This window comes from Vigna unguiculata, chromosome 3 (genome assembly GCF_004118075.2).
Source record: "Vigna unguiculata cultivar IT97K-499-35 chromosome 3, ASM411807v1, whole genome shotgun sequence".
NCBI classification, from domain to species: domain Eukaryota; kingdom Viridiplantae; phylum Streptophyta; class Magnoliopsida; order Fabales; family Fabaceae; genus Vigna; species Vigna unguiculata.
This window is the reverse complement of record NC_040281.1, coordinates 65,030,530-65,100,933: the sequence shown is the minus strand read 5'-3', so window position 1 is coordinate 65,100,933 and position 70,404 is coordinate 65,030,530. Positions and strand designations below refer to the sequence as shown.

The 70,404-nt window shown below is 34.2% G+C and overlaps 6 protein-coding genes, 2 non-coding genes and 1 pseudogene across 17 annotated transcripts; 4 read left to right on the top strand and 5 right to left on the bottom strand.

The window, feature by feature from the left end:
• The first annotated feature begins 4,381 nt into the window (after nt 1-4,381).
• LOC114178006 (dynamin-2A) lies at nt 4,382-18,169 on the top strand. Its single transcript, XM_028063667.1, has 23 exons — nt 4,382-4,661; nt 4,786-4,956; nt 5,151-5,201; nt 5,288-5,408; nt 5,497-5,589; nt 5,680-5,741; nt 5,935-6,052; nt 6,487-6,829; nt 7,250-7,397; nt 9,717-9,818; nt 9,920-10,039; nt 11,209-11,292; nt 11,373-11,500; nt 12,272-12,356; nt 12,465-12,600; nt 13,264-13,337; nt 14,102-14,158; nt 15,353-15,500; nt 15,622-15,770; nt 16,437-16,550; nt 16,633-16,700; nt 17,229-17,404; nt 17,613-18,169. The coding sequence occupies exons 2-23, from the start codon at nt 4,825-4,827 to the stop codon at nt 17,843-17,845; spliced, it is 2,742 nt and encodes a 913-aa protein (XP_027919468.1). The 5' UTR covers nt 4,382-4,661; nt 4,786-4,824; the 3' UTR covers nt 17,846-18,169.
• Nucleotides 18,170-20,632: 2,463 nt separating this feature from the next.
• Nucleotides 20,633-24,295, top strand: LOC114179274. Its single transcript, XM_028065545.1, has 9 exons — nt 20,633-21,135; nt 21,213-21,411; nt 21,491-21,612; nt 21,887-21,953; nt 22,214-22,264; nt 22,950-23,002; nt 23,111-23,321; nt 23,655-23,825; nt 24,017-24,295. Exons 1-9 carry the CDS (start codon nt 20,678-20,680, stop codon nt 24,074-24,076), a joined length of 1,392 nt encoding a protein of 463 aa, XP_027921346.1. The 5' UTR covers nt 20,633-20,677; the 3' UTR covers nt 24,077-24,295.
• On the bottom strand, nt 24,100-25,144 carry LOC114179275 (NADPH-dependent pterin aldehyde reductase). The gene is made up of 3 exons (XM_028065546.1): nt 24,879-25,144; nt 24,724-24,793; nt 24,100-24,637 (listed from the first exon to the last, which is right to left on the bottom strand). Exons 1-3 carry the CDS (start codon nt 25,098-25,100, stop codon nt 24,195-24,197), a joined length of 735 nt encoding a protein of 244 aa, XP_027921347.1. The 5' UTR covers nt 25,101-25,144; the 3' UTR covers nt 24,100-24,194.
• Nucleotides 25,145-26,317: 1,173 nt separating this feature from the next.
• On the bottom strand, nt 26,318-34,864 carry LOC114175120 (auxin response factor 1-like). The gene is made up of 15 exons (XM_028059882.1): nt 34,703-34,864; nt 34,261-34,352; nt 33,372-33,487; nt 30,610-30,705; nt 30,445-30,501; nt 30,131-30,283; nt 29,958-30,042; nt 29,455-29,545; nt 29,151-29,315; nt 28,849-28,968; nt 28,688-28,763; nt 28,123-28,288; nt 27,539-28,029; nt 27,247-27,437; nt 26,318-27,041 (listed from the first exon to the last, which is right to left on the bottom strand). The coding sequence occupies exons 3-15, from the start codon at nt 33,378-33,380 to the stop codon at nt 26,870-26,872; spliced, it is 1,872 nt and encodes a 623-aa protein (XP_027915683.1). The 5' UTR covers nt 33,381-33,487; nt 34,261-34,352; nt 34,703-34,864; the 3' UTR covers nt 26,318-26,869.
• LOC114175585 lies at nt 34,388-48,149 on the top strand (annotated as a pseudogene).
• TRNAV-AAC lies at nt 35,954-36,027 on the bottom strand. The gene has a single exon. It is a non-coding gene; the product is annotated as a tRNA-Val (tRNA).
• A 634-nt stretch (nt 48,150-48,783) lies between the features above and the next one.
• On the bottom strand, nt 48,784-50,977 carry LOC114175121 (auxin response factor 1-like). The gene is made up of 5 exons (XM_028059883.1): nt 50,743-50,977; nt 50,423-50,542; nt 50,262-50,337; nt 49,706-49,871; nt 48,784-49,612 (listed from the first exon to the last, which is right to left on the bottom strand). The coding sequence occupies exons 1-5, from the start codon at nt 50,817-50,819 to the stop codon at nt 48,975-48,977; spliced, it is 1,077 nt and encodes a 358-aa protein (XP_027915684.1). The 5' UTR covers nt 50,820-50,977; the 3' UTR covers nt 48,784-48,974.
• A 762-nt stretch (nt 50,978-51,739) lies between these two features.
• Nucleotides 51,740-51,813, bottom strand: TRNAV-AAC. Its single transcript has one exon. It is a non-coding gene; the product is annotated as a tRNA-Val (tRNA).
• A 72-nt stretch (nt 51,814-51,885) lies between these two features.
• Nucleotides 51,886-68,236, top strand: LOC114175118 (mitotic spindle checkpoint protein MAD1). 10 transcript variants are annotated; one of them, XR_003602804.1, is made up of 17 exons: nt 51,886-52,129; nt 53,139-53,238; nt 53,391-53,551; nt 54,073-54,270; nt 54,352-54,444; nt 54,678-54,794; nt 55,788-56,035; nt 56,463-56,634; nt 58,694-58,774; nt 58,879-59,082; nt 59,265-59,427; nt 60,532-60,622; nt 60,887-60,956; nt 61,758-61,886; nt 62,123-62,161; nt 67,503-67,656; nt 67,958-68,236. XR_003602804.1 is itself a non-coding variant. In XM_028059876.1 (16 exons), exons 1-16 carry the CDS (start codon nt 51,968-51,970, stop codon nt 67,587-67,589), a joined length of 2,115 nt encoding a protein of 704 aa, XP_027915677.1. In that variant the 5' UTR covers nt 51,886-51,967; the 3' UTR covers nt 67,590-67,782. The 10 variants fall into 10 exon arrangements, 6 of the variants coding, with proteins under 6 accessions (XP_027915677.1, XP_027915678.1, XP_027915680.1 ...); XR_003602805.1 differs by having other exon boundaries at nt 67,910-68,236; XR_003602803.1 differs by lacking the exons at nt 67,503-67,656; nt 67,958-68,236 and adding exons at nt 66,827-67,125; nt 67,279-67,488 and having other exon boundaries at nt 51,888-52,129.
• The last annotated feature ends 2,168 nt before the right edge of the window (nt 68,237-70,404 follow it).

Below are 70,404 nucleotides of genomic sequence, written 5' to 3'. Positions count from 1 at the left end.
TTAGAAAAATAAAATATGTACATAAGGGAAGTTTTTAAAACAACTATTGAAATAATTAGTTTTTAAAATAATAATTAAGGGTAAAATTGAAATAACGAAATATGGACACAAAAAGAGTATTCTCTTTATATATTGTTATAGATGAAAAAAATTAGTCAAACTAAACTTAACTATGATTATCTGTATTATGTTAAAGTAAGAAAAAAAAGTAAACTATTTATTACAAAACTTAAATATTAAAGTAAAAAAAAATTCTTCATCTCATAATATTTTTCTTAAATATTTAGGCTTTTACCAATTTTGGAACTCTATGTTCTTCACTTTAACAAAACAGTTATTTCCGAGAAAGGTGAATACAAATCAATTTAAGCTTGTCCTTTGAATGTTGTTTTTATTGAAAATATACAGTCTGTTTATGTTAATGTTTATACACTTGCTATATTTAATTTGGGGTAAAACATTATGTTTTAATTGTTTAAGAGGAACCTCATGATTGTGGTGTTGGTCTTGGAAAAACTTTTGGGTGTGACATCTTTTACGCACATTACAAAGTGACTCTCCTTTTGCTCTATATTAATTAATTATGAAAGTGTAAAATTTTTCCTTAAATTTTATCCTCTTTTTTTGAAGGTGTTTTAAAATCCAGCAAAAGTAAAGAGTATTTATGTTCAGTTCAATTTAAAATTCGGTTCGGTTAGTTTCAATTTGCTTCAGTCCAGTTTGGTTTGGTTTGATATGGTTTGGTTCAGTGCGGTTAGGTTTGGTTCAATGTGGTTCGGTTCAATGCGATTCGGTTCAGTTCAATTCGTTTCGGTTCGGTTCAGTGTGGTTTGGTTTGGTTCTGTTCGGTCCGGTCTGGTTCGGTTTGGTCCAGTCCGGTTTAGTTCAGTTTAGTGCAGTTCGGTTCAATTTAGTGCATTTCGGTTCGGTTCGGTCTGGTCTGGTTCGATTCAGTTCAATTCAACAAAGAATATATAATGATTTTTTAAAATAGTTGTTAAATGTAAAATTAGAAAAATAAATATGTACATAAGAATAACAACTCTTGAAGACAAAAGAGGTTTTTAGGCTAACGATTAAAAGTAAACTATTTATAAAATAAATAGTTTTTAAAATAATAATTAAGGGTAAAATTGGAATAACGAAATATGGAAACAAAATAGGATATCCTCTTTATATATTGTTATAGATGAAAAAAATTAATCTAACTAAACTTAACTATGATTATCTGTATTATATTAAAGTAAAAAAATAAATTAAACTATTTATAATAAAAATTAAATATTAAAGTAAATAATTTAATAAAAATTTAAAAGTATTGTTTTATTGTTTATTTTTAAAAACTTAACTTCTATCGGTTAACTGCTCAATAATTGAATTATATATTTTATTTTCTCATTTTTCTTCAATTGCCTCTTATCCTAAACATCACGCACACTCCATTTTTTAATTCAATCACCACCATTGAGACAATGATTGTGAGCTTCTCATCCCCATCAGTACTATATAAGGTTATGCCGCCTTGCTCTCGTCATCCCACCTTACCACTTTCACTGCAATTTTAACACCTCACACCACACCCAACTGATATGTCTTTTTTAAACCTTAACTCTAACTAACCTTTTATCCTTCTCTTATATGTCTTTTGCATTTTTCTCATCTTTTATACTCAATGCTAAACTACAACCATTTCAATTTTTTTTTTCATCGTCTTATAATGTTTTTCTTAAATATTTAGGCTTTTACTAATCTCAGAACTCTATGTTCTCCACTTTAACAAGACAGTTATTTCCGAGAAAGGTGAATACAAATGAATTTAAGTTTGTCCTTTGAATGTTGTTTTTATTGAAAGTATATAGTTTGTTTATGTTATTGTTTATACACTTGCTATATTTAATTTGGGGAAAAACATTATGTTTCAATTGTTTTAAAGAGACCTCACAATTGTGGTGTTGGTGCTGAAAAAACTTTTGGGTGTGATATTTTGTTACGCACCTTACCAAACCATTATCCTTTTGCTCTATATTAATTAATTATGAAAGTGTGAAAATTTTCCTTTATTTTTCTCCTATTTTTTTGAAGGTGTTTTAAAATTCAAAAAAAGTAAAGAGTATTCAAGTTCAGTTCAATTCGGTTCAGTTCAGTTCCGTTAGTTTAAGTTCAGTTTGGTTCATTTCGGTTCAGTTTAGTGCGGTTAGGTTCGTTTTGATCTGGTTCGTTTCATTGGGGTTCGATTCGGTTATGTGCGGTTAGGTTGGGTTCAGTTTGGTTTAGTATGGTTTGGTTCGGTTCAGTGCAGTTTGGTTCGGTCCGATCCGGTTTAGTTCAGTTTAGTGCAGTTTTGTTCGGTTCGGTGTGGTCCGATTTGGTTCAGTTGAATTTGATTCAGTTCGGTTCGGTTCAATGCGGTTCAGTTCGGTTCAATGCGGTCCGGTCCAGTCTGGTTTGGTTCGATTCGATTTAGTGTTGTTCGGTTCGGTTCAGTGCGGTTCAGTTCGGTTCGGTTCAGTTCAATTCGATTCGTTCGGTTCAATTTATTTCAATAAAGAATATAATGAATTTTTAGAATAGTTGTTAAATGTAAAATGAAAAAAATAAAATATGTACATAAGAGAAGTTTTTAAAACAACTATTAAAGATAAAAGAAATTTTTAGGCTAACGGTTCAAAGTAAATTATTTATAAAATAATAATTAAAGATAAAATTAAAATAACGAAATATTGACACAAGAGAGGATATCTGATTGTATATCGTTATAGATTAAAACAAAGTTTTGGTTTAATTAAGTTTTAAATTTTTCATAACTTTTAGAATTTTTAATTGAATTTCTATTAAACAATTTGTTTTTATTGAATATCTAAAGTTTTTTACTTTTTAATTGGGTATTTGAGGTTTGATTTTATAATCACCATAATATTTTACATCGTTATTAGTTAAGTGTTTCGACATAAAAACAAAAATTGGCTAATTTAGTTTTAAATTTCTTATAAATTGAAATAATTTTAGTAAAATATATATTAAAATTTTTCGTTCTGTATATGAACTCAATAACCAGTTGAGTTTCCAAGTCTCAAACAGAATACCACATGAAACTAAAAAATAATTTTATAAAAAAAATATCGTTTTAATTTAAAATTTAAGGTTAAACATATTTTTTTCTCATAAAAAAATATTAAAACTAGACTATTTTCAAAACTTTTTAATTTATACTCTATTTTTATAAAAATTTGAATTTGATTTATTTAACCAAATTTTATTAAAGTTATTTGATGTTTTAAAAAAATAAATTTATTAAAACTTTTTTTTAAAAAATATATTCACATATTTTAGAAAAATAGAAGACTAAATTAGTTTTAAATTTTGAAAATTAGTTGATTCTGATTTTAATTGAGAGTTAATGAAAAAGAAATATTTAACTCTAAAATTAAATTCCAAAACAAAAATCAAATTAACCATGTGCAGCATGGTTATCGTTTATTTTTTATTGTTCAAAGTCCCTCTCAATTTGTTAAGAAAATGAAAAAATCAAGTTGATCAAATTGATGAGAGAGACTCACTTAAAATATAGAGATTTTAGTCTCTTAATAGAGTAAAAAGTTTTAACAACAACTGAATTTAAAGAGATTTATAACTTCATTAAGTATTTTTTATTTTTCATTATATATATATATATATATATATATATATATATATTTGTAAGCAATAAATTAAGAATAAAATTAACCGATAAATACTCCAATTAAAAAATATACGATTTTTTTATATTCAATACAATAATTTTTTAATATGAATTTTCAAAAAAACGAACATTTAAAACATATTTTCGTAAGTTCAAATTCTTAGTGAATTAAAATATCTATTGTATTAAATTGAGGGAAATAATAATAATTTATTTATCTTTTACTTATATGTGAAATTTATCATAAATAGACAAATTAAACTTGAACGTGTTTTGACTTAGTTGTAGTAATTTCCTATCGTTAATCCTGAAATGGGCTTATGCATTTTTTCTCCTATTTTTTAAGAAATAAATATAATTTAAAATTATAAAAATAAGCTTTACCTTAATTTCTTATCCTTACACTCTTATCTAATTAAAAGCACGACAATGACGACTTTTTAAGCGGTTAATAAAAAAATAATAAACTTTTAATACTAAAAAATACATTTAACAAGTATCAATGTAAAGAATATATATTTCACATTTTGTTTGCTAACAGGAAGAAATAAAGAAAAAAGGAAGAAGAAGTAAAGAGGAGTAAGTAAACATAAAAATGGATGATTTTGCATTTCAATATGTTTTTAAAAGAGCACGGGGCATTATGGGGCTACTATGAATAATTTTGAGATAGTGAAAAGAATTGAATTGAATTGCGATGATGTTAGTTACTGAGGTTATTTTTGGGCGTGTCCTATAGTAAAAAAAAGTGTTAATAGTTTGGGAAGTGCGATGGGGCAAGCAATGTTGTTGTTATGGGTATGTTATTTTACTAAACCAAACTAAAGTGATTTTCGGTAAAGATAATGGGAGCGCTGAGAATAGAGTAATGTTATGTTATGCAATAATGAAGGAAAAAGGAAGAAGAAAGTTGCAATCGCAATCGCTATCAAAGCAATCAGAATCAGAGAGAGGAAGAAGAGGAGAGGGTGCAGTTGGTTTGGTACGGTGATTTAATTGGAGTTTGGTTAAGAGTCTCCTCCTCCTCCTCCTAGTGTAGTTCTCTCATCACCCTCATTCCGTTTATCTTTTGCCTTTGCATTTGCATTTTACACCCAACAATCCAGTTCAATCGCTCGCCGGAAACCTAAGTTCATTCAGATCCAATGGAGGCGATCGAAGAATTGGTTCAGCTCTCCGATTCTATGCGCCAAGCCGCTGCCGTCCTCGCCGACGAAGATGTCGACAACTACAAACGCCCTACCACTTTCCTCAATGTCGTCGCACTCGGCAATGTCGTGAGTTTTTCTTCCATTCACATTTCTCGCTCTAGTTTCAATCAACATTTGTGGTATGATGTGATGAGGTAATTGCAATTTCACGAGCAAACACACACAAATACTTACACATTTTCTATTCATATATCTGTATTGTATGTATAATTCGTTGGATCCGTTATGAATGCAATACATTTGTGGCGGTGGTGGATCAGGGGGCTGGAAAATCTGCTTCATTGAATAGCCTCATCGGACATCCTGTTTTGGTATTGCCTATTAGCCTTCTCCTCCTTTTCTTCTATTTCCTCTTTAATCTCTATTTATTTGCCCACTTCTCCGTTGGAAACTCCAGCCAACTGGTGAAAATGGTGCCACCCGGGCTCCCATTAGCATTGAATTGAATAGAGATACCTCATTAAGCAGCAAGTCAATCATCCTGCAAATTGAAAACAAAACTCAACAGGTTTCGGCAAGTAAGAATCACCTTCACTCCACAATTGTTTATATGATATCATTCAATGTTTCTTTTTGTCTTACCCTTTTTCCGTTCTTTTCTCTTAGGCGCCCTTCGACATTCTCTACAGGATAGACTAAGCAAAGGCTCATCTGGTAGGACCCGTGATGAAATATATCTCAAACTTCGTACCAGTACTGGTAAGCCCATCATCAAATTGTATGTTGCTCCCTCCTTTTATGCTGGCATCATGGGACTTGATCCTTTTATTCTGTTCTAAAATTCTACAGCACCTCCATTGAAATTGATTGACTTGCCTGGATTGGACCAGCGGATAGTGGATGACAAAATGGTGAGTAGGTATATGTTATCTTGTCCTAAGTTTAAATTTCAAATTCGAGTATGTTTCTTTGTGGCCTCATACCCTTCACTCTCATTTGATGGTGGTGGGTATGTTTACTTTTAATTATTTCTTAGATCTATGGTTGTTTTTGAGGCATTCTCCTTGTAGAGAAGTTTGATGTCTTCTCTTTCATCATTTCTAGATCAGTGAATATGTTGAGCACAACGATGCTATTTTGCTGGTAGTAGTTCCTGCTGCTCAGGTGCCAGAAATTTCATCATCACGAGCCCTTAGAGTAGCTAAGGAGTATGACTCAGAATGTAAGTTTTCAGATTACGTTTTTGTCTCCCCTCCCCCCGAAAAAATAACTCTGGAGTGTTTGATTAGCTGTATAAAACTAATCACGAGCCTCAGACAATTCTTCAGATTTGGTCCCTGACATGGTGATAGTCCAAATGACTGAGTGGTTAGGACTCTTTGGGGTTTTGACTTTTGGTGGCCTCATTTTTTTTTAAATAAAGTTGAATTCCATGAGGTAAAGTGAGCCTGTGCACTATTCTTTAATCTCAAAGTGAATTTGTATGAGGGTGTGTATTGCTGAAATAAAGTCATTCGTGAACCTCCACCTAAGCTTTTTGGAAACTGGTCTTAGACCCAATCAAACCTCTAAAGTTTACAAATTCCTTTCTTGTGTTGTACCTAATCATTTTCATAGTATTAATTCATCTAACCTTTTTGTTGGTTTTAATTGTAGCCACCAGAACTGTTGGTGTTATAAGTAAAATTGATCAAGCTTCATCCGAACCAAAAGCTCTTGCAGCGGTGCAGGCTCTCCTATTGAACCAGGGACCCCCTAAAACCTCTGATATTCCATGGGTTGCTTTGATAGGGCAATCTGTTTCTATAGCTTCTGCACAGTCTGGGAGTGGCTCATCCGAGAATTCATTGGAGACTGCTTGGCGTGCTGAGACTGAAAGTTTGAAATCAATATTGACCGGAGCCCCTCATAGCAAGCTTGGTAGAATTGCTTTGGTTGAGTCTCTTGCTGGACAGATTCGCGATCGTATGAGGCTCAGGCTTCCAACTCTCCTCACTGGGTAATTATTTTTACTATCTTATGTTTTGTTTTGTGTTGTGCATTGTAAATATCATAGTGTTTAACGAAAATTGTGCATTGTAAATATCATAGTAAGAGAAATTGGAGTGATTACTTAAATTTCCACAATATGACAAGTGATGAGAGATTGTGTGATTCCATTTCTATTTATATTTCTTACTTTTTTGTGTAATATGTTTATTGTTAGTAATTAGTACTAATGTAGACTTTGCCAGATAATTTGGTTAGGTTGAGTTAATTTGACCTTTTAAAAGAATCTCTCCCCTCTCCCCAATAAAAAACCAAAGAAATTCCAACAGCCTCAGTTTGGGGTTGGTAATTACCTTTTCTTTCTTTATTTTTAAAGTTCATTTTGGTTTTGAATGGCCTGAAATCTATTCCTTTGTTATAAATGCTGCAGTCTTCAGGGAAAGTCTCAAATTGTTCAGGAAGAGTTAATGAAACTTGGTGAACAAATGGTTAGTAGTTCTGAAGGTACAAGAGCTCTAGCCTTGCAGTTATGCCGTGAATTTGAGGACAAATTTCTTCAACATCTCACTGGAGGCGAGGTTGGTAGTTTTTGTTATGTTTTTTTTACATTTTATATGTTACATATTATCTGGGGACATTTGGATGTCAAAAGAGATTGGAGCTTTTCTCATGTGCCATATTAGAGATTTTGGGAAAAGTAAAGATGTGTTGAAATTATTGATTTGCATTGCTTCTGTACCCTCTCTTAACCAAATTATTTTCTTATAAAAAAATTATTGAAAATGTGTTGAAATTATGGGGATTTAGGTTGGGAATGAGGAAGATAAAGTATAGAGATTCTGGATGTTATTCTCTTGTATATAATGTTGTGACTGCGTGTTTCAAAGTGAAAACACTAATTTCTATATGTAGTGATTGAAGAATACTATTCTTGATTGATTAAGGAAACAAGTTGTTAATTATAATGAAATAAAAATACTACTCTCTGCCCTCGTACAAGATCATAGATATTTTTAGATTGCTAAAGGGCTAAGTTTGATCCCTGGTATCTTTGAAAATACCACCCCAACCCCTCTCCCCTGGACCAAAACATCAAGGGAGAGAAGAATAACACTTTGGGAAAGTTAGTTATGGAATCTGTTATGCGTACCTTAGCAGAAACAGCACTGCTTTGGTAGATTTCTTTTTACCTTTTCCTGTGTGTTCCTTAATCAGGTTAGGTGGAAATGATCATTCCACTGCAGCACTAAGTTATCGGAATGATGGTAACAATGTGCTGCAGTACAAGATCTCAGGTCCAAAAGCTTAATATAACAGAATTCAAAGAAAGAAAGATAAGGAGTAAACAAAGATGGAAAAACACAAACAAATTGTTGGCTTGGTGGTAATCAAGTGTGGTGAAAAAAGTTATTCTCTAGGTAGATGTCATGGCTCTAACACCACGTTGAAATTATGGGGTTTAGGCAGGGAAGTAGGAAGAGACATTATAGAACTATATGGATTCTGTTCTTGGGCTTAATGATGTTATGGATGTGATCCCAAGAAAACCTGAGCTTTTTTTTACTAATAGAAGATCTTACTTAAACAAGGAAACAAATAAACACATACAATTAAAGACAAAAGGCCACTCAATGTCTTACAAAAATACTTTATGGTATTCTAAGATATAATAATGATATTATGAGGTGTTTAATAAATATTCTGATGGAGATCTTCAACAACGAAGATCCTGTTGGAGCACAAGATTGCTCAAATACGAAAAAATTCCAAGAGAAACACAATTAAAAGCAGAACTACTCCAAAATGATCCAATATACGTCAAGGTAGTTGAAGATCTCATAATGATATTCTTAGAAAGTGGACTTTAAATCTAAGTCAACTTTATAAAACCGACTTGTAAGTTGAAATTTATACCTACTTATATACTATAATTTGACTTTCTCTTTAGTTGTTGTGGGATCTCCAAAACACCCATTGCATTGAGTATTGGACGTCTCAAGCGTGTGAGTAAATATTTATGGGTGGTTCAATAGTGATTGACGTGATAAGCCTAACAAACCTTGCTAATATAAGCTCAAATACAATTGTAGAAAATGAACTTTAAGTCTAATTCAACCTTACGAAATCGACTTGTAACATGAGGTTCACACCCACTTGTATATTATGATTTGATCATTTCTCTATTCGATGTGAGATTTTCAACAATTGAGTTATTTAAAAAATGTTATGATTGAGGGGTTGAAAGAGAAAGATCTTGTTGGAGCAACGAAGCTAACATACTAATTCAAGAAAAAATATCCAAAAGTCAGCCCTTTGAAGAGATTGGGCAAATAATAACTGATTTTGTGCTGCACCTTTGTGCGTGTGTGTGTCTTTAAGAGAATTTATTGGAATGAGACCAAAAAACTTCTAAGTTAATGAGGATGAGGAGTCCTCCCAACCTAAAAAGAACAAAACAGAAAACCACTGGGTGAAGAGTGATAAAAAATTATCAAAGGATCAAAGCTTTCTAATCCTTTAACATGTCTGTTAATGAAAAGGGATTCACATAAAAATATGAGCATTCTATTTCAGCCCAACACACCAAACTACAGTATTGTTTGCACATTACTTAAATATATCTTTATTTCCACCAAAACAGTGAAAGCTCATCATAAAAAATTGTTCCAAGGATCTAGGTTGCACCCGATATTCAGTGAAGATGATGAATAAGGAGGCAAGTAAGAAGTGTGACAATGTAAAGTTGTTGAACCATGTCAATCTGGCTCTCAATTATTCAAATGCTTGAACTCTTTACATTGATCCTTTGATTGGTAATCTGTTTCTTATGTATTCTAAATAAGGGGACAAACATACTATTTTTCTGTATCTAAGTTCTTTCCTATATTTCCTTGCAGGGTAATGGTTGGAAAGTTGTTGCCAGTTTTGAAGGGAACTTTCCTAATAGAATCAAGCAACTTCCTATTGACAGGCACTTTGACATAAACAATGTCAAGAGGGTAAATCTTCTTCCTTGAGTTTGTCATTGTTTATTTAGATTTTAGTTAGTCTTAGTCTCTTGACTCTAGAGGTGCTTGCTTGTTCCCCCATTATATGTCAGGTTGTCCTAGAAGCAGATGGATATCAACCTTATCTTATCTCTCCAGAGAAAGGTTTGAGATCCTTAATTAAAGGCGTTCTTGAACTGGCGAAGGAGCCATCACGATTGTGTGTCGATGAGGTATGATGCTTTTAATGTGTTGTTAATGTTGTTTCAACAACTATTAATGTCTCAGATTTGTGTAAAGATTGTCCAAAATAATTTGGGTAGCAGTTACAGACCCGATGATATGTGGATCTTTCAAATGAAAACAGTGGTATATCATAAGGTGTGACTTGCGAAGTTATATCAAGAGTCTGAACTGTAGGTTGGTGGGGAGCCTTTGGGGGTGGTTGTCAACCTCCAAAACTGAACAACTAATTACAAGCAGTTGAATGTGATGCACTTGCTTCATAGTCACTTAAATTAAGAAAAAGTTCTTATTAGATTAGATTCTAAGAAATAATTGGCTCAAAAAAAAATCCACAGAAATGCTAATTTGAATTTGGTAGGGCTACTGAGTTTACATTTGCCTGATTTCATGAGTTAGTTGTGGTTCCCCCATGGTTAGTGTTTTTGTTTTTTTTCTTTTTTGTGCTATTTTCTGATGGAAGCTTAATGCTTTCATGAGAGAAATTCATATAAAAAACTACTTCTAAACCAAAAGGGGTACAAAGTATATTGTAAAATTACTGCAAATTTATATAGATTTGTATGACTAGTTTTAATGTTTTATACTGCACAGCTCTAAACCAATTCTCAAGTTTGCCAAACACCTTTTAATAGTCCTTTTTTTTCCTTTGCACCACTGATGCACCTTTGGAACATTTTTGGGTAATAAAACTATTTATATCATGGCATGTCATCATGTATTGATTGTTTTCCCACTGATTAGAAGATCCCAACTGCTTGTGAATTTCTTATGGGGGCAGCAAGTATCTTTCTGATGCCTCATGCATTTAATTTATCTTAAGCTTTACTCTTCTAGAGATTGACTAGTTACAAGGTTTTTGCTTTGCTATTGATATCATCTCGTGAACACTGCAATGTTGCAATTGGTGTTTTTCTTGACCTTCTTTGTAAGAAAGTGTGACCAGAACCAAATTAGGTGTGGAAATAAGAGCTATTCAATGATCATTATTCTTCAGTTCAATGTATCTTAGGAAATAGTGATATTTTAATTGTTCTTTTTAAAATAGTAGTAATTATTTGCTATCTATGTAATCATTGTTATAGATAGATCATCAACTAAGTGGTATGCTAGAGAAAATTCAGAAAATAAAATCTTTCTTTCTCTCTTCTCATGTTAGGTACATCGTGTGCTTGTGGATCTTGTTTCTGCTTCTGCAAATGCAACACCTGGTCTTGGAAGATATCCTCCATTCAAGAAAGAGGTAAAAATTCTGGGCAGTAATTCATACATAGCTTGGTTTGATTTTTAGAAATTATCTAGCTCATTTTGTACAACTTTCAGATTGTCGTAATTGCAACTTCAGCCCTTGAGACATTTAAAGATGAATCCAAAAAGATGGTTGTTGCACTAGTTGATATGGAGCGTGCATTTGTTCCACCTCAACATTTTATCCGTTTAGTGCAGAGGCGGTATGTTCAATACTTGACACATTTAATTTATTTTTTATAATATATGAATTTGTAATCTTCATGTGGTTAACTGGAGCACTAACTTGTTTTTCATTCATCAGACTTAGGATAAATTTGAAAGTCAGAAGAATCACCACCATTGATTTAATTAGGATAGTTTGGTCTTTGCTCTGTATCAGAATTCTACTAATATTAATGACAACATATGAGGAGTGATGAAGCACTCACAAATTCATTATCTATTCTTTTATAATTTTCTCAAGTTGGTATTAGAGCGGGCCCAATCTCTGTCCAACAAAGGATTTGTCATCTAGTCATTAGCTGTGTTGTTCGGCGCAGAGTTTCGTCCTCCGACACTTGGTTCTGGTGTGCTTCAAGGAGCACTACCCCACCTCGATGGCGCACATCCTAATTCTAGCTGACACCCGTATCAGTTGCAGCTTCCCTAGGTGTGTGTGTCTCATGCACGACATTCTAGTTGTTGGAATCTTTCCAGACCACAATGGATCGACTCGGCGGAGCACTTTGAGCCCATTTTTGTCATTTGTTCTTCGTTCTGGTCCCATTTGGTGAAATCTTTTGGAGTTTATCACAATCCTGTGTTCCATGAAACGACTAAAGACATAGAAATTGATTGTCACCTTGTTCAAATTCAATATCATCTATTTCTCAACCTTATATTGTATACACATAAATACAACTGTAACTGTTTGACTGCTGCTGTTTAGAATTAATTTTATATGATCTAATACTTTCAACTAATTTCACTAGAATGGAAAGGCAGCGCAGAGAAGAGGAGCTAAAGAACCGGTCATCCAAGAAGGGACTTGATGCAGAACAATCAATTCTAAATAGGGTAAGGAATAAAGTTTAAAATGTACATACTTGAATTTGTTACACACTATTCATTTGTTTAAATTTTGGCTTTATATATACTAGGTGTATGTTCTGTTTTGTTTTCTAGGCAACTAGTCCTCAAACAAGTCAACAAAGTGGGGGAAATTTAAAATCACTGAAAGAGAAATCTAGTCAGCAAGACAAGGATACACAAGAGGCATCTGGCTTGAAGACTGCTGGGCCCGAAGGGGAGATAACAGCAGGTTTTTATTATTCATCCCAAAATTTGTATTCCAAGTCTAATGTCAACAAGTCTCTCTGCTGTGTCTCATGCCGTGCACAATCCTTGGAGTATTAAATTTCTGGCTTCCTTTTTTCCTATTTTAGATCCAGAGCTTCAGTATTTGCTTCACTCAATAATTACCTCAATTTTCTCAGCAGTCACCCTCGGTATCCAATAGGATTTGCAGCAGTTGTATATTGACAGACATTGCTTGGCGCATCTTGCTTGTAGCTGATTGTTTAATCACTAAATTGATGGTGCACAGATAGTACATAACACAATCATTTGAAAAGACAGCCTCCCTAAAGAGAAAAAAAAATTAAGGATTATTTTCCATTCCCCCCCAACATTATAAATAATGAATAGAGAAACATTATTATCTTGTTATGCTTTCCAATTAAGTCATTAGAGATTACAATGACATTTTGAACTGTATAGTTAACTCTGCCTAGTGGTTGCTGTGGATATCAACAAATGTTAAGCTTTTAATGCAATTTCCACGGTAGTTATCTATTATTATCCAAGGACAACAACAGTTTCTGTACCTTTTTGAGTGTTCTATCTTTCATCTTTTTCCTCTCACCAAAGTAAGGAATTGAATGTTTCTTAGTTTACTTTGAATTGATTTCAACTCTCGATGCAGGATATATGTTGAAAAATAGCGGAAAAGGTGGTTGGAGCAGACGATGGTTTGTTTTAAATGAAAAGACTGGCAAGGTTAGTAAATTGTCTCTTTTGTTGCTGAACTACACGGTTCAAAACTTCTCTGGACATTCTGGTTTAAATATCTGAGCTTAGAAGCCTTTTAAGCTGTAGCTGCACAGAAGTGTTTCATATGGATAAAAGCTTCTTTGGTGAAATTGAAAATGATATTTAGTGGAAACTATTAGTGTACTTCTTGGTTCTCGACATTTCTAGTAGTCGAGTTAGTTTACAAATTCTTAAGCATTTGTGTAATATGATGGAATATGGCCCATTTATGTTATGATTAGCGAGACCTTCATTTTAATTATTAAAACTTACCAGGCATTCTATCTGTTATTATGAGCGAGAAGTTCTCATATTTTTGTATTGGGAAAAACTCAAACCCACGTCAATTAGAGATAATGCAAAAAATATAGTGCATAAGTGGGAACAATCTCTACCTTATAAACCGGGTTTGTAGGATTGTATTAAACCTAGATCTGTTTTGAAAAATTGTATTAGATGTGAGTGGGTGTATTGGGAAAAATCCAAATCCCAAATCAACTAGATGTAGTGCTAAAATATAGTATATAAATGGACGCGATCCTCGTCTTAGAAGTCAGTTTTATAGGAATGAATTAGACCTAGATCCACTATGTAAGAATTTGTATTCAGTCTCAACTTTTGTAAGTTGTATTTGGAGGTCCTTTTGATATTGGTGCTTATGCTATGAAATGGGAGTACAAACTACATCTTTCTGAGCATGTGCTGAGATTTAACTATACTTATATTGCCAGCTTGGATACACCAAAAAACAAGAAGAGAGACATTTCCGGGGAGTAATTACATTGGAGGTATGAACTTTTTGGTTGATTTCTTGAAGTTATGTTAGAAAGCTTATGAACTTCAATAAACTCTTTCTGGGATACTGGAGGAAAAACACGGGCAAAAAACCTCTGTGTAATCAGTTACAAAATTAAAGTGCCATACAGTATTTATGATTTAAGGGATATTGGATTATGATTTTAAAAGACCATGTAAAATTGTTGACTTAAGATAATTTTGAAATTGTTGACTTATAAGATATTTTCGAAAGACTTTTATGATTAAGGTTTTGTACTTTAGATTTTAATGGATTTATATGGTAAGAATTTACAATATTTGAAAAAGCTAATACATTTACAAAGATTTGAAAGAACTCCATATTTTTTTTTTAATTTTTTTTTATAAAACATCCAAAATTACAAGAGGCGATGAAAAATCATAAATTAACTGATAAAACTTGGATTCAAAAAGTAAAACCAATGCAAATTTTTCAATCTTACAATGCAAATTTTTCAATCTTATACTAGTCAGATATGTGTTAGCATCTTCTGGTGCATGCTACTGGGTTCAAAATCTTAATTGGTTCATTGGGGGATGTCATAAGAAAAGTACCAAGTACATATGAATGTCTCTACCATCTTTAACAAGAGCGAATGAATTGTAATGGAAGAAAGAAAAGTCCAACAGCAAGAAGAAAAAGAAAGAGTCTGGAGGTGTCAAGAGTTCCAGTGGGATTGTTTGATGGATGTGATAAGTATACATCCTTATTAAGAAATCACATAAAATCAATCAAAATCTGTATTGAAAAATATTTTTTTTTTAAATTTTGTATATTTTTTATTATCAATAGATTTTTTATCCGTTGTAACATATCTTAATTGGATACCACTTGATTTCATTTTCTTTCTTGAAAAGGCTTAATTATTCTAATTGAATATCACAAAGTATTGATTTAATTTCCTTTGGTTTTTTTTTTTTTTTTTTTTTTTTTTTTTTTTTTTTATAAAATTAAGTCTTTCAAAATATCCTTCAAAGCCCTAATCCGTGAAACCCCCTCCCCCCTTTGATGTTCTCATGGATATTGTCTCCTTTGTGATGAAGTCTTAAATATCTTTCCTGAGACATATAATCAATGGTTCAGACACAACATAATGCTTTGTTCAAACAGAATTTGAAGTTGACCGGAATAATGACTTGTTTTATTTTTTGGTTGTGCTGATCAGGAATGCATTATTGACGACATTTCTGATGATGATGAAGTCTCCACAAAGAGTTCCAAGGATAAAAAGTCCAATGGACCTGATTCTGGAAAAGCATCGAACCTTGTTTTCAAAATAACAAACAAGGTCCCATATAAGACTGTTATGAAAGGTAATCTCTCTTGTTCTAATTTTTGCATCCTCCCACACGTGTTCCACTTTAAGAATTCTTCACCAGATCTGATTAAACCTCAACTGTGACAACTGACAATATTAAAACATACATTTTGCAGCTGAAAGTGCAGTTTTGTTAAAAGCTGAGAGCATGGCAGATAAGGTTGAGTGGATTAACAAGCTAAGAAGTGTTGCACAGGCTAAAGGAGGTCCAGTCATTGGGGAACCGGGTTTTCCTATGCGGCAAAGTCTTTCTGATGGTTCTCTTGTAAGTTTCTATCTGTTATCTTTCCACTTCCTACTTTCCAAATAAACACACCATTAATTTTCTGGTTATTCACCTCACCCCATAGGTAGTAGCCCTTTCTGAGACACTGGCAACCAACTTTTCCAAAATTCATTTAATTGACCAATTAACCACTTAAATTTCGTTTCTTCTCCCGTGATTGGGTCTCAGAAATTTGTTGGTTTGTTTGGGATAAATTTGTTAAATACAAAAAGTTTCCTTTAACAGTATTATAGTTAGATAAATAAGAATCATACCTTTATGATTACAGTTTTTAGGATCAGATGTTTATAATCAGAAACATCAAGATCATATCTTATTATTATAGGATCTTATCTTTATTATTAGAACATATTAAATCTCATTTATTTATTGTATTGATTTCTTTTTCTCAAGATAGATAAACCACTCTTGCTGTCACAAAAACACATAATTTTAACTCTTCATCATTATAGTTTAACAAATATCATCCTTCTTCTGGTGGTGAAAATATTTATATAGAAATGAATTATGACGTTTTGGAACTTAGCATGGAGTCCTTTACTTATTGCTGTTAGATTTTTTTAGAAGTTACAAACACTAACCAATTTACAGTCCGTCTAGAATAGAGGTCATTTTTGTATTTTGATGTTTCAAAATCTTTTGTAGGATACGATGGCTAGAAAACCTGCAGATCCTGAAGAGGAGCTCAGATGGATGTCTCAAGAAGTACGCGGTTATGTTGAAGCTGTTCTTAACAGCCTTGCTGCTAATGTCCCAAAAGTGAGTTTCTTTTTGTCAACTGCCACAATTTTCTCTTCAGATTTGGCGCTGTTTGTAAGATCATTTCACTCGCTCTAAGCAGGCAGTTGTTCTTTGCCAAGTAGAGAAAGCCAAGGAAGACATGCTCAACCAGTTATACAGTTCCATCAGGTAAGTGCTGTCGTTTCTCATCATATTACTGGATGACTATTGAGTGTGTTGGATCTTAGTGGATACGATGTTATGTACTGACATTCAACCTGTATTCACTTTGGTCAATATTAATATTCGTGCAACCTAAGGTTATATTAATCTACTTAGTATATTCAACCACATATGAGTGAATTTGGTCATAATGTGAATGCTCCTGTGGATTTTTGTGTTTTTCAATGTCTTGGAGATCAACACAGACACTTTGGGTTTGGTACACAAGTAGATTAAGTTTATGAAGTTGCCATTGTAAGTTCATTCTTTTTGCTTGACTTTTCTCTTTAGTAGGACTTCTTTGTGATCTTAACCTATCCCTAGTAGTTCTTTCCCTCTTCTGTCTAATAACTCTTGTTTGCGATAAATAATAATACTTGAATCTTTGATTCTATTCATTTAAACTTGAACAATTCAATTATTACAATTTTCTATTATGGAATGGAACCATTTGGAAGTGAAAATTAAGTGTAGTATTAATGTTTTGGTTCGCAGCGCCCAAAGCTCTGCAAAAATTGAGGAGCTGCTCCAGGAAGACCGCAATGCCAAGGGCAAAAGGGAACGAATTCAGAAACAGTCTTCCCTTCTTTCAAAACTCACTAGGCAGCTTGGTGTCCATGACAATAGAGCGGCTGCAGCATCCAATTGGTCCGACAGAGGGGGTGCAGCAGGTAATGTCTTCACATTTGACTTACTTTCCATGAAAGCTTAGCTGGTTTGCTAGCTGTTTCAGAAGACCTTTAGCTTTTGTTGAAGAAAGAATATGATTAGATTATGCATATAAATTTTGTTGTAACTCTCCTCGAACATAATGAACCAGTTAAGATGTAGACTTATTTTGTTGATTTTTTATATAATTTTGGAAAAACAATTATGCAGAAAGCAGCCCAAGAAGCTCTGGACCCTCGTCAGGTGATGATTGGAGGTCTGCCTTTGATGCTGCTGCCAATGGTCCAAGCGACTTATCATCTAGGTATGGTGCTGGTGGTCATAGTAGACGTTACAGTGACCCATCCCAGAATGGTGATGTGAGCTCAGCCTCCAATTCTAATAGTCGCAGGACACCAACTCGGCTGCCTCCTGCTCCTCCGCCATCTGGATCAAGATATTAGATAAAGCAACGACTGGTTTTGATAAAAAATATGCATTCTTGCGCTTTCAGTTTTTTCTACTTATAACGAGACTGTCCCACCTCCTTTTAGAGCATTTAGTCGGAATGCTATAGTTTTGTAGATAAGTAAAGTATTCACTTCTCATTCATCTTACGGTCATACGCAGTATGTGTCCAATTTTAGTCCCTACTGGGTATGTGGGGGCATTGTTGGGTGAGATAATTTTGTGTCTTCCCCACATTCTTTTTCCTCTTACAAATGTAATTGTTTTGTATCCAATGTGATTATCAGCATTTATTATCAATGCCTTTTTGTTTTTCCGCATACTTTATTAAACGCTAATAATTTCTCGTTGGTATTATTATATGATAAATAAAGCTTGTGGTTATTGAAATCAAGTTTAGACCCTTCCAAATTGAAAAATCCCGAAAGCAACTTTGGAGTGGGCAAATCCTGAGGCGACGGAATAACACATCATGTGATGGCCGAAAAGTGCCCAGTGGTATAACTGGTCGTGAATGTTTTAAAAATTGTTTAACTCTTTCGAATAATTTATATAAAAAAGTATAACATAGTTCATATTTTCTGTGTTATGGCAATTGTCTAATGCTCAAATATAAATTTACTCGGGATAGCATAGTTGTACGAAACCAAGTTTGTTCCATATATATAGTTGCAATTTCTATCAGGAATATGGAGACTAAAAAAACAGCAGAATCTGGTGCGTGGAGGACTAGGCGCTGAGATTGTGTTGTCGACATGCACAAGTCTCGCCCATATCAACCACAAACCTCAGGTATAATATCTTCAAAATTAGAAGAAAATTATCTTTGTGTTGTGTATTTTATTTATCCTGTCCCATGTTTAACTGTACTAGGTTCTCATTAAGCTAGTTCTATCTTGTATTAGATTATATAAACATGTTTCTTTATGATGAGGGAAATAAATTTATTTCTTTTGTCTCGATAGTAATGCTCTTAGATTCATGAGGTCTCATGTTGCCACAATTTCTCATGATATCAGGAAGATACCATACCTGGGTAGGCATTCGATGCAGCTTAAAAAAAATGATATTATGATGATAATGGAAGTTGACAATTGAAAAAATTATCAACAAAAAAAAGCAAATATTTTTATGTCTACAAAGATTATTTATATGTTTGATCTCCTAAATTTTCTTTTTTTATTATTATTTATTTTCAAATTATATGAATTAACATTAGTATTTTAATGGATGAATCATAGAAAAAAAGTGTATAAATTAAAATAAAAATAAAATTAATTTAAAATTAGAAAGAATATATATATTTAATTTTTTTCAAATAAATAAAACAAACTAAAGTTTAAAAAGTGAAATTCAAAATCAAATGGTTCTTCGCACATTTCGTTGTAAATCATTCCTCCATTTTTTAAAAATTGAAAACAAATTTAATAAAACATACAAAACCTTAAATCCTGCTTAGATATATATTATAGATATAAAAATCATGTATAATTTCTATTAAAAAGATAAAAATGTGTTTTGAAAAGTATAAGAATCTTTCATTCATATTTATAAATTTGATTCCTTTATTTTAAAATCTTATTTTCAACCACAAATTATTATGTTAAATAGGTAAAGTTTTTAAATTTTTCGACAAGCTTACAAGTCAATGATTTAAAAAAAATTATTTATATTATATTCAATACAGAAAAAAATATTAATAATAAAATATTTATGTCACAAATTTTGATTCTGAATTATCTTTCAAATATGAAAATTTCCAATATTTATATGTTATGCGAAGATAATATACAAGGTATCTAAAATTGAAATTTCTTAATATTCTCACATAATTAATTATATATTGCAGTTTTTAAACCTAACTAAAAAAAAATTTAAAGTACTCATGAAGATAGAAATATAACACTATCACAACAAATAATTTACAGACAAAATATTTAAAACAAAGTACATATATCCGTGCGTGAATGATGCATTCTACTTACATAAGCAATTATAATATTAATATATTCAGGTTTTATTATTTGTGTTACATATAAATTTTACTTTTCTATAAATTCAAATGAGGCGATTATATTTTCACATTACCATTAATTCATTCGGATGGAAGCAATAAAATAATAAGTTCAAATATTTACTATCCATATTATTCTACTATTTGTTGGAATATTTAGACTAAAATATCTGGTTAACATTCATTTAATTGGCTTGAATTATTATGTAGAGAGAAGAACATTTATTTTGATGAACCGAAAGTTAGAAAAGATAAATATCTAGTATTTCCTCGAAAAAGTTCCTTGTATTGCTTAATAACAACATTGTGCGAAATTGTACGAAATCCTTAGAGTCCTTTCACCGCAAACTCAACATACCACATACGAATCGTTTCTAAGATAGGTAAATTTTATTATTCTTTGTTTAAGAATTCTATTTTATTACAGTAGTGATTTTTTCAATTTCCTTCAAATATTTTAAATACTTTCACTTTGATCTCAATTTTTTAAAACAAGATAATATAATTTTTCTTACTCATAATAAAACATACAGCAGATTATATTTCAATTTTTACTGAGAGAAGTGTAGATGTAATAAATAATCGTATAACAGAAGCAAGATAAGAAAAAATGAAGAAGACTGTAACATTATAGTTTATAATATCCCCTATCATTAATTATCATGGTTTGTCTGTGAGTGGTGATCAATCCAAAAATTGATGTTTTGTGTTATAGAAAAACACAAAATTGAAATAAGAAAATATTGAATTAATAATAAAAAATATATATTATCCGATTATTGGAGGAGGGGAGAGTTGTTCCGGAGAAGTGGGAATGGCCGGTGTGGGAGGCAGTGTGAGGTGCTATACATGCAGTCCTTCTTCTTCTTTCTTTCTGAGGAAGGCACCTTCTCCAGTGAGATTCAGATTGAAATTCAGATTCAGATTCAGAATTAATGCACTTTTTGGGGATTGGGGATTAGGGAACAGAAAAAATTCCCTCTCCTTCTCCTCCACTCATCAACACCAATTCACTTTCAGTTTGACAGACACAGACACAGTTCGAGTGTCGGTGTTGTCTTCCATCTCGGACGTTCCGGCGAAGGAATGGGACGCGTGTGCCGTGGATGCGAGTGGTCCTCACAGCTTCAATCCTTTCCTCTCCCACGCCTTTCTCTCCGCCTTGGAGCACTCTGCCTCCGCCGTGAGGGAAACTGGATGGATGCCACACCACATCGTTGCCAAAGATCAGGCCAACAACATTCTCGCCGTCGTCCCTCTCTATCTTAAGACGTACGCACTTACTTTCTCCTTTCACCCTTTCACCTTTCTCGTTTTTCTGTCGTTTCCTTCACTCTCTTCCCTTGCAGACATTCCTACGGTGAATTTGTTTTTGATCACTCTTGGGCCAATGCTTACCATTCATACGGATACAAATATTACCCCAAGTTACAATCTTGTGTGCCCTTCACCCCTGTCACCGGTTCAAGAATCTTGCTTCGTAACACCTCCTTCAAAGATCAAATCTTTGACATTGTTGTCTCTGCAATGAAGGACCTCACTGTCAATGTAATCAATGACCAACTTCTCCACCTGCTTCTTATTTTTACATGCATTTACTAATTAAGCTCTTTCTGTCTCTTTACAGTCACAGCTTTCCTCGTTACATGTTACTTTTCCCTCTGAGAATGAGTGGCTTAAACTCACCCAGAAGGGCTTCCTTCCCAGGATTGGAATGCAGTACCACTGGAAAAACCGTGACTACAAAAAGTGAGTCATCCATGGAACTACGCAGTTTTATGTTGTTCTTGGAGCCTGCATCTATTTTTTTAAAGTAATAATATTGTTTATCAGAGATATGCTGGACAGTGGCAAGGATCCAATCATCCATCTTCATTTGTCAATTTTTTTATCTGTTTACAAGATGTCATTGAGTTATCACGTGTGATTTTGATCCACTGTAATAGTTCTGTAAAGATACTTGTCGAGTTAATCATAAACATCACTACTCTATACCAATACTGTTGTTATTTTATGTTTGCAGTTTTGATGACTTCTTGAAAGACATGAAGCAAAGTAAAAGGAAAAATATACGTCAAGAGCGTAAAAAGGTTGGTATTCATATAAAAAAATTTATTGATATGTGGTTAGTTTTTTTAGAATTCTATCCAATAGCACTGTCCTGTGTTGTTATTTCTATAGGTCAATTATTAATGTGATGACATTTTTTTGCAATTAGAATGAACTGCGAAAATGCCTTCTTTTCTTTGGGTTACCACGAGCCGAATGATTCTGGATTTTAAATGATGTCAATGCACATTGACCTGTTAGTTTTTCAGTCACGTATATCTTACGATCTCTTTATCTGCAGATCTCAGCCCAGAACTTGATTATGAAACGGCTCCGGGGTCATGAAATAAAGGTACTTTACATTATATACTTTTTGAAGATTTAGGTGCATACAACATTTACATAAAGTGCCTTCTGTTGAAATAAATGTGACCGATTGATGTCTTCTAGAAATAGGATGGAGAACATCATAATTCTGTTCGATCTCAAGATAAGAAAAAATGATATTATGAAGAATATTGAAATCACCTTACACTTTTTCCTATATATAGTATAGGATTTTCGAATATTACAATATAGCATATTTGCCATCATTATAAGTGGGGTAATGCTCAATTACGGGTAACTTGCTGCTTACACGCACCAATTTTAATCCATTTGCAAATTGACCTGAGCGCATACATGATCCAAATGATCCCCTAAAGTTTTAGTTGCTCAAACCATTAAAAATTTTAATGACATTGTCATACCACACCAAAACAGCGAGTGAGACTAATGTTATCTGGAATATCCAATATTCACTTAAAATGGTTTGGAAGATTTGTTCATCCGAGCATTCTCTCTGTAAATCATGATGCTCTGGTAACTACACATTTGAGAGCAATTCAATTCTAGTGTGCATTTTAATATATCCCTGTGATGATTGTATAGTTGCTGTATCCTTAAAGATATTACAATAGCATACTTCATTGGGGAAAATTTTAGTAGTGATTCCCTCTACTCACGATCTCACTTGTTTTTTTCTTTTGTATTGGAAGGCTAGGCACTGGGATTCCTTCTACACTTTTTACAGGAACACAACTGATAACAAGTATGTTACCCTAATTGAACCTTGTAGAGTTGATTTTTTTAAAAGTGTTTGATGACAAGGGAATGGTTGAAGTGTCACTAGCTAGTATTGTTGTTGGTCTATTGACAGATGGGGGACTCCTCACCTGACAAGGGAATTTTTCCATGAGCTGGGATCGAAAATGGGAGATAACGTACTACTAGTTGTGGCTGAAGAAGGGGATGAGCTAGTTGCTGGAGCCCTGAATCTTATTGGAGGAGATACATTGTTTGGGCGCCTATGGGGGTGTTTGCCACGAAGTTACTACCCGAGTTTGCATTTTGAAGCATGCTATTACCAGGTAATGCTATTACCTATTACCAGGTTTTGGTTTTATAGTTGGAAAACAAATAGTGAGTATTATCAGATTATATTTTTTTTTATGGAATGGGCTTCCCTTTTTGCTTGCTGGTGGGTGTGGGCAGATAATTTTTTTTTTCTATGTAACGTCTAATTCGGCCTCTCTTCCGCATATTGTTTGGTTCAAGTGAGTTTTTCTCCTCTTCTTTCGACTTGTCTGAGTTCAAGCTTTTTCAGCCTGGCATCGCTATGCAAGCTCGAGGAACAAAAAAAAGTTTTGTTTTACTTATATATATATATATATATACTTACTTACTCGGTGCTGACGTGACAGGCAATCGAAGCAGCCATCGAACTAAATCTTAGAAAGGTAGAGGCAGGAGCCCAGGGTGAACACAAGATTCAGCGGGGATATCTTCCTGTCACAACGTATAGCTGTCATTACCTTATTGATGAAGAATTTAGGGGAGCCATCCAAGATTTTCTGGAACGTGAAGCATCTCAGGTATGATGCATAAATTTTTAAAAGAGTTATGTTTTGATTCTCGTCATTGTTTAGTCTTGCTTTAGCACTAGCCAGATCTATGTTGTAAAATACTTCAAGCTGACATTTCTTGGTAGTTTGAAAAACAATATGATTAGGTTTGAGACTTTGGAAAATAAATTTCCTAAAGGTGAGTTTTTGTGTATGCACAGGTGAAGCTTGTCATAAAACTCTTGCATGAATCTGGACCTTTCAAGGAAGGAATAGTGTAGAGAGGAAAAAGGAGGGTATAGTGTGTTGTAAATAAGAACATGAATTATATAATGTAAAAGTTTGACATTTGTTTGAAAGAAGAAATACAAGAAGAAATTGAAAGAATAAGAGAAGAGGTCAGACAGTGAGAGAGGCACCGTTGTCGGCAGGGGTGAGATTGAGAATGAGGGTGGCAGCCTTGAGAGCCCAGGAGTGAGGGGACTGATAGAGAGAGGCGGAAGAACCAAAACACGAGGTGAGCATGTCGGTGTTGATAACACCTGGATTCAGGGCCACCACGGCCATCCCTTGACCCACTTCTTTCGCCACCGACTTGCTCAGCCCTTCTATGGCCCACTTGGAGGCGCAGTAGGGAGCCACCAGCGCCGCACCGGACCTCCCCCATCCCGACGACATATTCACTATTATGCCTTCCGCATTCTTCAACGCTATCATCAGAGGAATGAAGTGGCGCAAAACGTTCGAAGTCCCTTTCACGTTCGTATCTATCACCTCCTCGAACTCCTCCGCCGGAACCTCCCATAGCTTGTTGTTCTTGTTGATTGTTCCGGCATTATTCACTGTTCAAAAAATCCACATCCTCATTTCATACTAATTTATTTAAAATTACTTATTACTTAAAGGAATTAGGGTTACGCTTACGAACCTATGATGTCAGGAACGGCCTTTTGGTCCATTACAAGTCGGGCCATTTGCTGAACGCCATCGTCGGACCTCTGAAATAAATAATCAAAGTGTGTTTGTCAGTGGGAAGAGACAGAGAGAAACAGAAAGAGTGATTGTGATTGAGGAAGCACTAACAACGTCAGTATTGAAAAATAAATGGTTGTGGTTGCGATTGGAGGAAGAGAGTTGAGTTTGGAGGGAATCAAGATTATGCTGCGAACGGGAGCAGCCAATTATTGTGTGACCTCGACCGGCGAGTTCAACAGCGAGGGCTCTCCCAAGCCCTTTCCCAACCCCTGTTATCAGCACTGTTCGTCCTGTCTTCATCTTTCTCTCTTTCACTTTCTCCGTCTCCATCCCTGCTTTTAACTTTTTCTTCTACTCTCTTTTTTCATAAACAATTTTTTTCTATAACTTTTAAAACGTATATAATTTGTTATAGATGTTATAAACTATATAATAAATTATATATTATATATTACTTTAGTTTTTTATTTTAGTAAAATGTTTATAAACTTTTTATTTCGTCTTTTTCAACTTTTCTGCCATAATAAATATATTCTATAAACTGATAAAGGATAATGATATAAATAACAAATGAATAATTAGTATTGTTTTAAATTTTAAAAACCAATAACCTTTCAAAATGCCACTTCAGAAACAACTAAGAAAGTATTAATTGTAATATATAATATATATTATATAATATAATTATATAGTATATAATATATATAATCAAATCAGTTTTAATGAAAACATTAAAACGCCTACTCATGAATGTAACTCATCTCTCACATAAATGAGTCCATTAATATAAATTATAATATATATTTAATTGATACTTTTTTTGTTTTCACTGCTGTTTGTTTTTCTAGAAGAAAATATTCTCTCATGTTGTCTTTCTATCTGTATTTTTTTTTAATTAACTTCTAGTATTTTATAAATTTAGATGTATTTAATTATGTTTTAGTTAAAACTTGTGTGTTTAAAATTTTATTTTTATTTTTATTTTTATTTAAGTATTTTATTAATTAGTTGTTTTTATTAATAAAATTAATATCGAAGAATAGAAAAACGAATTAACCAGTAAGCTAAAAATAAAAAATAGGAATAATAATTAGATCATCTTAATGAGAACAAAAATAAAGTTTAAATAAAACTAAAAAGTAATTTTCGCATTCAATAAAACATTTTTTTAATAATAACTAAATACATAAAATATTTAAAACTCAATTAAACTTTTCTTTTTTCAATTTTTACTTAAACTTTTATCATGGTCACCACATCAAATTGTATAGATGTATGAATATTTACCTTTTCTTATCTCAATTCTATTAATTTATTTTTTATTTTATTATTATTTTAGTCATTCTTTATTTTTATTTTGTCTTTAACATTATAACTCGAACTCCGTTGTCTTAGTGAAATATTTATGTTAATATTTTTATATTTTATTTTACGAAATATCATGGTCATATGAAAGAATGTCGTGGAGTCAGTTAATCCCATTATCATCGTAATATAATGCCAATACTCAAACAAGATAGTGTATTCATAAAATCATACAACAGATGGACAAAATGATTTTCCTTTCCATTATCCAGGAAGAGATGGAGTTACAGAAATAGTAAACAATCCAGAAAAAATTGAGCAGGGCTGTTAGAGAGAGAAGAGAGGGTCACGTCTGATACATACAAATAGAATTCCAAGACAATAATAAATACTATATACAGAAATGAGATGCATCACATTGAGTGAATTCCAGTGGATGATCAACTGAAGGAGAAGAGAGGTCTGGAAGTTATAGAAAAAACGATCTTTAATTTAAGACAGGCCAAGATCAAATCAAACAGACAGCAGAATCTCCTAACAAAATAAAACCAACAACCCTCTGCATTCCATTCATCCATGCTGCCTGTAAAAACAAGACCATGTCGTGCCAGCCACCCACCCTAGCTGCACAATACACAACTGGAAGTGGAAGTGAAAGTAGCATGTCTGAATTATGTAGGCATGTTTCCAATGGCCACATTCATCGTCACCATCTTCATCTTCTATTCCCATACAATACCAACATTTATTGCATATACAACAACTAGAATATGCTGGAATTTTTATTATGATTTCTAGCAACTGGGTCCCACATTAGACGACTGCTCCTCGGGATTGACTATTTCTTCCCAATCCTGCTTGTTTGCTTTCAATTTTTCATTCATTGAAAGCCCTATTTTCGGGGAGAGCTTCTTCACCACCTCTGCCGTGTAGATGAAAATTTTCCTCACAACACTACAGAACTCACTGCGATAAAGTGCTGACATGTTAATTTCGTATACCACAATCACACAAAACTACTCACCCTCTGTTTCCGAATGCAAGAAGAAAAGTATGCTGTTAATCAAATTATCCTTTCTTTTCATGTGTTTCATCACAACCGCACAAATACTGTTAACTACAAACATGAAAATGTCCAGGACAAGAAAATGTACAAGTTAAATGAACTTACTCCCATGGATCGTCTCCAACCATCATCATATCATCTTCATCATCAGTGTAGACAACCTGCCATTTTTGTATGGACCCACACAGCTCAGCCTTGATGTCAAACATCTCTTCTAGTTTCCTGAGCAGATCCTCGTATCCACAAAATCGTGTTAAATCCACAGCCCTCCCAACAGCCATTCCTTGCATGTGAACCTACAAAAACGTGAAATTACATTATAGATAAATAATCTCAAAAACAGTACACTTTTTCTGGACCGTTGAAGAGAAATGCTAAACCACCTAATCCATACTACCTTCGTACAACTCCTTATTTGCTTGCTTTGCAACTCCTGTGGAGACAGGCATGGTTTTTCAGCATCACAACTTACTGAAGGAATATCACATCGATTGGCATTTGATGGCTCAGACTGCTGATCAGATTCAGCATCTAAAGATGGAACAAACCTATCATCACCCAGCCTTCCAGACAAATTGACTGTTTGTAGACTTCCTTCTGCTTTAGAATTCTCTAGTAGCTGAATCCCAAAGAGTCTACAGCCATTTCCAGTGTCTTGTCTCTTCTCTCCAGCTTCTTTAAGGGCTATAGGTGAAATTGATTCCAAGGAATTTTCCATCCTATTAGACCAATATATTGATTTGTTGGAAGGAGGTCCCACAAAGCTATTCCCACTAAAACCAATAAAGTTAGTTGCGGAAGGATTGAACTTAGGCGATGGATAGAGGCCACGTCTATGTTGAGGATCACAAGAGAAAGTTGTAGATTCAATGGGAGATTTCCACATGCCTGGTGTACAAAGAAAGAGGATTATGTAGAAAAACAGAATAAACAGCATAATTGACAAAATGAAATTGTGTAACACCAGCCCAGCAAACTCACCTTGCAAAGAAGAATCGGGCACTGTAGAAGGTACAATAAGAGGCCGTGCCCTCTTGTTTCTTTGTGTTGGCTGCGGGTTTGCAGGAGTGGTAGAGACATGTGGCTCCAATTCCCATGAAGAAACTCTATCAGGGCGCAAAATTGACGATGGTTCGTCCCATTGTACCTGAAATAGGATCATTATACGTCATAAAATTACAAAACCAAAAGCTGATGTTTTATGCTTAACTTCTAGCCATCAGGAGGAGCATCAGCACATTGCAATCTTTTATACTAAACCTTTAGCAACTCTCTGGCAGCTAAGTGAATGTTATGGCAACTCTATTCTTTAGACAGTGTAACGAGTTTCATTTCAAATCAATCTGTCCGAATCATATAACTCAACCATATAAACAATAGAACAATAATCAGCCAAGGTTATATGAAAAAAGAAATGCTGGAGCTAAATGTTTCTTCCATTCATTGGATGGTCCGACGAAGTTAGAGGTGCAAATAACAACAAGGGTAAAGATAAACAATATTGGGCACAAGTTTAAAATCACACAAGGCATCTTGTAAATTTTACCTTTAAGGATCGCCAATCGGAATCAGGCCATACCGATGATTTATTATCTCCAACACCTACAATTGTGCCACTGAACCTGCATTCAAGGGGAGAGCAAAATTATCAGATAGCATAATGTGATAATATCCAAATATCAAATACAAACAAGCCGGGTCATGCACCTTCTTTCGGGGATTTCATCACCCTCAAATCTCATTTTGAATCTCATCCCAACAGAGAGTTTATGACTCTGAGCTTCCAGATACTTGTTGACGCTCACAATAAACTCTGACCGGCTTGTTCTAAGGTAAATATTGACAAATCAGCACAAAGTGTTAACTCAATAAAAGAAAAAAGAGAATCATTCACATAAAAAGAAGCAAACAAATAAAAAATGTGAAGTTATTAAAGGGGAACAATGACACCACAAACAAAAATAAAAGAGCAACTAAAACTACCAACTTCATGTTGTTAAATACAAAACCTGGGCTTGTAAAACACAGAAAACAGTGTTCCAGTTGCAATGGCATGAGATGCAGTGGCCAGAACACCTAGATGCATACTGTGACTAGATATAACAGAAGAAGGCACATTGCTCTGCTGTCTCATCACCCTCCTAACCCCAACTCGCAGCTCTCCATTTTCACCCCTGGAATATAGCATGCAACACAAACCACACCCAAAATCACAAACAACATTAAGGAACAAAAGCAAGAGGGGAAAAGAAAGCACTATTACTTGCCCCCACAGGAATGGAGGCATAGTAGCTTCTGCTGTTAATCACTTGCCTTAAGAATATAAAGGCATCACCAGCCACTAATTTTTTGGAACTGACAAAGACACTCCACCCAGTGGTAAGTAAGTGGCGCTTGGGTTGCCCTGGAAATTACTCAGTTCATTCAGGAACTCACTGACAGTATAAATAAACATGAATTTAATCTTATAGAACCCTTTGCTGCAATAAACAAAATCATAACAAAAATTATTGCACATGCAAGCTGTACCTTCAGCTATTAATGAGGATGATTACCTTGGCACAGAAAACATAACAGGCCACATGACCACAAGTTAAAACGGATGCTTAAATTACCCTTATAGGATTTGCCCCTTATTTCCAAATCATATCGGAAACTTCATCAATATGAATCATAAGAGTGTCGGTGTTCGGAAACAAGGACACATCATTAAAGAGACATGTCCAAAGTCAAATTATCACACTCTATAACAGGTTCATGGGAAAAAACAGATTGAAAGAAAAGGGGAAAAGAAACAAATTAACCAAGTTACTAACCTCGAAAAATATGTCTAAAATGCCATTCATTCCCGTGTAAATCAGTTGCAACCAATTCTTGCCATGGTGGTTGCTGTGACATATCCTGAAACAAAAATTACAAGAGAAGTACAGCTGAAAGAAACGAAGAGAAAATTTACCCTTGGCATCATGAAAGGAGGAAAGAGTCTAACCAATGGAGGCAGACAATCATCGGCATGTCTTCGAAGAACAGAGAAACCCCCATGGGTACTGGTATCAGAAGCAGTAAGTGTCTTGCAAAATGAATGGATCTTGACCCTTGGAGATTCAGTCAAAGGATCATCAGGGCTCGTCACTTCACTTTGCTGAACCAACAAGGCAGGGTAAAATAAGACATACACAACGAGAGGAAAGAGAACTCAAATGGAAAAAAACAGTTATTACTTGTGACTAGAAAAAGGGTTTGAGAGACAAATTGAGTGCAGATATATAAATCATATAAAACAAAGAATAAGACTACACTCACATCTACTACAGGAAGCAAAGTTATTTGTGCATATACTTCATCTGTTTCGGATTCAGCCTACATAACCAAGATCAATCAATAATGAAATCATTGTCAATGTAAATCGTGACAAACTTCAATAAGAAGAGTATCCGGTAAGATTATTCAGAAAAAATCAGAACTCACCCGAAGATGAACATTGACCACTTTACATAATATTTTAGAAGGCAGATTGAAGGAAGGCATCTGCTGCTCCAATCCCTCATACATCGATGCCTCAAGCTATAAAATAGAACAACACAAGACAAAAAGAGAACATAAACATTAAAAGTACAACAAAATTCTGCCAAAATAAAAATTGTAAGGAATTATGGATCAAAATTACTACAATTTAAAGCTAAAATGACACCATAAGAGATGCTAATTAGCTGCAACATAAGAAAACTTAAATGTGGTGCACCATTTCACAAACCAAAATAGGAGGTGAATTGTGGAAAAATGTTAATTTTTTTTGTTTATAGCAATAAACTTCTCCAAACAAAGGTCAAATATCTCTTATCCCTCACGTTCTCTTTTCTTTCATTCTTGCTCCCCTTTTGTTCAACAAAGCCACCAAATCTCACCCATAAGTTGCAAATTTGTTGAATAAATTGAAATTTCCAAGATTCAAATATAACTCTTTTGCAAGTTCATTTTGGGAAAAAAATTCAAGTTAGGATTGTACACTGAGAACAGTGCATGCTATCCAATCCTTGAAAGTTACTTGTTTTGCTCTGAGGTAAACTAAACCCAAAAGCTTGGATAATAAATTTACTATTACAATTTCATACATGGCAGGTTGGATGGTCAATTTAGGCATTCCATTGAAAAATTTAGGGAATCAAATTAGCAACTAGGTGCGACATCACTGATTTGTGTTTCATTGGTATTTCTATTGTTATTGAACAGTGTAAGGAAACTCCAATTCAACTGTGAAAATTTTTAGTGATAATACACAATTCATGATCTATCTTTGACATTGGTGGGGACCAAAGTGATTAATGTCAGGTATAAAATGATAATTTTGTGCTAGTGTTGGTATTATTTACTGTTACTGACAGTATTGGAAAGGTCAATTACAGTAATTTTTAGAGACAATTATTATACTTATGAAAAGAAAATCTGAAAGTATTAGCTTTTTTGAGGTAAAGTGTTCTCGCTGAATGATTCATCAAAAAAAAAAGGTTCTTGAAATAATTTCATTTCAATAAATTAATTTATACCTTTGAAAATTGTTTCCACACGATTGCCACTGTGAGAAAAAAGTTTTGTTCTGAAATTGAGAAAACACTTCATCAAGGCACTCTATCGAACAGCTGTAAGCTCTAATTGTTTACGTCTTGGTGCACCTATAATTTGATCAAAAATCTAACTGGCAGGGTCCAATTATAGTACGAGAAACATTAGGTGCTTATGGTTTCCAGCTTCATGCTCGTCAATCAAATGGCTTTCGGTTAGTCAATCAAATGTGTGTTTACTCAGGCTGTCTATTCACCCTGCTTTAGTTCTATCCAGTGAATTCTCCCGTGTGAAATATTTTACAGATTCCATTATACTTTGAATAATTTCAACAGTTTCAAACAGTCAGATACTTTGACTTGAATTTCTAATAATTTGATTAAGAACCATTTTATTAAAACAAATGAAGCAAATTTGTGTAGTTATTTTTTTTCTCTATTAATATAGTAGGTAAGAATTTTCAGTATACCAAGGTTATTGATTGTAAATAAAGCTTTCAATAAAGTTCTTGGTTTTAGTCCTCTAGCATGTTTATGTATTTATTTAACTATGTTTTAAACTCTTATTTTGAAGCCTTTTTGACTAATATTTTCATAATTGAAACATCATTCTGAATTAGGACTTTACACAGGACATATATTTTGTAGTTTATCACTTGTTAGTTACCAACGGAATATATATGAAGTGAATTTTCATGGTTCGTGGGATTTGAAAATTGAATTTTATTTTGAGGAATTGTGGTGATTACTCTGGTTATTTTCGAATGTGAATGACAGGTTTAGGAGGATTGAGTGGTTTGGGCTAGCATGTTTATTTCCCTTGTTACACACAATCATGAACCTAGGTTGAGTTTTGAAAGAAATAGTAATATTCAACTGGCCCCAAAATTTGAATGGAACACACAAAAGAAATTCTGCATTGTTTTGGAAACATACAACCAATTACGGGGAAATGTGGCTCTCCCACCACAGACCAAACCAATTTAACACTAGCCAACAATTACTTCTAAGAAAAACTGTTATATACTGGTAAGATGAATCCATGCCAATTGCCAACGGAGTCTTAAACCATAGAAAAATAGAATAATTAAATCAGACCGTCCAAAAACCATGGTATAGAATGATTCTAAAGTAGGAGGACATGATTAATGTTCAAAATTAAGATCCCATGCCCGCGAAACTTGTACCCAATGCATCTTGAAAATTGCAATGCTGCATGCAGAAAAGAAAGTATGGGTGGTACAACCAAAACTCAAGGTACATGATTCAAAACTAGGAACACAGGCATGTCACTGCAGTTCAAGATCAAAAATTAAGATCCCATGCCACGGCAGCTTGTCCTGCAGATTAAAATGCCATATGCATTACAATAATATAGGTATGCATGTCAAATGTCCCGAGTGTCATTCAGAATCAATGTTGTGACAAATAACTACCATGTGATACCATGTTACCAAAAATTAGTTATTTTACATTATAGACTAACGAAATCTATAAATGATAACTTATACCACAAGAAAGATGGCCCATTAAATGCCTTATAAAGCCAACTTTCATCCCTATAAAAAGGATAACATTTTATATTTTTCCAGGCTTACAAATACATTTTTCTTGCTAAGTTCAAATTTGGAATTTGTAAGACTAAAATTAATATATACTAAACCAAAATACCTGTTCCATGTGACCTTGTGGAAAGTAATAAACTCACTCCCCTTCATGAGGGAGAGTGACAAGGGGACCAGCACAAGCATGCCACAACTCCTTGTATAAATCATCATTGATTGCCCCTAAAAATAAACATGAAGTACACAATAACATAAAGTCAATTTGAAATATACATTAAACGCAAAACACCTTTCAATATTGATAACGTTTGCCGAACAGTTCAGTCAGATAAAGTCATTCACGACAGAAAGCATGGTAACAATAATATCACAAAAGCAAAAAAGCAGCTGGATGTGTCAAGCCTGTTGCAAAATTCAAAATTCATTCCCCAGCAACAACATACAAAATAGCTTCAATAGAGAGGGTGAAGAAAGACACTGCGCTTATGTTTCTAAGAATAAGAAGTATTACACTATCATTAAAGTTTAGAAGGTTGCAGTTGCAGATGATACCATTATAATCTCAGTTCTAGCTCTATCCTTTTAAGTGCTAGCTTGACTTAGCAGCATGTATATTTTTTACAGGATCTATAGTTACCTGTCCAGAATACATAAATATTAAACAGGTACAAGTGGGTGCAATCTCAAACTTGGCTCTCAATACTTCAAGGACTATCCAGAGCAGGGTTAAACAAGTCAAAACTTACTACAGCAATAATTAAGTATAATTTTTGAGTCAGAAACATAGAAAGCAGCGGGTAGCAATCCAGGCTGATTAAGAGCACAACAAATAGCTATATATTTTTTGTAATTCCATTCCCGACATAACATTTATTGTCAATAAATCATCGCACAGGTCATTTATTACAATAAAACCACACTTTACCCCAGAAAAGAAATAAAGCAGCAGAGAATTAGTGATAAAGGATGTCATGTAAGAAAGAACTGTGTGAAACCTGGATGAGTTCCGGCAGATTTGTGAGTTGCAGCAGAAAATGCCATGGAGAGAAACGTGCAAATTACTATAAGTTGAAATTCAACTGTTTTTCTGGTGGAGGTGAGAATAGAAAATAGAAAATATAAATGGCTGTCAGTTTTGGTAGCAATTGAGTAAATAGCTTTGTGAAGCAACCTAAACGAAGCAGAGAAAGTTAAATTGTGTGTGAATTGCAGAGAGTGGGTGGTGATGATGATGATGATGGTTTGGTTGAAGACTCAAGTGATGAAAATAACAAAAAAAAAGAGAAAAAAGTTGTGAATGGGGTCATAGAGGTGGATCCATTCGCAGAGAAATGAAAGTGGGGATTTCCCTAATTGAGAATCGGATTTAGAATCAGGGGAAGCGCAGGTGGAAGCAGATATAACGATCACTCAGTCTTTGGGCGTGGATCAACCAACCTTGCTTTTTCTTTCTGCTTATTTTGTTGATCCTATTTGAGAGTGTGAACTTGGTTGCAGAGTGCGCAGGCCAAGAGAGAGAAATTAAAACTAAAATAGAAACAGGGATCCAATGCGTGCCCCTCAAACCCTACACATTCCTCCGTTGTCCCATGCCTATCAAGCATATGTCAATTCATTTATTACTATTATTATTGTATTTTTCTATTTCCTTTTCTAAGATGAAGAATCTGTCAAAGACAAACTATTTCTCCCTTTTAAATCAAGGTATAATTAATTACTTATCACGTATATTTAACAAATGATTACAACAACCTAGCGACGAGAAAACAGAACACAAATACTTTATTACACATTTTTATTGCATACTTCATTTCTATTTTATTCCAAAACTGATTCGCTCAAACACGCATACTCATCTTTTTATGTAAAAGTAAAATCACAAAAAGTTAACTTGCTCCGTGGCCAAAATAAACTGGCCTTCAACATCCCTTTAGCTTAATCCCACAAATTTGTCTCACCAAATCGCTCCAAACGTTTCATCAAACACCTTACACACTCACTTTTCATCGCAATAAATAACTCAAAATAAATACAACATAAGGTGGTTTGTAACACTTCAGTACATTGAAATTATTTATCCTTTTAACATCAATTTGGCATACAGAAGAGAAATATTTCCCTTCCAACATTCAAGTCACATTCATTAAAAATTCTTAAGTATGTTAAAAGTCATGACATGTAACATTTAGAAATTATAAGTGGATCCTCTTTAACAGGGACACTTTTAATCCGTAAACCTCTCAACACACCTCAACCATAAACAAAATAAGTAAGAACATTAAAAATAACTTTATGGATTTTTGAACTTACTGGTATGATGACAAAAACAATTTCTCTGGTAAAACAACACCGTTAGGAAATAAAGGAAAAAATATGGCATCAAGGGAGCAGGGAATGAAAGCTAAGCAATTAAGAGAAAGCAATCTCAAATGAAGGAAGCAACGCAATTGTGAAGTGTCACCTCTAATGACTCACTTTGTTTATATTGAATATGATCGATTAATCATTCGTAAAAAAGTGATATTACATACAAGATCGATGAAAAAATGTTGAAAAGTGTGGTAAAAACATAAACAACCAAGTTACAACTAGTTTTTTTCTTTTTTCATCTCACAAGCATCGGGATAAATAACATATATTTTTATAATAAAAATATGAAATTGAAATAATTCGAAAGAAAAAAGAAAATGGCGTCGCCCGGACTTGAACCGGAGACCTTCAGTGTGTTAGACTAACGTGATAACCAACTACACCACGACACCACTTATGAAATCATTCTTGGAATTTTCGAGTCTCAATTACTCACGTTTTCCAATGAAAGAAGATTAGCTGCTGAAGTTTTTCTCTTTAAGTTGGTTAGGACTTGAGAGAAAAATGTATTATGAAAGTTTCATGGTTAGAGGTTATAATTAAAATCATATCTGCGCTTGCACTTTTCACTAATATACGTGTGTGTGAAAGTAAGAAAAATAAATGTTATATAATTTGATCTTGTCACGAATAGTCAAGATTAAAACACACCAGTGGTGTGAGATATTTGAAAAGGCATATATGTAGGTTTTTTTACCCGTATTTACTCCTAGAAAAGTTTGTGGGAGCCACGACTACCCCTTGTAACATCGAAGCTCCTCCGTTGTGTATGCTATTGCTTCCAACACATATTTTTGTATGTCAAATTATTGCAGGTCAAATCAGATTTTATTGAAGCCTTAAACAAAGCTGAAAATCAAGCTCGTCATTATCAATCAAAATTTGAGACATTGGAGGATAATTTCCAAAAAGTTGGTCAGTACATGCTAGTGGAAGTGGCTTTTCATTTGATATTTTCCAGCACTTCTTTTCATTTTAATTTATATCCTCGTGATTTTTTTTCCTTTTCTGTATACCAATATATCCTCTATTTTTGTGCGTTTGCTTTAACTGTCAACTTGTTACAGAATCCGAGAGGAAGAAATTTGTGGACCAATTCTTGTATGCGGAACAGGAGCTTGCAGCTGCAAAAGGGCGTGAACAGGCACTCCAGGAACAACTTTTGAAGGAGGTCACTGAGTCTCAAGAACGATTAAGAAAACAAATCCAATTGAACAGCGAACTCCAGGTGTGCTTATTTTTTTATTTATTGTTTAATTCTTTTAGACAAATAATAAACTTTATGATCTTGATTTGAATCCAATTATTCGATACAATTTCTCTTCCTATTTATTTGTGTTATAAGATCAATCTCCAATGCTTGAATGAATTAGTGTTACAAATCACACAATTCAATTGAAAAGCTGTGCAAGCTGAAATTGTTAAATGAGAAGGAATTGAAAGAGCACTTGTGCTCTTATCCTATTTGATTGTTCCACATTTTCTACTTTTTTATTTGTTACTCAATCATTCAATGCCTACACTGTATTTTTACTACTTCATTAGCTGGAGAATCTGTTATGTTCAATTAGTTTTGTGTGTCGCATTCGTGCAAATTCTAATACTATGTCGGCATGTTTTCTTTGTCATGTTGATCTGGTGATAATATATAATGTTATTTTTTTCAAACTTGTTGAAAAGCTAGGCCATCTCGCAGAAAGTATAGAAAGGGAAAAAAAGCGACTTCATGATGAGCATTCACAACTGAAAAGTGACTCAAAGTTATCTATTTCTAGAATATCTGCAAACGTAAGTGGGTTATTTGTTTTTCATATTAAAAAGCTATTACATCTTTGTGTTATTGTTTGAGCTTTGTATTGTTCTTGTTGTAGCTTGAACAAATGGAATGCAGAGCTAATAATGCTGAGAGAGAAGCAGAGCTGCTAAAAGAGCAACTGAAACATCTTAAGGGTCAACTTGATGAGGTTTGGGTGTCTAATTTGTTGATTGTTGACTTCCATTGTTTCTTTAAGAATGTCCATTGAACAAAGGTATCCTCTGGAAAATGAAATTTTGATTTGGTGTTAAGCCTTTTACTCTCACGTGGACATTTTTCTGGTAGATTAATGTATTGTACATGCTTCATTTCATTGCCTTACTTTCATTTCCATTAGGATTACTGACATCTGATCGCATTATATCATGATTCCTGTTTCCAGTGATTGCACCAGAAGATTGAACTTGAAAAAAAAGTATCTAGTTTAATGTTTCAAGAAGTTGCTTCTACAGAGAGTAATGTTTTAGTCAAGCATTTGCAACAGGAGCTTCGGAACTATGTAAGTTTGCTTTCTTTTTTAGCTTGTATCTTGATGCTCTGTTTATAGGGATTATAGTAATGCTAGAATGCATACATTGATGGCTTGATGTGTCACTTTGGACTCATTTTCGTAGTTATCATCTGGCACAATCGTAAAAAGGTTTTGGCAGTCTTGGCCCTTGATTTGAGTGTTTCTTTTAAATTTGCTGTGATGTTTATGGTTTGGTGCCTCCTAAACAATGTATTTAATTTCCATTTACAATTTTTTGTCCCTTTTAGTGTGTGCTTAGATTGCAGTTAGAAAAAATAAGTTTGGTTGAATGAAATGAAAATCTCATTCAACGGAAAAGTTTTATTGTTTTGCTTTGAAAGCAACCCATGTTTGAAGCTCAATGAAATAGAACAAAAATTTGCCAAACATCATTTGTGACTTTCCAAACTGAAAACCAAACACACACTTAAGTTGTAAAGTTTAGTGACTGAGTTTAAACTGACACCCCATATTCAGAAATACCAAAGATATATATATATATATATATATATATATATATATATATATATATATGTAACTTCTTTATTTCATTTGAACAAATATTCTCTTTTCTTTTCAACTTGTGCTATTATGTTATGAAATATTCCTCTTTAGCCATCCCTTTGCTGGTGTTTTACTCAGTTTATCTCTCTTTTACAGCAAGCCTATTCTGGCCAATTCATTATTGTGGAACACAACTTTTAAAAGATTGAGTTCACATTGATGAAATACTTTACTGATCTATCTAGTTTTTCTACTATTGTTTTTTTCTTTTTGTGAATTGAAAAGTGTTGCTTTTGTTTCTTGATTTGAATGGAACGTCACACACATTGGCTTTAAAGATATTGTTGGTAATAGGGATGACTATGAGTAGGGTACTATTGAAACTGTTAGAATGGGTATTAAATATAGCTAGGAAGTAGTTGTATTGGAATACTGCTATATGTTGTGCCTATCTTTATACCTAGAAACCTAGGTTGATCTTTGCTCTTTCCTATACTCATTGTATCATAATTCTATCAATTTAAATATGAGAACATATGAGAGGTGGTGTAAGAACCGGGAAGGGATGTTACAGGTGGGGCAGGATGAATAAACATATCCTAACCATGTATATACATAACAGCAGTGAGGTGGGGCAGGATGAATATTATAGCACCTGTACTCACTCATGTTAAAATTTCTGGGTAAAAACCGTCTCCAATAAGGGGGTATTTACTCTTCCCATTTTTTTATCTTTGTCAGTACTCAGAGAATTAGATGGTTTAAAATCTAAATGCATATTCGATTTCTAATCACTGTATTTTGATGGAAGACTGTTGCATGCTTCTGTTGGGGAAATTCTACCTCAAAGATATAAAATCATTTTTGGGTAGCTTGAAGTGTTTACCATTACTTCTGTTATTTACTCTGTAAAATAAATTTTCTGCCATACATTTTCTATTAAGCAATAAGCTATATTAGAACTGGAAAACTGCTGAAATTTATTGTATGATAATTGACTATTTATTCTTCTGCTACTCTTAAAAGAAAATCCTTATGTATCTGTTGATATTGACAGATTGTGATGGATGACCACCATCGACCAAATGGAATACCGGTCACACGATTTACCTTGCAATGCGTTTCTGCACAAAGTGATGATGAGAAGCTTGAATTTGAATATGAATCGGGGAATACTAACATTTTGGTAAGATGTTGAATTTTGTATTGAATTTAGAAAAGAGATAGAAATGCTGATTTTACTTGTTTATTTTATACCTCATTCAGAGTTTGGGTTGATCTTCCATATTAAGAGGCACTTGCCCCTCCCTCCCCCTCTCCTCAATTTGGACCTTGAAACAGTCCGAATATTTCAGTCTTTTGCAAATGATGGCATGATTAGATGCTGAAATTTTCCATTTTTATCTTTTTCATGAAAACAGGCAAATCATTATACATCTCTGCCCGAGGTTTCTCGTCAGGTAACAATGTTATAATATTGTAATATTTTTAAATAAATACTTAGGGGTTTAATCTCTTATTTATGATTGTGTGTGATCCGTGAAGGTTTTGTTTGAGCCTTGGGAGTGACTTCTCACTTTTAGGTTTTAACAGTGAAACTGTTGGGTCCTGGTACTTCATAACTAGAATTTAGGAAAGATAGTGGACATGGTTTGACAACGGATGCATTTGTCAATATGTTCAGCAGGTGGCATGGTACAACCACAAACTATGGAGCTGAAAGGAAAACTGCAGGATCAAGAAATTGTGATCTTGATAGATAATGGAGCTAGTCACAATTTCATATCTGGCAAGGTACTTAAAAACTTGGGGATCAACAAGAATCAACCCAACCGGCCTTAATATGTAAGATTAGGAGGGGGAAAGAGGAAGGCCACACAAAGTTGTTGCTAGAATTTGGCCATGCGGTCAGGACAATATAATATGGTAGGAGAATTCTATTTGTTCAAATTGGAGGAGTGGATTTGATTCTTGGTGTGTCCCGTTACCATCCTTATTATCTAATAAGGGAAAATCCAGTCAACATACAACCATATCAATACCTCCATCTGCAAAAAATTGAAATATAGAGACCCAGGTAGCAGAAATGTTGGAGATTAGTATCATACAGCCCAACAATAGCCCATATTCAAGCCTAATTATTTTGGCAAAGAAAAAAGATCGCAGTTGGCAGTTTTTTGTGGATGACTGAGCCATTTTACTAGATGAATTTACTATTCTAGTGATAGAGGAGTTGTTGAATGAATTAAATGGGGTTTTTGTATTTTTCTAAGATAAATTTAAGGATTCGTATCATCAAATCAAGATGCATGAATCAGATATATTGAAGACCGCTTTCAAAAACATATGAAGGTCATTAAGAATCTTTGGTAATGCCTATTGTTTTAACCAATGCACGAACTACCTTTAAGGGCACCATGACCTCTATCTTAAAAGTCTTTCCTTAGAAGGCATGTCCTTGTTTTCTTTGAATATATATTGGTATATAGCATAATATTGAACATTTGAGGCATGTGTTAATTAAATTAGCAAAGCAGTCTTTCTTTGTTAACCAAAAAAGGTGTGCTTTTGGAAAAACAAGGATTTCTTATTTGGGGAATTTGATGGACACCCACAAGATTAAAGCTATTTTACAGTGGCCCTTACCAAGGATTATGAAAGCCTCGGGAGAGTTTTTAGGACTTACTAGTGGTTACTAGAGGTTTATATGTAATTATAAATCACCAATTGACTGGCTTATTGAAGACGGGAATTACGGACACAAGAGAGTTCTGAAGATTCACCAAGTTACAACAGACTGTTACTACTGCTCCAACTTTACTCATGCTAGATTTTTCACATAAATTCTCCATAGAATGTGATGCATCGGGAAAGGGAATAGGGTTTTGTTGATGCAGTAAAAGACGTGTAGCATATTTTAACAATGACTTCGTAGATTTTACACTTGCTAAACCGGCCTATGAGAAAGAATTGATGACTTTTATTGAATATAGTGAAAACTAGGTTTAGGATTAATCTTCCTTTTGTCTAAAATATACGTAGGGTGAATATATTTTTTAAGAAAGAATAATACAAGTATATATGGCAACCAAACATAAATAAGGTAAATAGAAGATATTGTTAAAAATAATATCTACCAATATCAAATAATGTCTATGTTTCCCTAATTAACAATAGATGCTATGTTTCCCTAATTAACATAAAACATAGTATATCTAATAGCTTTGATACTAGCTATCCAACATCGGAAGCCACATTTGTTAGGTCAGAAATTTACTTTATTTACAAGCGAAAGAACTTGTAGATGTTTCTTGGAGCAGAGAAAAACCACTCCAGACCAGCAAAATTGACTGCCAAAGCTGATAGGGTATATGAATTTGGATTATTAAAATTTCCATAATTTTGGTTAAAATTAGATCTTGCTTAACCCTTCAGCGATCTCTGCAATGTCTGGCCAAAAGGGTGCCAAAGCTGATTGGGTATATGAATTTGAGATAGTGTACAAGGTGGGTGCTTCCAATATAATTGAGGATGCTTTGTGTCTGTGCCATGTGGATAAAGAAATGTGAGCTATTAAGACCCTTTTGGCCAGACATTGCAAAGATCGCTGAAGGGTTAAGAAAGATCTAGTTTTAACCAAAATTGTGGAAATTTTAATAAACCAAATTCATAGCCATGCTATGATAGTCTATAGCAGAGCAGGTTCTCCATGGGTTCCTAAATTCCTCCATGAATTTCATACATTTTCCCACGGGAAACATTTGGGTATTTTTAAAGAACCTATACAAGAATGGCAACATTGATTTCTTGATTGGCATGAAGGGAACAATAACAGAGTATGTAGTGCTTCCAATATAATTGTGGATGCTTTGTCTTGGTGGCATGTGGATAAAGAAATGTGAGCTATTAAGACCCTTTTGGCCAGACATTGCAAAGATCGCTGAAGGGTTAAGAAAGATCTAGTTTTAACCAAAATTGTGGAAATTTTAATAATCCAAATTCATAGCCATGCTATGATAGTCTATAGCAGAGCAGGTTCTCCATGGGTTCCTAAATTCCTCCATGAATTTCATACATTTCCCACGGGAAACATTTGGGTATTTTTAAAGAACCTATACAAGAATGGCAACATTGATTTCTTGATTGGATGAAGGGAACAATAACAGAGTATGTAATGACCTATCATGTGTGCCAAAGAATTAAATACCAGGATCACGACAGCCATTACCCATTCCTACAGCCACTAGGAGGAAATTAGTATATTTTATTGTGGGTACTTCTAAATTTAAAGGTTTTGATGTGTTGTTGGTAGTAGACAGACTGAGTAAAAATCAATATTTTATTTGCTTAGGCATCCCTATACTCCAAGGTCCATTGTAAGTGTCAGATCCTACTTTTATGAGTTTATTTTGGTAGGAAATTTTCAGACTACAGGGAACTGTACTGAGCATGAGCACAACTTCCCACCCAATGTTAGATGGACAAACTGAAGTTCTTAACAGACTGTTGGAAACCTATGTCGGGTGTTTTTGTTCTGAACAGCTGAAGTCTTAGGCAGATTTTATACCTTGGATGGACTTAATATTGGCATAATACTGGTTTCCTAGGAGCTGTACACTGCACCCCATTTGAAGTGGCTTAAGGAAGACCATCGCCTTCTTTGGGAAAAAAAAAAAAAAACTCCTGGGAGAAACATTTATGGAAGTTGTTGCACAAGATCTTATGAGTTAAAGCAACTCAAATACCATTTGCAGAAGGCACAAAACCAGATTGCTCACTATGCAAATTGGTTTAGAAGCAGACCACATGGACAAGTTTCTATGTCTATCAAACTGCATCTCAAGCTGGCTGCTTGATATTATGGATCGTATTTGGTTTAACGTATTGGTACCATAGCCTTTAAGCTACAACTTCCAGAGCAAGTCAAGGTACAGTCAGTCTTTCGTTTATCACAACTAGAGAAAGCAACAATTCATGATCCAGTTCAGAAACAACTTCCGACTGAGTTACAGGAGACAATAGGTATTTGCCCGCCACTGCACCTTTTGGGAACAATGACAGTCAAACGTTTTTGGGTCAGAAATTCCTCAAGTGTTGGTCTAATGCGTAGAAATGCCCTAAGAAGAAGCTACTTGAGAAGGCATTTCTTCCATCATAGATCAATTCCCAACTTTCAACATTGAGGACAAGGTTGTTTCGCAGGAGGGATATTGTTGGATCTCCGGTACATGATAAACCTTTACATTTCCAGGTTTATTATAGGAGAGAAATACAGATTAAATTAAGGGAAGACGTAGTTTGTTATATCCGTTAGTGTTAGTTGGGTTTTTTTTTTTCCTGATTTGTTACAACTTGTTAAGGAAATGTATTTTCCTTTACATAGTCCCCTGGTTTCACTAAGAGGAGGTTAGGAATTTTGATTTTGTGTAAACTGGGAATTCCGATGTAGAAAAGGAGATTTGAGGGTAAACTTGCTTACCTTGTTTGTTTATAATGCTTGATACTTAGAGAAATAAAGAAGAAATTCAGTGATCTGTTTTTTGGGGAAGAGAGAGTATTCGATTTTCAAGTTGCAGTTTGACAATGTTGAGAACGAGTCCTAACAGAACATTCCTTGTGGAGGAGATATGTTTTTGACATAAAATATTTTCAGCTAAAAATGTTTCTACTGAAAATAGTGTGCATTTCCAGCATTATAGGAAGGGAAAACATATTTTAAATATCCATTTAATATTTAATTAATATTGGAAAATATCTTATTCATATTTAATGCTTGGAAACATAAAAAACTTCAGAGACGATCTAGAAGTTGATTTTCCGTAAAACAACCTGATTCCTGTTTAACCTTTGTGAAGAAAAATAATATGTATGAGAAATTTACTGCTATTCCAAATTCGACATTTCTTCAATTGTTTGTAAATTTGATTTGATCTATTCAGCCAAGTGAGTGTGACTGTATGAGAGAGTTTGAGAGTAGCAGTAGATGGATTTAAAAACAGAAAACTTGCGTGAATGAGCAAATGATTAATGCCATCATGCATGTAATTTTAACACATGTTTCTTTTGCCAAGTCTTACCTATGCCCCTCATACATTCCCAGGTGGAGATATTCATCCGGAAGATGAATTCAATTCCTGCTTTCACTGCCAACATAACGGTGGAGTCTTTCAATAAAAGAACCCTGTCTTAAATTCAAAGACCAACTATACTACTGATAGTTTTAGTAAGCAACTTACAGTTATGCTGTATATATCTTGCATCTTCAACTTTGGGAATTTGATCAGCTCGCTAGGATGGTGATCGATGGCTTGGATTTGAAAAATATCACATTATATTTTAAAACAATTGAATAGCGAGGTGGAATTTTTGGCGTGCAGACGTCCTAAGTTTTATTTCTTTGTAAGACTAAACTTTTCTTATTTCGTTATGTGTATTTTCAAGTTTGGGTATTCTTTTCCAAATCCTCCGCTGGGAAGAGTTCTATTTTATTCCTTATTTTCCCCTTCTCAATTTACGTCCCAGCCGATAGATTTCTGTTAACAAGTTTTGTAGGGATGCAAATTTCATGAAATTAGGCACTGTGACAGAATTATGTATGGTTCGAGACGAATGTTTTGGATGTGCGTCACAAGATTGTAAATGTGATGACAGATGACGAACAGGCTAATGAGTATCTAAATAGGATGTGTTCCATATATCTGTTGTCTTATATTGAGACAGTTGTTCAGTGTGATTGCTTAAAGCAGGTGACTGTTTTTTGTTCCTGGTTTTCCAAGTTTAATTCCCTAGTAGTGCAGCGGCAACCAAGGGTCGGAAGCCAACCATTGTTTATGGAATGTCCTAATCATCAATCACTTGTTTAGTCTGCTTGAAATGATTGCACCAAGCATGGAGGGACCTAGCTGATTTCAGCCCAGCACTTGCGCTATGGTAGGGATCTTGTTCACCATGAATGGATATTCTAATCTGACATTTTAAAATGATGTGTCATGTGGAAAATATATATCTATTTCATCACATTAAATTAGTGGGATATGATCTAAAATTGTAAAAATGATTAAATTTATAAACAATTGCAGAACTTTCCCTCAACAGGAATTTAGGTAAAGCTCCAAAATGAGATCAACCTCCGCAAAAAAGCCGAGTCTCATGCTTCTTCAGCAGAGGAGAAAATGACATCTTTAGAAAGAAAGCTAGGCCATCTCGCAGAAAGTATAGAAAGGGAAAAAAAGCGAATTCATGATGAGCATTCACAACTGAAAAGTGACTCAAAGTTATCTATTTCTAGAATATCTGCAAACGTAATTGGGTTATTTGTTTTTCATATTAAAAAGCTATTACATCTTTGTGTTATTGTTTGAGCTTTGTATTGTTCTTGTTGTAGCTTGAACAAATGGAATGCAGAGCTAATAATGCTGAGAGAGAAGCAGAGCTGCTAAAAGAACAACTGAAACATCTTAAGGGTCAACTTGATGAGGTTTGGGTGTCTAATTTGTTGATTGTTGACTTCCATTGTTTCTTTAAGAATGTCCAGTGAACAAAGGTATCCTCTGGAAAATGAAATTTTGATTTGGTGTTAAACCTTTTACTCTCACGTGGACATATTTCTGGTAGATTAATGTATTGTACATGCTTCATTTCATTGCCTTACTTTCATTTCCATTAGGATTACTGACATCTGATCGCATTATATCATGATTCCTGTTTCCAGTATTTATAGGGATTATAGTAATGCGAGAATGCATACATTGATGGATTGATGTGTCACTCTGGACTCATTCTCGTAGTTATCATCTGGCACAATCGTAAAAAGGTTTTGGCAGTCTTGGCCCTTGATTTGAGTGTTTCTTTTAAATTTGCTGTGATGTTTATGGTTTGGTGCCTCCTGAAAAATGTATTTAATTTCCATTTACAATTTTTTGTCCCTTTTAGTGTGTGTTTGGATTGCAGTTAGAAAAAATAAATTTGGTTGAATGAAATGAAAATCTCATTCAACGGAAAAGTTTTATGGTTTTGCTTTGAAAAGAACCCATGTTTGAAGCTCAATGAAACAGAACAAAAATTTGCCAAACATCATTTGTGACTTTCAATGAAAAGTAAACTCGGGTTTGAGCTCCCAAACTGAAAACCAAATACACACTTAAGTTGTAAAATTTAGTGACTGTAGTTTAAACTAAACTGACACCCCATATTCAGAAATACCAAAGATATATATATATATACATATATATATATATATATATATATATATATATATATATATGTAACTTTTTTACTTCATTTCAACAAATATTCTCTTTTCTTTTCAACTTGTGCTATTATGTAATATTCCTCTTTAGCCATCCCTTTGCTGGTGTTTTACTCAGTTTATCTCTCTTTTACAGAAAGCCTATTCTGGCCAATTCATTATTGTGGAACACAACTTTTAAAAGATTGAGTTCACATTGATGCAATACTTTGATTGTCAATGTCACTGTATATTGTTCACTTGCACTGTTGTATCAGAAAACAGAATTGCACCCTTCAATTTTTTGTTTAATTCTTGAAAATTTTAATTTCAAATTTTAATACCATATTAATATATTCTGTGCCTTTCCTGCCCGCTAGGAAATTACCAGTTGAGTTAGCACTGAATCTGTTTGCTACCGTAATCTGATAACGTATTTCAATTGAAATTTTAGGAATCCGAAGTTAGGGAAGCACGAAAACTTAGATCAAGTCATGAGAACATTGACCTTTTGAAGGAGAAATTAATAGAGGAAAAGAGTCACCGGGAAAGGGCAGAATCAGAGCTATCCAAGTTACAAGATATCCAGTTAAACATGAAAAAGTTGGAGGATCAAATATCATCATGGAGAACGATGATTACAGACATACCTGGTGTGACATGTTTTGAGGACTTGCCTGTTAAATTTGCAGCTTTACAGAAGTATGTCAGTAGCTACAAATCTGTGAGCATGGTTATACTAATAGATTTGAGCTTTTAGAGGAATTGTCAAGTTTAATAATTCTGGAATACTCTTTTAGAGCTTTTATCTGGGTTGAGATTGGATTGCTTCTATTTAATCTCTTTGTTATGACCACCTCGAGGCCATAAATCTTTTAGATGATGTCCTATTAGCCCATTCCCTATGACACTACGTTTTCATTTTTTGGACATTTGATTCGCACTACTTTTCTGAAAAGTGGTGGTTTGTGAAGCCTTGTGTATTCATCGATATTCATGATAATATCTATTTCTGTTATGTGGCATATTTCTGTATGCAAATTACTCAAAGTACTGGATATTTCTATGCTGCTTTATGTGCAAGTATGCGCCTATTGTCTTTGATCTTGATATCTTGTATCGTATGCAGAGAAGTCATTTATAGTACACAGAAGGAGGGCGAGATAACTGCTCGCTTGAAACAAATGGAGGTAGCTCTAGATGCTATTGAAATTGGTAAAAAAATGCTGAAGCTGAGACTGCGTTGGCTAAAGAGAAAGCAGAAGTATTGATATCAGAAATTAAACGAATTGAATTGATGGTCAGTGTTTGATTAGGATGTTTTCATGACACTGATAATGCTGAACATTTTACTTGTTCTTTACATACTTTATATTAGGCGTTTCTTTCATTGCCATTTTTTTAAATTCTTGGGTTTCTTATCTAGGCTTTTGTAAAGCATGCATTTATAGAACACATGAAGAAATGATAAAAAAAATTTCTTTATCTAAATTAATAGATAAATATTTGTCTATTAGGTTATGTATTTCAGATATTTGGATGGGCCCAAAGGAAATATAGGCTTTGGAACCTGTAGTTAGAATGTTATATTTTAGGTAAGGAGCTTGACAGTAGGAATATTTATGGCATATGTTGAAGTGATTTAGATGCTAGGAGGATGGTATAACCTGAGAGGCTTTTGGTGGTATTTTTCATCACTGATAATCATGGTTCCTGTAAATGTCATAAAGGTATTCGAGTTTTCGAGAACTTAGTGAGTCTCAAAGTACTCGCTGGTGTACAAGAGGGGCCTAATTATCTCTTAGCTGATCCATTCATTTATGTCGTTTTTTTCATTAGTAAAATACAAAAAGAGAAATGATGATCTACTCATAGGTGTCAAATAGATAATACAAAAGATGAGTTAAGCTATTCTAACAAGTTAACCCCTTCGCATAAGTAAAGCAATTCAAACACTTCCTCTCACGCGGGAGCAAATAGATTGTATGTACTAAACTTGGAACCTATAATTTGAATTCGAGGTCCTCAGCTTAGTCAAACTATCTGCAAGTAGATCATTGGAGTTGGCAAATTTTGTGCAAAATTCATTGGACAACAACTTCTTCTGAATAAAATGACATTCAATCTCTGTATAATTGGTTCTCTCATGAAATACACGATCGGAAGTAATGTGAATAACTACCTGGTTGTCAGACACAGTACATGTTCATTTGTTGCATCTCACAAAAATTGAGCTCTTCAAGGAGCTGTTTTATTCTCACAAGTTCACAAGTGAGTAATATCATTGTCCTATACTCTGGCATTTCACAAGTTCACAAGTGAGTAATATCATCGCCCTATACTCTGGCAATAAATATATAATCTCAAAAACAGTACACTTTTTTCTGGATCGTTGAAGAGAAATGCTAAACCACCTAATCCATACTACCTTCGTACAACTCCTTATTTGCTTGCTTTGCATCTCCTGTGGAGACAGGCATGATTTTTCAGCATCACAACTTACTGAAGGAATATCACATCGATTGGCATTTGATGGCTCAGACTGCTGATCAGATTCACCATCTAAAGATGGAACAAACCTATCATCACCCAGCCTTCCAGACAAATTGACTGTTTGTAGACTTCCTTCTGCTTTAGAATTCTCTAGTAGCTGAATCCCAAAGAGTCTACAGCCATTACCAGTGTCTTTTCTCTTCTCTCCAGCTTCTTTAAGGGCTATAGGTGAAATTGATTCCAAGGAATTTTCCATCCTATTAGATAAATATATTGATTTGTTGGAAGGAGGTCCCACAAAGCTATTCCCACTAAAACCAATAAAGTTAGTTGCAGAAGGATTGAACTTAGGTGATGGATAGAGGCCACGTCTATGTTGAGGATCACAAGAGAAAGTTGTAGATTCAATGGGATATTTCCACATGCCTGGTGTACAAAGAAAGAGGATTATGTAGAAAAACAGAATAAACAGCATAATTGACAAAATGAAATTATGTAACACCAGCCCAGCAAACTCACCTTGCAAAGAAGAATCGGGCACTGTAGAAGGTACAATAAGAGGCCGTGCCCTCTTGTTTCTTTGTGTTGGCTGCGGGTTTGCAGGAGTGGTAGAGACATGTGGCTCCAATTCCCATGAAGAAACTCTATCAGGGCGCAAAATTGACGATGGTTCGTCCCATTGTACCTGAAATAGGATCATTATAGGTCATAAAATTACAGAACCAAAAGCTGATGTTTTATGCTTAACTTCTAGTCATCAGGAGGAGCATCAGCACATTGCAATCTTTTATACAAAACCTTGGCAGCTAAGTGAATGTTATGGCAACTCTATTCTTTAGACAGTGTAACGAGTTTCATTTCAAATCAATCTGTCCGAATCATATAACTCAACCATATAAACAATAGAACAATAATCAGCCAAGGTTATATGAAAAAAGAAATACTGGAGCTAAATGTTTCTTCCATTCATTGGATGGTCCGCCGAAGTTAGAGGTGCATATAACAACAAGGGTGAAGATAAACAATATTGGGCACAAGAAGTTTAAAATCACACAAGGCATCTTGTAAATTTTACCTTTAAGGATCGCCACTCGGAATCAGGCCATACCGATGATTTATTATCTCCAACACCCACAATTTTCCCACTGAACCTGCATTCAAGGGGAGAGCAAAATTATCAGATAGCATAATGTGATAATATCCAAATATCAAATACAAACAAGCCGGGTCATGCACCTTCTTTCGGGGATTTCGTCACCCTCAAATCTCATTATGAATCTCATCCCAACAGAGAGTTTATGACTCTGAGCTTCCAGATACTTGTTGACGCTCGCAATAAACTCTGACCGGCTTGTTCTAAGGTAAATATTGACAAATCAGCACAAAGTGTTAACTCAATAAAAGAAAAAAGAGAATCATTCACATAAAAAGAAGCAAACACATAAAAAATGTGAAGTTATTAAAGGGGAAAACAACAAAATATGACCACAATGACACCACAAAGAAAAACAAAAGGGCAACTAAAACTACCAACTTCATGTTGTTAAATACAAAACCTGGGCTTGTAAAACACAGAAAACAGTGTTCCAGTTGCAATGGCATGAGATGCAGTGGCCAGAACACCTAGATGCATACTGTGACTAGATCTATTGTAAAACTGATTCGCTCAAACACGCATACTCATCTTTTTATGAACCGTGTTAAGTATTTAGTAAAAATTTTAAATATGTAAAAGTAAAATCACAAAAAGTTAACTTGCTCCGTGGCCAGAATAAACTGGCCTCCGACATCCCTTTAGCTTAATCCCACAAATTTGTCTCACCAAATCGCTCCAAACGTTTCATCAAACACCTTACACACTCACTTTTCATCGCAATAAATAACTCAAAATAAATACAACATAAGGTGGTTTGAACACTTCAGTACATTGAAATTATTTATCCTTTAAACATCAATTTGGCATACAGAAGAGAAATATTTCCCTTCCAACATTCAAGTCACATTCATTAAAAATTCTTAAGTATGTTAAAAGTCATGGCATGTAACATTTAGAAATTATAAGTGGATCCTCTTTAACAGGGACACTTTTAATCCGTAAACCTCTCAACACACCTCAACCATAAACAAAATAAGTAAGAACATTAAAAATAACTTTATGGATTTTTGAACTTACTGGTATGATGACAAAAACAATTTCTCTGGTAAAACAACACCGTTAGGAAATAAAGGAAAAAATATGGCATCAAGGGAGCAGGGAATGAAAGCTAAGCAATTAAGAGAAAGCAATCTCAAATGAAGGAAGCAACGCAATTGTGAAGTGTCACCTCTAATGACTCACTTTGTTTATATTGAATATGATCGATTAATCATTCGTAAAAAAGTGATATTACATACAAGATCGATGAAAATGAATGTTGAAAAGTGTGGTAAAAATATAAACAACCAAGTTACAACTAGTTTTTTTCTTTTTTCATCTCACAAGCATCGGGATAAATGGCATATAATTTTATAATAAAAATATGAAATTGGAATTATTCGAAAGAAAAAAGAAAATGGCGTCGCCCGGACTTGAACCGGAGACCTTCAGTGTGTTAGACTGACGTGATAACCAACTACACCACGACACCACTTAATGGAATTTCTTTCAAAATAATTTATTTGATAATTGTTTTTGGTTATTAGAGCTTATAAAATTTGCGCCTTGTTGGTGGCCATGTATGTGCTGTGAAATTCAAACACAATTGTTAGAAGGGAAGCGAAAGAAAGGAGGGAAGAAGAAAAATGATTCTGAGAACTCCACCGCCGTCGAAGAGGCCACGCGGCGGCGGCGATGCGGACGGCGACGGCAATGGACAGCTGGTCATCTACGAGGATCCGCCGGAGTCATCCCAGGAACCCTCGGCTTCGGAGCACATGCTCTGCACCTATCAGTGTCGCCAGATGGTTTGTCTTATTTTCCTTCCTTCTCGTCAATCCACGTTACCACGTAAAAAATCGATAATCACATGCTCCTGCTATCTGGATTGCGTTATCTAATAATATTTTTCCACTGTATCAACCATTTCTATACCATAGCTTCATTTTCTTGTAATAAAGTTGTACTTAAAGCTTATCAGAATAAATAAGAACCTAAAATAAACGAGCCTCGTAGTGAAGCTGTGCCAAAAAATTAGATACGACTACACATTTGACATATCTGCCTAGCTATGCTGAATTTTTGAGAAAAAGTAACACACACAAATATAGTTCACTACTGGCACTGTCCGCGCGCAGCATTGTTTTGCTTTGCAACCGACACCACTTAATGTGTTTTAGCTTTTAAATTGCGGTTGGTGTTGTAGTTTTGGGTTTAGATCCTTGGTATTGTGAGATATTGTGGATAAATGCTGCCAATGCAGCAGCCTCAATTGCAGTTGCATACACCCTAATAAAATCGACTGTGCAGATGAAAGGGTAGTTCTGTACTGTTTTTTAAGGCCTTGGTTTGTGTGAGAAATCATGAACCGAGAAAAAAAATAGAGGAAGAAAGGAACAGTTTATATTTCTTGGATTTTTCGAGTCTCAATCACTCACGTTTTCCAATGAAAGAAGATTAGCTGCTGAAGTTTTTCTCTTTAAGTTGGTTAGGACTTGAGAGAAAAATGTATTATGAAAGTTTCATGGTTAAAGGTTATAATTAAAATCATATCTGCGCTTGCACTTTTCGCTAATATACGTGTGTGTGTAAGTAAGAAAAATAAATGTTATATAATTTGATCTTGTCACGAATAGTCAAGATTAAAACACACCAGTGGTGTGAGATATTTGAAAAGGCATATATGTAGGTTTTTTTACCCGTATTTACTCCTATAAAAGTTTGTGGGAGCCACGACTACCCCTTGTAACATCGAAGCTCCTCCGTTGTGTATGCTATTGCTTCCAACACATATTTTTGCATGTCAAATTATTGCAGGTCAAATCAGATTTTATTGAAGCCTTAAACAAAGCTGAAAATCAAGCTCGTGATTATCAATCAAAATTTGAGACATTGGAGGATAATTTCCAAAAAGTTGGTCAGTACATGCTAGTGGAAGTGGCTTTTCATTTGATATTTTCCAGCACTTCTTTTTATTTTAATTTATATCCTCGTGATTTTTTTTCCTTTTCTGTATACCAATATATCCTCTATTTTTGTGCGTTTGCTTTAACTGTCAACTTGTTACAGAATCCGAGAGGAAGAAATTTGTGGACCAATTCTTATATGCGGAACAGGAGCTTGCAGCTGCAAAAGGGCGTGAACAGGCACTCCAGGAACAACTTTTGAAGGAGGTCACTGAGTCTCAAGAACGATTAAGAAAACAAATCCAATTGAACAGCGAACTCCAGGTGTGCTTATTTTTTTATTTATTGTTTAATTCTTTTAGACAAATAATAAACTTTATGATCTTGATTTGAATCCAATTATTCGATACAATTTCTCTTCCTATTTATTTGTGTTATAAGATCAATCTCAAATGCTTGAATGAATTAGTGTTACAAATCACACAATTCAATTGAAAAGCTGTGCAAGCTTAAATTGTTAAATGAGAAGGAACTGAAAGAGCACTTGTGCTCTTATCCTATTTGATTGTTCCACATTTTCTACTTTTTTATTTGTTACTCAATCATTCAATGCCTACACTGTATTTTTACTACTTCATTAGCTGGAGAATCTGTTATGTTCAATTAGTTTTGTGTGTCGCATTCGTGCAAATTGTAATACTATGTCGGCATGTTTTCTTTGTCATGTTGATCTGGTGATAATATATAATGTTATTTTTTTTCAAACTTGTTGAAGCTTATTACTACCCCTCTGCCTGTGATGCAATTCTAGACTGTGATTCAACTTTCTCTTAACTGGAATTTAGGTAAAGCTCCAAAATGAGATGAACCTTCGCAAAACAGCCGAGTCTCATGCTTCTTCAGCAGAGGAGAAAATGACATCTTTAGAAGGAAAGCTAGGCCATCTCGCAGAAAGTATAGAAAGGGAAAAAAAGCGACTTCATGATGAGCATTCACAACTGAAAAGTGACTCAAAGTTATCTATTTCTAGAATATCTGCCAACGTAAGTGGGTTATTTGTTTTTCATATTAAAAAGCTATTACATCTGTGTTATTGTTTGAGCTTTGTATTGTTCTTGTTGTAGCTTGAACAAATGGAATGCAGAGCTAATAATGCTGAGAGAGAAGCAGAGCTGCTAAAAGAACAGCTGAAACATCTTAAGGGTCAACTTAATGAGGTTTGGGTGTCTAATTTATTGATTGTTGACTTCCATTGTTTCTTTAAGAATGTCCAGTGAACAAAGGTATCCTCTGGAAAATGAAATTTTGATTTGGTGTTAAGCCTTTTCTCTCACGTGGACATATTTCTGGTAGATTAATGTATTGTACATGCTTCATTTCATTGCCTTACTTTCATTTCCATTAGGATTACTGACATCTGATCGCATTATATCATGATTCCTGTTTCCAGTGTTTGCACCAGAAGATTGAACTTGAAAAAAAAGTATCTAGTTTAATGTTTCAAGAAGTTGCTTCTACAGAGAGTAATGTTTTAGTCAAGCATTTGCAACAGGAGCTTCGGAACTATGTAAGTTTGCTTTCTTTTTTAGCTTGTATCTTGATGCTCTGTTTATAGGGATTATAGTAATTCGAGAATGCATACATTGATGGCTTGATGTGTCACTCTGGACTCATTTTCGTAGTTATCATCTGGCACAATCGTAAAAATGTTTTGGCAGTCTTGGCCCTTGATTTGAGTGTTTCTTTTAAATTTGCTGTGATGTTTATGGTTTGGTGCCTCCTAAACAATGTATTTAATTTCCATTTACAATTTTTTGTCCCTTTCTGTGTGTGTTTGGATTGCAGTTAGAAAAAATAAGTTTGGTTGAATGAAATGAAAATCTCATTCAACGGAAAAGTTTTATTGTTTTGCTTTGAAACCAACCCATGTTTGAAGCTCAATGAAACAGAACAAAAATTTGCCAAACATCATTTGTGACTTTCAATGTAAAGTAAACTTGGGTTTGAGCTCCCAAACTGAAAACCAAACACACACTTAAGTTGTAAAGTTTAGTGACTGTAGTTTAAACTGACACCCCATATTCAGAAATACCAAAGATATATATATATATATATATATATATATATATATATATATGTAACTTTTTTATTTCATTTCAACAAATATTCTCTTTTCTTTTCAACTTGTGCTATTATGTTATGTAATATTCCTCTTTAGCCATCCCTTTGCTGGTGTTTTACTCAGTTTATCTCTCTTTTACAGCAAGCCTATTCTGGCCAATTCATTATTGTGGAACACAACTTTTAAAAGATTGAGTTCACATTGATGCAATACTTTGATTGTCAATGTCACTGTATATTGTTCACTTGCACTGTTGTATCAGAAAACAGAATTGCACCCTTCAATTTTTTGTTTAATTCTTGAAAATTTTAATTTCAAATTATAATACCATATTAATATATTCTGTGCCTTTCCTGCCCGCTAGGAAATTACCAGTTGAATTAGCACTGAATCTGTTTGCTACCGTAATCTGATAACGTATTTCAATTGAAATTTTAGGAATCCGAAGTTAGGGAAGCACGAAAACTTAGATCAAGTCATGAGAACATTGACCTTTTGAAGGAGAAATTAATAGAGGAAAAGAGTCACCGGGAAAGGGCAGAATCAGAGCTATCCAAGTTACAAGATATCCAGTTAAACATGAAAAAGTTGGAGGATCAAATATCATCATGGAGAATGATGATTACAGACATACCTGGTGTGACATGTTTTGAGGACTTGCCTGTTAAATTTGCAGCTTTACAGAAGTATGTCAGTAGCTACAAATCTGTGAGCATGGTTATACTAATAGATTTGAGCTTTTAGAGGAATTGTCAAGTTTAATAATTCTGGAATACTCTTTTAGAGCTTTTATCTGGGTTGAGATTGGATTGCTACTATTTAATCTCTTTGTTATGACCACCTCGAGGCCATAAATCTTTTAGATGATGTCCTATTAGCCCATTCCCTATGACACTACGTTTTCATTTTTTGGACATTTGATTCGCACTACTTTTCTGAAAAGTGGTGGTTTGTGAAGCCTTGTGTATTCATCGATATTCATGATAATATCTATTTCTGTTATGTGGCATATTTCTGTATGCAAATTACTCAATGTACTGGATATTTCTATGCTGCTTTATGTGCAAGTATGCGCCTATTGTCTTTGATCTTGATATCTTGTATCGTATGCAGAGAAGTCATTTATAGTACACAGAAAGAGGGCGAGATAACTGCTCGCTTGAAACAAATGGAGGTGGCTCTAGATGCTATTGAAATTGGTAAAAAAAATGCTGAAGCTGAGGCTGCGTTGGCTAAAGAGAAAGCAGAAGTATTGATATCAGAAATTAAACGAATTGAATTAATGGTCAGTGTTTGATTAGGATGTTTTCATGACACTGATAATGCTGAACATTTTACTTGTTCTTTACATACTTTATATTAGGCGTTTCTTTCATTGCCATTTTTTTAAATTCTTGGGTTTCTTATCTAGGCTTTTGTAAAGCATGCATTTATAGAACACATGAAGAAATGATAAAAAAAAATCTTTATCTAAATTAATAGATAAATATTTGTCTATTAGGTTATGCATTTCAGATATTTGGATGGGCCCAAAGGAAATATAGGCTTTGGAACCTGTAGTTAGAATGTTATATTTTAGGTAAGTAGCTTGACAGTAGGAATATTTATGGCGTATGTTGAAGTGATTTAGATGCTAGGAGGATGGTATAACCTGAGAGGCTTTTGGTGGTATTTTTCATCACTGATAATCATGGTTCCTGTAAATGTCATAAAGGTATTCGAGTTTTCCGAGAACTTAGTGAGTCTCAAAGTACTCGCTGGTGTACAAGAGGGGCTTAATTATCTCTTAGCTGATCCATTCATTTATGTCGTTTTTTTCATTAGTAAAATACAAAAAGAGAAATGATGATCTACTCATAGGTGTCAAATAGATAATACAGAAGATGAGTTAAGCTATTCTAACAAGTTAACCCCTTCGCATAAGTAAAGCAGTTCAAAGACTTCCTCTCGCGCCGGAGCATATAGATTGTATGTACTAAACTTGAAACCTATAATTTGAATTCGAGGTCCTCTCAAGAGGTTAGTCAAAGTATCTGCAAGTAGATCATTGGAGTTGGCAAATTTTGTGCAAAATTCATTGGACAACAACTTCTTAATAAAATGACATTCAATCTCTGTATAATTGGTTCTCTCATGAAATACATGATTGGGAGTAATGTGAATAACTACCTGGTTGTCAGACACAGTACATGCTCATTTGTTGCATCTCACAAAAATTGAGCTCTTCAAGGAGCTGTTTTATTCTCACAAGTCCACAAGTGAGTAATATCATTGCCCTATACTCTGACACTAAATTGAATAACCACATTTTGTTTCTTGCTTTTCCAAGAAATAATGCCTTTAATGAAAACACAATAGCAGGTTGTGGAACACCAACCTATAGAAGATCCTTCTCAATCAACATTACAATACCCAATAATTATCCGAGTATTACCTTATCTTCATAAGAGCAATCCTTGCTTGAGGCCTTTGAGTTATATTAAATATAGTAAAACTATGTTTGGGATTAATCTCCCTTGTGTGCAAAATACACATAGGGACTGTATTTATAATAAAGAAAATATGGACTAAGACAAAAATACATACAAAGAATAATAACAATCGAAACTAAAAATAAGATAGAGATAAGATATTAATGATATCTTAATAAGTTATATGAAGATGTGAGTGGCAACACTCTAGTAATTAAAACCATTAGCCTGCATAATTTGACTAACTACTCCAACTGCAAAATACAAATCAATTTTAGTAATAGGGAGATAAATAAGTTTTCCAACAAGTCTTCTATATCCCTTTGCTTTGCCATTAACTTTTGATTTGAATCCGTTGGACTATCAATAGGTTTACAATCAATCGTGTGTCTCTTTTAGATTATACAGTTTTATATCCCAATTCCCAAAAGCCCCACTTCTCTCAAGTTTAAAGATACTCGTCTCTTTCCACCTCTACTCTTATTTGTAGGCAATTTGCCTTAATTATTTTCTCTCTCAGCCCAACAAACTAACAAACATCAGCAAGTAGCTAACAAACTAATTCTCTAATGGGTAGTTACATACGAAATGTCAACTAATACTATTCCACAGTTTTAATGGATCACTCAGATGCTTTTTATTATTGCTGTACTTGACCCCTTTTGCTACACTGAAGCAATGTTGTGTATTTTGAAGAAACTGGCTGTAATTGGGGGCACTACTGACTAAGCTCTGGGCAATCTGTTCATTATAACTTTAGATCTCCTGTATGGCAGTGATAGTTACCGTGGATAGCTTTATCTGAAATATGTAATCATTTTGTTGCCATTATTTTGGTTATGTGCTTTAAAATATATATTATTTGTCTTGCAGCTTGCTGTTGTTACTGAGGAAAGAGATAAATTAAGAAATGGTGCTTCCAAGAATGTTGAAACTCTGGATGCATCAAAAAATGTAAATACTGTCCAGGTCACAGTTCCCTTAATTTCATTATTATTTAACTTATCATGTTTTCTCTTAATTTTCTTTTTCCCTTGTTGCATGGTTAATGCATACAGGAACCTGAATCATTTCTTACGAAGAAAGATGATTGCATTAAAGAATTAGAAAGTACGTTGCATGATCAGAGATTGATTAATAGTCGTCAGTTAGAGGAAATAAAGTTACTTAATGAAAAGTTGCACAGTGAAGCAAGAAGAGTGAAGTCATTGGAGAGGGAGAGTGACCGACTCCGATCAGAGATTTCATTACTAGAGGCAAAGGTTGGTGGCTTGGTCTCTCACAAGGCATAGTAGTACACAATCGTATTGCTCATGTTTTTAATATTATGTCCTCTTCATTTATTATGTCTGTCATGTGCTGTTGTATTACTTATTTATCAAAGGTGTCCAGATTTTGGTTTTCATTTTACATTCTAACTATCTAGACTTTGTTTTTCCTTTAGTTGGGTCACGGTGATTTTTCTGCTGCTAATACAAAAGTTCTGCGTATGGTAAATACACTTACTGTTGATAATGAGGCCAAACAAACTATAGAGGCACTGCAAACAGAGCTGCAAAAAACAAAAGACAAGTTAAAAGCTGTGGAAGAATTGAAAAGTCAATCAGGTATTAAACCTTGTATTTACAGTGGATACAAAGTTCTAAATGTTGTTTTAAAATGAGTTGGTAATAAAGACAAGATGGGTTGAGGGAGGAGAATGGTTTGAGGCTTTTGAAAATGGTTCTGCAATTTGTAGTATTTAGATAAATACCAAAAGGAAGAGAATATAATGTGTAGGTTTCGTATTTATTTTCCTCATTTCCTTTTTGTGGAATTTTTTACTACATATTAATATTCTGCTGGTATGTATGATAATTATAGATAAAAAAAGGCAAAAGGTAGAATTTTGTTTTGTTCCACCTTGGACATACTTACCACTGGCTATTATTCACATTTTGCTTCTTTGAGAAGCCAGTAATCAAATTTCTGGCGTCCTGCTGAAGAGTTTATCTCCGTTAATTAGACTGGATAGCATATGCTTCTTGATCAAAACTTTCTGTTTTTTTGATAATTAGAATTCAAGGCTCAGCTTAAACCAAGTAGTTAATTTTAATCAGTTTCCAATGAATGAATTTTTTGTTGTGGTATCTGGTTTGAATAAAATATTTAAAAGAAAAACTACCAAAGAAACCTATTTAAGTATACAGGAGGTATGCCAAAAGAGTCTGGGTTTCTTAGAAAATTGCCAAAATAGAAAAAAAAAAAAACTGGAAAAAAAAATAATAAAATGAAACGTGAATTCCTCTTTTTACGATATTAGTCTGATCTCTATCGTTTCAAGACTGACATCGATGGTAATGGGAATCTTGCAAGATGAAGGCCTGTGTCAGTGCCTTAAGGGTGGTCTATATCTTCCAGTGCCATCTGTTAGCCTTTTGATAAGAATGTTATCCAAGAGGCTCTCGGAAAATTGCTAAACTAGAAATAAAAAAGTGGAAAAAAATTGAATATAAAATTGAAATATGCATTCTTTTTATGATATTAGTTTGACATCTGTCCTTTTAAGATAGACATCAATGGTAATGAAAATTTTGCAAAGATGAAAGCATGTGTTCAGTGCCTTAAGGGTGGTTTATATCTTCCTGTACCATCTTATTAACGATTGCATTGTATAAATATGTTATTAGATGAATGGTTTTTCTGATCACTTCTAGGTTTTAACTGTTTAGGAGAAGGAGGAAAGCTAGTAGATAGCTACATATCGGATAAGATGTTGAAACTAAAAGAGCAAATTGCAACACTTGAAAAACGAGAAGAAAGGTGTGTATAATTTAGCGTCTCTTTGGACATGTTTCTCCATATGAACCGCCTGGTTAGAAAAATGTGAAAACAAGAATAAAGTTAATTTTGCCAAATTTTTATTTTTAACTTGTACATGGACTAATTTTAATTTGTAGAGCAGTCAATTTTTTCTTCTAATTTTTCTTTTGAAAGTTCTTATGGAGAAGTTTGTCCAAACATACCTTTATTATTTTGTTGTCCTGAGATTATTCTAGAATAACTAAAACACTGAAATATCAACAGATACAAGACTGTGTTTGCAGACCGAATCTCAGTTTTCCGGAGGGCATGCTGTGAGCTTTTTGGTTACAAGGTTGGTAATGTTATTTACAGATCTATCTAGTTTTTCTACTATTGTTTTTTTCTTTTTGTGAATTGAAAAGTGTTGCTTTTGTTTCTTGATTGGAATGGAACGTCACACACATTGGCTTTAAAGATATTGTTGGTAATAGGGATGACTATGAGTAGGAAGTAGTTGTATTGGAATACTGCTATATGTTGTGCCTATCTTTATACCTAGAAACCTCGGTTGATCTTTGCTCTTTCCTATACTCATTGTATCAATTCTATCAATTTAAATATGAGAACATATGAGAGGTGGTGTAAGACCCGGGAAGGGATGTTACAGGTGGGGCAGGATGAATAAACATATCCTAACCATGTATATACATAACAGCAGTGAGGTGGGGCAGGATGAATATTATAGCACCCGTACTCACTCATGTTAAAATTTCTGGGTAAAAACCATCTCCAATAAGGGGGTATTTACTCTTCCCATTTTTTTATCTTTCTCAGTACTCATAGAGAATTAGATGGTTTAAAATCTAAATGCATATTCGATTTCTAATCACTGTATTTTGATGGAAGACTGTTGCATGCTTCTGTTGGGGAAATTCTACCTCAAAGATATAAAATCCTTTTTGGGTAGCTTGAAGTGTTAACCATTACTTCTGTTATTTACTCTGTAAAATAAATTTTCTGCCATACATTTTCTGTGAAGCCATAAGCTATATTCTTACTGGAAAACTGCTGACAAATTATTGTATGATAATTGACTATATATTCTTCTGCTACTCTTAAAAGAAAATCCTTATGTATCTCTTGATATTGACAGATTGTGATGGATGAACACCATCGACCAAATGGAATACCGGTCACACGATTTACCTTGCAATCCATTTATGCACAAAGTGATGATGAGAAGCTTGAATTTGAATATGAATCGGGGAATACTAACATTTTGGTAAGATGTTGAATTTTGTATTGAATTTAGAAAAGAGATAGAAATGCTGATTTTACTTGTTTAATTTTATACCTCATTCAGAGTTTGGGTTGATCTTCCATATTAACAGGCAATTGCCCCTCCCTCCCCCTCTCCTCAATTTGGACCTTGAAACAGTCCGAATATTTCAGTCTTTTGCAAATGATGGCATGATTAGATACTGAAATTTTCCATTTTTATCTTTTTCATGAAAACAGGCAAATCATTATACATCTCTGCCCGAGGTTTCTCGTCAGGTAACAATGTTATAATATTGTAATATTTTTAAATAAATACTTAGGGGTTTAATCTCTTATTTATGATTGTGTGTGATCCGTGAAGGTTTTGTTTGAGCCTTGGGAGTGACTTCTCACTTTTAGGTTTTAACAGTGAAACTGTTGGGTCCTGGTACTTCATAACTAGAATTTAGGAAAGATAGTGGGCATGGTTTGACAACGGATGCATTTGTCAATATGTTCAGCAGGTGGCATGGCACAACCACAAACTATGGAGCTGAAAGGAAAACTGCAGGATCAAGAAATTGTGATCTTGATAGATAATGGAGCTAGTCACAATTTCATATCTGGCAAGGTACTTAAAAACTTGGGGATCAACAAGAATCAACCCAACCGGCCTTATTATGTAAGATTAGGAGGGGGAAAGAGGAAGGCCACACAAAGTTGTTGCTAGAATTTGGTCATGCGGTCAGGACAATATAATATGGTAGGAGAATTCTATTTGTTCAAATTGGAGGAGTGGATTTGATTCTTGGTGTGTCCCGTTACCATCCCTATTATCTAATCAGGGAAAATCCAGTCAACATAAAACCATATCAATACCTCCATCTGCAAAAAATTGAAATATAGAGACCCAGGTAGCCGAAATGTTGGAGATTAGTATCATACAGCCCAACAATAGCCCATATTCAAGCCTAATTATTTTGGCAAAGAAAAAAGATCGCAGTTGGCAGTTTTTTGTGGATGACTGAGCCATTTTACTAGATGAATTTACTATTCTAGTGATAGAGGAGTTGTTGAATGAATTAAATGGGGTTTTTGTATTTTTCTAAGATAAATTTAAGGATTCGTATCATCAAATCAAGATGCATGAATCACCTATATTGAAGACCGCCTTCAAAAACATATGAAGGTCATTAAGAATCTTTGGTAATGCCTATTGTTTTAACCAATGCACCAACTTCTTTTAAGGGCACCATGACCTCTATCTTAAAAGTCTTTCCTTAGAAGGCATGTCCTTGTTTTCTTTGAATATATATTGGTATATAGCATAATATTGAACATTTGAGGCATGTGTTAATAAAATTAGCAAAGCAGTCTTTCTTTGTTAACCAAAAAAGGTGTGCTTTTGGAAAAACAAGGATTTCTTATTTGGGGAATTTGATGGACACCCACAAGATTAAAGCTATTTTACAGTGGCCCTTACCAAGGATTATGAAAGCCTCGGGAGAGTTTTTAGGACTTACTAGTGGTTACTAGAGGTTTATATGTAATTATAAATCACCAATTGACTGGCTTATTGAAGACGGGAATTATGGACACAAGAGAGTTCTGAAGATTCACCAAGTTACAACAGACTGTTACTACTGCTCCAACTTTACTCATGCTAGATTTTTCACATAAATTCTCCATAGAATGTGATGCATCGGGAAAGGGAATAGGGTTTTGTTGATGCAGTAAAAGACATGTAGCATATTTTAACAATGATTTCGTAGATTTTACACTTGCTAAACCAGCCTATGAGAAAGAATTGATGACTTTTATTGAATATAGTGAAAACTAGGTTTAGGATTAATCTTCCTTTTGTCTAAAATACAAGTAGGGTGAATATATTTTTAAGAAAGAGTAATACAAGTATATATGGCAACCAAACATAAATAAGGTAAATAGAAGATATTATTAAAAACAATATCTACCAATATCAAACAATGTCTATGTTTCCCTAATAAATAATAGATGCTATGTTTCCCTAATTAACAATAGATGCTATGTTTCCCTAATTAACAATAGATGCTATGTTTCCCTAATTAACATAAAACATAGTATATCTAATAGCTTTGATACTAGCTATCCAACATGGGAAGCCACATTTGTTAGGTCAGAATTTTACTTTATTTACAAGCGAAAGAACTTGTAGATGTTTCTTGGAGCAGAGAAAAACCACTCCACACCAGCAAAATTTGCTGCCAAAGCTGATAGGGTATATGAATTTGGATTATTAAAATTTCCACAATTTTGGTTAAAACCAGATCTTTCTTAACCCTTCAGCGATCTCTGCAATGTCTGGCCAAAAGGGTGCCAAAGCTGATAGGGTATATGAATTTGAGATAGTGTACAAGGTGGGTGCTTCCAATATAATTGAGGATGCTTTGTCTCGGTGGCATGTGGATAAAGAAATGTGAGCTATTAAGACCCTTTTGGCCAGACATTGCAGAGATCCCTGAAGGGTTAAGGAAGATCTAGTTTTAACCAAAATTGTGGAAATTTTAATAATCCAAATTCATAGCCATGCTATGATAGTCTATAGCAGAGCAGGTTCTCCATGGGTTCCTAAATTCCTCCATGAATTTCATGCATTTCCCACGGGAAACATTTGGGTATTTTTAAAGAACCTATACAAGAATGGCAACATTGATTTCTTGATTGGCATGAAGGGAACAATAACAGAGTATGTAGTGCTTCCAATATAATTGAGGATGCTTTGTCTCGGTGGCATGTGGATAAAGAAATGTGAGCTATTAAGACCCTTTTGGCCAGACATTGCAATGATCGCTGAAGGGTTAAGAAATATCTAGTTTTAAGCAAAATTGTGGAAATTTTAATAATCCAAATTCATAGCCATGCTATGATAGTCTATAGCAGAGCAGGTTCTCCATGGGTTCCTAAATTCCTCCATGAATTTCATACATTTCCCACGGGAAACATTTGGGTATTTTTAAAGAACCTATACAAGAATGGCGACATTGATTTCTTGATTGGCATGAAGGGAACAATAACAGAGTATGTAGTGACCTATCATGTGTGCCAAAGAAGTAAATACCAGGATCACGATAGCCATTACCCATTCCTACAGCCACTAGGAGGAAATTAGTATATATTTTATTGTGGGTACTTCTAAATTTAAAGGTTTTTATGTGTTGTTGGTAGTAGACACACTGAGTAAAAATCAATATTTTATTTGCTTAGGCATCCCTATACTTCAAGGTCCATTGTAAGTGTCAGATCCTACTTTTATGAGTTTATTTTGGTAGGAAATTTTCAGACTACAGGGAACTGTACTGAGCATGAGCACAACTTCCCACCCAATGTTAGATGGACAAACTGAAGTTCTTAACAGACTGTTGGAAACCTATGTCGGGTGTTTTTGTTCTGAACAGCTGAAGTCTTAGGCAGATTTTATACCTTGGATGGACTTAATATTGGCATAATACTGGTTTCCTAGGAGCTGTACACTGCACCCCATTTGAAGTGGCTTAAGGAAGACCATCGCCTTCTTTGGGAAAAAAAAAAAAAAACTCCTGGGAGAAACATTTATGGAAGTTGTTGCACAAGATCTTATGAGTTAAAGCAACTCAAATACCATTTGCAGAAGGCACAAAACCAGATTGCTCACTATGCAAATTGGTTTAGAAGCAGACCACATGGACAAGTTTCTATGTCTATCAAACTGCATCTCAAGCTGGCTGCTTGATATTATGGATCGTATTTGGTTTAACGTATTGGTACCATAGCCTTTAAGCTACAACTTCCAGAGCAAGTCAAGGTACAGCCAGTCTTTCGTTTATCACAACTAGAGAAAGCAACAATTCATGATCCAGTTCAGAAACAACTTCCGACTGAGTTACAGGAGACAATTTGGGAACAATGACAGTCAAACGTTTTTGGGTCAGAAATTCCTCAAGTGTTGGTCTAATGGATAGAAATGCCCCTAGAAGAAGCTACTTGAGAAGGCATTTCTTCCATCATAGATCAATTCCCAACTTTCAACATTGAGGACAAGGTTGTTTCGTCGGAGGGAAATTGTTGGATCTCCGGTACATGATAAACCTTTACATTTCCAGGTTTATTATAGGAGAGAAATACAGACTAAATTATGGGAAGACGTAGTTTGCTATATACGTTAGTGTTGGGTTTTTTTTTTTCCTGATTTGTTACAACCTGTTAAGGAAATGTATTTTCCTTTACATAGTCCCCTGGTTTCACTAAGAGGAGGTTAGGAATTTTGATTTTGTGTAAACTGGGAATTCCGATGTAGAAAAGGAGATTTGAGGGTAAACTTGTTTACCTTGTTTGTTTATAATGCTTGATACTTAGAGAAATAAAGAAGTAATTCAATGATCTGTTTTTTGGGGAAGAGAGAGTATTTGATTTTCAAGTTGCAGTTTGACAATGTTGAGAACGAGTCCTAACAGAACATTCCTTGTGGAGATATGTTTTTGACATCAAATATTTTCAGCTAAAAATGTTTCTACTGAAAATAGTGTGCATTTCCAGCTACATATTATAGGAAGGGAAAACATATTTTAAATATCCATTTAATATTTAATTAATATTGGAAAATATCTTATTCATATTTAATGCTTGGAAACATAAAAAACTTGGGAGACGATCTAGAAGTTGATTTTCCGTAAAACAACCTGTTTCCTGTTTAACCTTTGTGAAGAAAAATAATATGAGAAATTTACTGCTATTCCAAATTCTGACATTTCTTCAATTGTTTGTAAATTTGATTTGATCTATTCGGCCAAATGAGTGTGACTGTATAAGAGAGTTTGAGAGTAGCAGTAAATGGATTTAAAAACAGAAAACTTGCGTGAATGAGCAAATGATAATTGCCATCATGCATGTAATTCTAACACATGTTTCTTTTGCCAAGTCTTACCTATGCCCCTCATACATTCCCAGGTGGAGATATTCATCCGGAAGATGAATTCAATTCCTGCTTTCACTGCCAACATAACGGTGGAGTCTTTCAATAAAAGAACCCTGTCTTAAATTCAAAGACCAACTATACTACTGATAGTTTTAGCAAGCAACTTACAGTTATGCTGTATATATCTTGCATCTTCAACTTTGGGAATTTGATCAGTTCGCTAGGATGGTGATCGATGGCTTGGATTTGAAAAATATCACATTATTTTTTAAAATAATTGAATAGCGAGGTGGAAATTTTGGCGTGCAGACGTCCTAAGTTTTATTTCTTTGTAAGACTAAACTTTTCTTATTTCGTTATGTGTATTTTCAAGTTTGGGTATTCTTTTCCAAATCTTCTACTTGGAAGAGTTCTATTTTATTCCGTATTTTCCCCTTCTCAATTTACGTCCCAGCCGATATATTTCTGTTAACAAGTTTTGTAGGGATGCAAATTTCATGAAATTAGGCACTGAGACAGAATTATGTATGGTTCGAGACGAATGTTTTGGATGTGCGTCACAAGATTGTAAATGTGATAACAGATGACGAACATGCTAATGAGTATCTAAATAGGATGTGTTCCATATATCTGTTGTCTTATATTGAGACAGTTGTTCAGTGTGATTGTTTAAAGCAGGTGACTGTTTTTTGTTCCTGGTTTTCCTAGTTTAATTCCCTAGTAGTGCAGCGGCAACCAAGGGTCGGAAGCCAACCATTGTTTATGGAATGTCCTAATCATCAATCACTTGTTTAGTCTGCTTGAAATGATTGCACCAAGCATGGAGGGACCTAGCTGATTTCAGCCCAGCACTTGCGCTATGGTAGGGATCTTGTTCACCATGAATGGATATTCTAATCTGACATTTTAAAATGATGTGTCATGTGAAAAATATATATCTATTTCATCACATGAAATTAGTGGGATATGATCTAAAATTGTAAAAATGATTAAATTTATAAATAATTGCAGAACATCTACATTAGAAAGTAAATAAAAAGATCATCTCATATCGAGAGTTCTAATAATTTAATTAAGCTGTGTAGGGTTATAAGAATGTGTGTTTTTGTTGGTAGTGGAATGAGAATTGAAAGTTGCGATTGAAGTGTTGGCCGGGTTTGCAGGGGAGTGGTGGTGCTAGCTTGCGTAATTGGAGTGGAATGGAATGGAATGTTTGTGGTGCTACCTTACTGCGCACTCACCACCTCAAACATATTCATCTTCATAAAACTCAATTCTTCAAATTAAGCGTAATTTTTTGGCTTCTTTTCTTAAGGTGGACGAATAGAGTTTGATGAGCTTTTTCATAAAGTTAGTTTCCATATCTTGCATAGCCCGCTTGCTACCGAGTCTTACCCTAAATAATGATCTCCTTTTTTTGTTTATTTTACCTTTGTTTTTCATTTTACCTTTGTTATGTGGATAGCTACTTTAATCATGATTATTCCACACAATTGCTGTTTCATAGTTAATTAATTAATCGGGTGTTGATAATGGTTCCACAAATGAAGCATAGCCGTGGAGTGTGCAAATTCTGAAAACGTGTATCTGATTTTAGTGCTTGACATTGACCGACCGCACAAAGATTCCAAAACTATCCACGTCAACCAATATCCAATTCCATCCAACTACATTCCTTAAACTATTCTCTCTCTAATATTAGGACCCCAATCATAAAATATTACATTTTTTTTCTCTCAAACTTCGAAGGTGCATTCCTCTTCATTGTTTATCTCAAACCATAAATAAATTACTTATTCAGAATCTGGTGTAACGAATGTAGTATTTATAGACATAATCCATCAAAATTCCATATTAATTTCATAGTAAATTTTGCACGGAAATTGTACATAATATTATCAACAACCCCTGTTGTGAGACCTTTTTATTAAAATATTGTTCTGAAAAGGGGTTCGGCCTAGCCTTTTTGAGACTCAAAAGTCAGTTTATTTTGGGATTCCAAGACTCCCTTCCAGCCTAATAGATCTCATTTGTCTCCTTTTCTAAAAATAATTCTCTCTCCTTCTTCCAACTCTTGAGCAACAGCTCTGCTACCTCCATCATCTTTTACCAATTGTTTTGTTGTGGTCCTGCCTAGGGTTTGTCTTAGTAACTCTGTTTTGTTTCGGAGAAAACGTTAATTTTTGGTGTATTTTCAAGTTCGAGGTTCAAATATTCATGAAACAGTGATATGGACGTTATTTTTCGTATTTCTAGAAGTGTTAGGTGATAGTTGGGCGAGTACCTTGGTCGCTAGGCGACTATTTCTTTTTTTGATATGCACAATTTTGGTAAAATTGACTTTTCTGACTCATTAACCGGGATTGAGCTCAAATTTGGACATTTGGTTCATTACATGCTATTTTGTGGTTTGACCGATTGGATTGTCGATTAGATGTATGTAGCTTAAGAAATGTGTTATGCATTACTGCGGTGATTTTGGTTTTGTGATAAAAACTTTTCTTAGGAATTTTGCTGTAAGAATTATGGTTGTGTGTTATGCTTGATTGTATGGAATTGCAGGTACTTAAATGTTGACACTCACTTATTTGGGATGAATACTATTTTGTGAGATATGTATGTCATGGTATGCATTTATAAAGTATGAGATTAAATGAAATCTAGTTATGTTTAGTATGAAATGGAAAACATGGCTTGTTTGGTTGGTGGTGGATTGGCATGAGACTTGAATGATTGAGATGGCATGCGGAAATTGTTGGTAAAAGAGTTTCAAGGGAAACTCTTGGTGATGGTGGTTAGTGTATACCTTGATATAAGAGATGTCTAGATAAAGGAAGGTATCTTAAACTATAATAATCGTTCACGCTCACATAGACCATAATGATTTATGTGATGAGAGTAGCAGGAGGTCCTAGTCTTGAGACATATCGGGCCCAAGACATTATAGGATTAACCATGTGTGTGGTTGGGTGATAACCCCTTGCGTCTAGACTCTGCAGAGTTTAGAAACCAGCACAGGCGCATACTTCTTTTTGAATTCTATATCAAGAGTATGATCCGGATAATCGAGTCAAAGAGTCCTGTTTGGTTTTTCTTTTGCGTTGATCATCAGTTAATTGGTGCGAGCAGATACGGAAACCCCTGGTGGTCATCAGGATGATGGGAGTGTCGCGGTTTAGATGAACCATGCTTTGGTGTTGGCTCATTAGTGAGCCCATTTTGGAAGAACAATAATTTTGTTGTAATTCTCTATTCTATGGGCAATTCTTTTGCGTATTGTTAGCTTTTATGTTCTGTTAGTGGTCATTATCTTGTGCCTTAACTTTCATTCCAAGTATATTTTAGATAACTATAATAGTTAGTACATGTATGTTTTATGCTGTGTATTCTTTTATATTATAATTATGTGATGTTTAATTTTAGTATATTCCTCTATTTAAAATGGGACGCCAAACCTGTTATTTAAGAACGTGTTGTCCTAAGTTAAGAAGAATAGCATAATTTAGCTTCAAAAATGAATATATGTAAACGTTGTTTGTTTAAATAGGAATAGTGAAAAATAATGGCGGTGATGCATATGAGAAACGAGGGGTTATGTTATGTTTTTTTT

Coding starts and splice junctions, on each gene's coding strand:
- LOC114175121 (XM_028059883.1), bottom strand. CDS start 50,819: ATGCATCTAGGTGTTCTGGCCACTGCATCTCATGCCATTGCAACTGGA. Junction 50,543..50,742: donor TCTGTGTTTTACAAGCCCAG/GTTTTGTATTTA, acceptor TATTTACCTTAG/AACAAGCCGGTCAGAGTTTA. Junction 50,338..50,422: donor GACGAAATCCCCGAAAGAAG/GTGCATGACCCG, acceptor CCTTGAATGCAG/GTTCAGTGGGAAAATTGTGG.
- LOC114179274 (XM_028065545.1), top strand. CDS start 20,678: ATGGCCGGTGTGGGAGGCAGTGTGAGGTGCTATACATGCAGTCCTTCT. Junction 21,412..21,490: donor TGAAGGACCTCACTGTCAAT/GTAATCAATGAC, acceptor GTCTCTTTACAG/TCACAGCTTTCCTCGTTACA. Junction 22,265..22,949: donor TCCGGGGTCATGAAATAAAG/GTACTTTACATT, acceptor TTGTATTGGAAG/GCTAGGCACTGGGATTCCTT.
- LOC114175118 (XM_028059875.1), top strand. CDS start 51,968: ATGATTCTGAGAACTCCACCGCCGTCGAAGAGGCCACGCGGCGGCGGC. Junction 54,271..54,351: donor TTTCTAGAATATCTGCCAAC/GTAAGTGGGTTA, acceptor TTCTTGTTGTAG/CTTGAACAAATGGAATGCAG. Junction 59,428..60,531: donor AGAATTGAAAAGTCAATCAG/GTATTAAACCTT, acceptor TTAACTGTTTAG/GAGAAGGAGGAAAGCTAGTA.
- LOC114175120 (XM_028059882.1), bottom strand. Junction 29,546..29,957: donor TTTTAGACATATTTTTCGAG/GTTAGTAACTTG, acceptor AGTAATTTCCAG/GGCAACCCAAGCGCCACTTA. Junction 28,030..28,122: donor GCCCGATTCTTCTTTGCAAG/GTGAGTTTGCTG, acceptor TTTGTACACCAG/GCATGTGGAAATCTCCCATT.
- LOC114179275 (XM_028065546.1), bottom strand. CDS start 25,100: ATGGAGACGGAGAAAGTGAAAGAGAGAAAGATGAAGACAGGACGAACA. Junction 24,794..24,878: donor TATTTTTCAATACTGACGTT/GTTAGTGCTTCC, acceptor TATTTATTTCAG/AGGTCCGACGATGGCGTTCA. Junction 24,638..24,723: donor GGCCGTTCCTGACATCATAG/GTTCGTAAGCGT, acceptor TTTTTTGAACAG/TGAATAATGCCGGAACAATC.
- LOC114178006 (XM_028063667.1), top strand. CDS start 4,825: ATGGAGGCGATCGAAGAATTGGTTCAGCTCTCCGATTCTATGCGCCAA. Junction 5,202..5,287: donor TCATCGGACATCCTGTTTTG/GTATTGCCTATT, acceptor TGGAAACTCCAG/CCAACTGGTGAAAATGGTGC. Junction 12,601..13,263: donor CGAAGGGGAGATAACAGCAG/GTTTTTATTATT, acceptor CTCTCGATGCAG/GATATATGTTGAAAAATAGC.